Raw genomic sequence first — 72,089 nt, 5'->3', positions numbered from 1 at the left:
AGTATGTTTGATCTTAGGATATTGTTGTGAATATGTTAGAAGTAAGATTTGATTTTTTTGGAATTCTTGGAGATGCTTTGATTTAGGGTCAAAGTTTGTGACTCAAGTGTTTGGATCTTTTTACAAAAAGCTTGGTGTTGATTATTAGTTTTTTCTAAACAGATATTTTAAGTATGGTTTTAAACTTAGGATAGAAAGATCCTTGTTGCAAAATTTTGGGTTAAGCATGAGTTTTGAAGTTGGAAGGAATTGCAACAAAAAAATCAAGAGAAATGGCTTATGGATGTTTTGGCCATAGTGTGTTTTCCATAGTTGTGATTTGTTTTAAATTTTTTGACTTGATATTTGAGTTTAGGACAAATTTTACATGAGGAATGTAAATTTTGAAAATTTTTAGAGTTAGGATGTGAAATCCTTAAGTTAGGGGTAAAATGGTCATTTTTCTACATTTAGAGAGTAAAATGGTAATTTTACTTTAAATTAGCTTGTTTTCATGCTTCCATTTGTTAGTAATTAAACTTTTAACTTCTAGAATACCCTCTTAGAGTTCCTCATGTTTCGCGCTTTATTCTCGTAGAATGCGACAATCGAGGTAAGTTAGCTTCTTACTTACTATCAGTTTACTGTGTATGTATGATGGGTAAGGGAACTACAATTTATGTATGTATGTTATCATATATGCCATGCCATGCCACGTCATTACATGTTTATCTGTTATGCATGATTTATTCTGTCACGAATATTTATCTGTTACATAATCTATTCTGTCACGTATTGCTATATGTTATAAGTATGCCATGTTAAGTATGCCACATGTTACATGTATATCATATCATGTAATATTCACCATTCCAAGTATGTCATGTTAAGTAAAGAGGTTAGATCAAGTTTATGTTAAATCAAGTTTCAGATCACGTTTATGTTAAGTTATTCATGTCAATCACGATCCTAAGTGCTAGGATGGGGTAATATCCTAGTGGAACTCCTTTGTTCACGCTGGAGTGTCTAAATAGGTGTGAAATTTCATGAGTTGACGAAGTACAGTCAACAGGTTACGAATGAGGCCTAATTGGCTGGTCACTGGAGCATGCCAGGCACTAACGCCGATGGTGTCATATTTTATTTTTACGTGTATTCACAACAAGTGTGGCACAAACAATTCATGGGGCCACAACAACTGTGGAGCATGAAGTATGGGGCCACAACAACTGTGGAGCATACACTACGTGAGACATAGCAATTGTGACACATAAAATACGTGGGGCCACAACAACTGTGGAGTACGTATTAACACATTCACAATTGCTGTAGATACCTATGTTGTGATGCGGTAATCGGTAGGGACACAAGGCTCAAGGGGACCCGTGTAGCACCCATATGGTCATGTTATTAATTAAGTCTATTGAACAAGATTCCAAGTTTATGTCATGAAGTTAAGAATAAGCAATATGCTACAATCAAGGATAATACGCGCTGCCTGGTACTGTGGTCAAGGTTATGCGCTGCCAAGTACTACGGTGAAGGAGTATAATCTGCCGTACTATAGAAGGATGATACGTGCTGCTTGGTACATCGGTCAAGGAGTAAAATCTGTTGACATGTTATGTTTAAGTTCACGTTCAAGTTATGTTATGTCCATGTTCACGTTAAGTTTCAAGTTCATGTTATGTTCATGTTCATGCTATGTTTCAAGTTCACATTCATGTTATGTTTCAAGTTCACGTTCATGTCATGTTATGTTCACGTACATGTTATGTTCAAGTTCACGTCCATCTTATGTTATGTTCATGCTCACATTATATCTCAAGTTCACGTTTATGATATGCTCAGATTTATGTTAAGTTCAAGTTCATGTTTATGTTATGTATGTTCACGTTCATGCTATGTTTCAAGCCCATGTTATGTTTCAAGTTTACATTCTTGTTATGTTGCTAGTCCATGTTATGTTTTAAGTTGAAGTTCATGTCATGTCAAGTCAAGTTCGGTTCATGTTTCAGTTCAGGTTATGTCAGTTATGCCATGCTATATATCAAGTTATGTTATGCTTAATTACGACTTTAATTATGCATTCATGCTTTTACTGCCATGCATGCATCATTAACCTGTGTGGAAGTTTCCTGTTAACTTACTGAGATTTGTAATCAAATCTCACCGTGGTAGTCCCAACTACCATTCCCCCTGAATGGGAGGCGATGTGTCAAGATCAGAGCAAGGAGCGGATGTTGGTAGACTGAAGGAGGTTGACTAAACGCCACAGACACGACGCAGAGTTTACAGCTTCCATAATTAGTTTTTGGATAGTATTCTGGCCTCGTTAGTTGAGTTACATGAGTTACTCGACGAACTTCCTCAATAGTGTATTTTGGTAATGTAAATATGGAGTCTGATCTCTCATGTTTTTAAGATTACAGCCTTCTGAGACTCGTACTGAATTTGTGGATGTTTATTTTGTTAAATATGCTTGGATTACGATTTAATTATTTGGGATTTTATAAGTTTAGTGCATAGTATTGCTCAAAAAAAATTATCCGCTGCGAATATTGCATAATGCTAGAAGCATGTTAGGAACATTGCATCTTATATGTCATGAACGAGGGTAGGTAACCTTGTGTTGCATGTCCCGACACTTCAGATGTCCGTCCAATCCCAAGCGGAAATTTGGGGGCGTCACAGTCATATTCAAATGCCATAGTAATCTTAGTCTAGTCGCTATAAAGGTGCCATAACTTGAATTTCTTAGCACAATCACTCATCTAATGCCTGTCTAAGATCACTTTAATTAGACTTTATGAAATTGTGCAAGTATTTTATGTATGACTTTTGTGAGTTTCATCTTAGCCAAACTAATGCCACATTCTTTAAAGTTATATTGAATTTTCCTAAAGCATCAAAATGTTTACTTGCTCAGTTTACAAGTGCTAAAGTAATGGATTTGTTTAATCTTGCTAGCTGTTCAAGCGCCAAGGTAATCAACCATGTGAGTGGACTCATCTTTACCTAATGACATTTTTATAATGTGTCCTTTTCACTTACTATCAAATAGCTTATAATATGTGATAAAAACAAATAATCTCATTGATACAATAGATACTAACTATGTCAAATGTACAATAAAGTCTAAGGTATTCTTAAGACAAGATATATCAAATTCAATGAAGCCCTAAACTCCTAACAAAGGTTTGAAAAACATTTCTACTAGTAGCCTTAGTAAGAGGATCATCTACCATCTTGCTAATAAAGATATGTTGTATGATCATCTCACCTCACGCTATAACATCTCGAATGTAGTGAAACCAAATATCCATGTGTTTGTTTCTGCTATGGTATTTGGGATCCTTGACAAATGAGAGCTAAGATAGACACAACTGAAACATAAGTAGTCGTCTATAAAGGTGAGAAAATAAGAGGCACTATGGCGTGCCATCACATTCATAGGTCTGCAAATATCAGAATGGACTAGGTTTAAAGGATAAGATGCATAGGGGCCATTCCGAAAGGCTTCTTATAGGCTTTCCCACCTAAACAGGGCTTACACGTAGGTGGACTTATAGCTTGTTTGTTTCTGGAATCTATCTCAACTCATCATATCTAATTATTATAACTTTATCAAATTTTCACAAAAAATAAAATAAATAATTCAACTTTTTCAAATCTCAAAACAAAAATAATATTAAAAAAATATATTCTAACAATATTTTATTCAACTTTTAACTTTATTCTCACTAGGCATTCTTTATCTAATCTAGCCATTCTATCTCTTCCAATATGGTCTAGTCTAGCATGCCAAATGTATTAGAAACAACATTATCCTCATTAGAAGCCATAAAAGAAGTGAGGAATTATCTAAATCTAACATAAAGAAACTATTTGAAAGAAAACCATATCCACACAAAGTCAGATCAAAATAAAAGTCTAGCTTAGGGCCATCAAAGTGTAAAGTTGTAACAACCCGCTCATTCTTTCTTTTATAATTATGAGCCTCATTCTACATGCCGAGCCTCGATGATGTGTTTTAAAAGATAGTAAGTGGATTTTAAAGCCAGTTCAGTATTTTAAAACTTATGAATATTTTTAAATGTCTTGAAAATATTTATATGTGATATTTTCAGTGTTATTGGACTAATCTTATTTTTAAATAACACAATTATAATATTTTTGAAGAGCTCTAAAAATATTATAATTGTGAAATATTATTTAATTTGAATTATTTTTGTTATTTAAAAATATGATGAGATTTAAAATATGTTGAAAACTCTAAAATAATTTAAATGGTTTTATTCTTTTCAAATCATTAACAAGACTTCATCATTTTAATTAATGATGAAGGAATATAAATTTATGAACTTTAGTTTATAAAATAATATGCTATTTTATTTCCTCTCAGTGTTTTAAATTAAATAAATATTTAAACTCACCGTTAGATTGGTTTGAAGATCCCAAGCCCCTAGCCTTTTCTCTTCACTTTTTCCTTTACTATCTCTCTCCTCTCCCTCTCTCCTAGCCCGACAGAAAGGTCTCCCTTTCTCTCCACCGTGCTTCTCCTCCAGCCCAAGCCACCACCGGCAGCCTAACCTCACCTCCACCGCTAGTAGCTCCCCTTCATGCTGGTGAGTCTAACCTCATTGGTGGTGAGTCCCACAGCAGCTATTCCCTCCCTCCTTCTCCCTCTTTCAGAAATGGGTAAGGAAACCCATTCTCCTCCTTGCGTCGCCAGCTAGGCCACCGAGCACCTCCACCGACACCACCACTTAACGGGCTCCACCTCCATGGTATCCCCTTCCCCAAGCTCTCTCCCTCTTCGTTGCACCACCACACACACATGCATAGAACCCATGCAGGTTCTCTACCCACACCGTTGTATGCGATAACCCAAGCCACTAGCCACCTCACCACAGCCTCCCATTCCACCGGTGACCAACCCCCCACCGAACCCACCTCCCCTCTCCCTCCCCATGGCACACACGTACACAACCCATAAATGGGTTTAATGTACGGGTTCCTCCACTTGCACCACCGTGCATGGCTTCTCAGGCCACCACACAGCCACCTACGGCTTTCCCTGACCACCATGGCTCCTCCTTGAGCTCCTCCTTACCAACCAAGCCTCCATCTCAATTTCCATGCCATGAGACCCATGGCCCAAACCTCCTCCACGATGCCTCCACCGTGTGCCACCTCGGTACCACCATGAGACCACCACTCTAGGACCATTACTAAACCTTTCCTCGCTCAGATCCACACCCGTAGCCACCTCTAGTAGCCTCAACAGCCACCATATGCGGTTTAACCTTTACATATGACTCTTCCGACGCCTTTAACCTTAACGGACAATGAGCAATGCATGGGTTATCCCGTTAATGGTCTCTATCCCTTGTTATTTATATTAAATGTTAGTTGATAGGTTGTGGACTGTGCTGTTAGTATTGTGGAGTTCACTTTAAAGTATGGTTGTGTAGTGAAGTGTTAGGCATAATTGTGTAGTGTTGTGAACTGTGCTGTGAAGTATAGGTATGAGGTGTATGTCGTAGTTGTAATGCGATGTAGTGTTGTGAAGGCAGTACACGTGGAGTGTACTCCGTGTATTGTGGTGATGCACTGTGTGGCATGTGCCGTAGTGACGTGTGGCGTAGTGTGAAGAGAGTACACGTGGAGTGTACCTCGGGTAGTGCCGCGAAACACCGTGTGGTGTGCATCATGGTAATACGTGATGTATCGAAGGGAGTACACATGGTGTGTACTCCATGTGGTGTAGTGATGCACCCTACAGTGTGTCACGAAGGCTTGGATGGTGTAGTTGAGGAGTGTAGAGCATGTTATGTAACTTCGGGAACTATGTAACAGTGTCCCAAAATAACTGTGATGTGGCCTATAGTCTGAGGTGACAGGTGTCGCCTTGTAGTTGACTTATAGCTTAGAATATGTGCGAAGTGATGGGATAGTAAGAATAGTGTAACGGAAGCATGATGGGTGTCGTAATGTAACTCGGGATTTGTCTCGAGCTACGTGACGTGATGGAGAGGTAGCAGTGAATGGAGCCGTGTCATGTCAAATGTTGGGATGAACTTGTAAATGGGGCCAGGAAGTAGGAAGGTCCTACTAACTGGGTTTGAGTAGAAGTTGGTATCGGAGTATGGAGCTTGTTTATACAAGCCGGCATTGATTGAACTATAAGTTGATCTTAGGCAAAAAAGGGTAAAGTATATGTGCATTTGGTGAGACACGTGTACCGGACAAATTTGCCATATATATTGGGTAATCTATTCTAAGCATGGTTGCACGATGCTTAAGCCTTAGAGTTGGCTTAAAGTCATGTGGCATGTATGGTTGGGAATGAGGATTGAGTATGGGCCAGGAAGCATGAAGGTAATATTGGGTATGTTGTCAAGGATAGATATGCGTGACATAGTTGGTGTGAGTCATGCATCGGAACGGAGTTAATAGAAGAGTAAAATGACAATTTTTAACGTCTTAACCCCAAGGTGAAACATGGAGGTAGTGACGGTAAATGGAGTCCGAAGGTTTTAGCATAATAAATAGCACGTAAGAACCCAGAGATGGACGGAGAGTGTTCCAAGTTAAGCGTAGTTCTATTTCTAGTTTAGTTGCTTATGTACTAGATAGACAATAATGTTAAGGCTTTGTGTATACATGTAGGTTGTCATGCATCTTACACGCTTATGAATGGACTGCATGGAATGAGTATGGCATGGAGTCTAGGTAAGTATTATGTTCATACTCTTCTAGAGTATTCAAAATAAATGAAAGTGAAAAGAAAATACTTTTCTTTATGAAACACACTTTACTAAAGAATGCAAAGTATAAGTTTTCAAACATAAGTATGTAACGGCCCTTCTTGGTAGCCCCCTTTTACGCACCTCAAGTATGTAAGTGTATGTGTGTGAATGGATGCTATACGTAGTAAGTACTAGATATGTTTTCGTAAAATGAAATGCAAGGTTGACACCTCATGTTTTAAGCAATGCTTTAAAGGACGCGAAGAAAGTGTTTTAAAATGCCCCTATGAACTGACGTTTTAAACGATGCCATGAACTGATGTTTTAAATGATGTCTTGAAAGATGATGTTTAAGTCCACGCTTTTAAATGAATTTTAAGAATGAATGGACTGAAGGACTGAAACAACTGAAATGAATGAAAGGACTGAATGTTTTAATGTATGAAAAGACGTAATGGCCATGAATGAACGGATAAGGGTACCGAAGGACTGGACTAGACAAATTGCAATGCTGGGTAAGTAGTACTGGTAGTGCAACTAGTGCTGCACCCTAATGGAATGGATTCCTAACCTGTGGCCACGGGTGGAATCAGGTCTAAAAGACTTCTAAGCATCACACACGAGGCGTAACAGTGTGCAACGGCTAATGAAAGGGATAAGAAAGAATGTATGCAAGTTAAGAAATGATGTATGCATGATAAGACTCTTTAAGAAATGAAGGTAGTGAAGTGTGGGGAACTGTTTACGAGAAAAATTTAATATTTTCCACTATAGCCTTTTAAATTAAGAAATAGGTTTTATTTATAAACATTGAGTCTTTTGTATCCTTACATGGAAGGAAAGGAAATTTGAAAAGGAATTGTAATTCCCGTCTATTTTCTTAAAATCATCTTTTAAAGGTCGCACCACAAGGACGGACGTTACATAGTGGTATCAGAGCAAAACCCAGGTTATGAAAGACTCTATAGAACGTTTTCAAAATAAAAGAGGGAAAACTTCTTACATGAAAGAAAACTTTTGAAAAGAGAACTGAAGGAAGATGGAAAAACCTAGGCTGACGTCTTCCCAAGGCATGTCTCATTTTGCAGTAAGTATAAGAAAGTATTTTCTTTTAACTATTACAGTATTTTACAAGTATAATCTAGTCAATGTATGGATGTCAGAATGGCACCTACTAGGAAAGGTTATGTTAAATGCATGTCATGAAGGAAGTAATAGAGAATGAACGTAGCTAGAAAGGGGAGGAATGAATGATGAAAGGCTAGGAATGCATAGAAGTAATCACATGTCATGAGAGAAATAGACTAGAAATGATAGATGGACTATGATGGTTAGGAAATGCTTGAACGACCACGAGCTAGGTGAGGACCAAGATGGAACGCAAAACGACAACTTCAACCTTTTCTCGCAAGGATCTTAGTTTGGATAGTGTTAGCGCTACCAAATGGATGAGGTTAAGTGCATGGAATCGATTCCAAGCATGTCAATGGACGAGTGATGAGACATGAGCAAGAAGTTTCCTCCCAAGAATGACCAAGCTACGCAATGTGCAAGAAAACATGAGGACGACGTATGGGCCTGATTATACCCAAAGAATAATGCGGTAGTTGTAGCACAGCTTTGAAGTGTTGACTCCATTGGGAGACAAATTAAAAGAATACCAGAAGAAAAAAAGAACCTAAAGAAAAATATTAAATGATTGATGGAGAATAAAGATTAATTTTTAATGCAAATTAAAGTGAAGCAAAGTTACTAGCGGAAGAAGTAATCAAATTGACGAACAGTAGAGTGTTGAGAATCCATTGCACAAATCTGATATTTTAATTATTCTTAGTTCATTGGAGAATTCAATTGGGAACTCAATTCCTGAAATTTCCAATCGGAAGGTATAGGTTTATAAACCAAAATTAAACCAAATGTAACCCTTTGAAAAATCATTCACCACTTTTAAATATGTAAATTATTATCCCTATTGAGAAAATTCAACGACGACAATATACTTAGGGAGCGATATTGCAGCAAAGAACTAAATCAATATAGATAAATAATTGATCCAAATGTAATCAAAGAACCAATCCATTCAATAGAAAAATAATGACTGAATCCATAAACAAAATAAATTCTATGATTATTCGAAGAAGAAAACATCGACGATGAATTGAGAATGATAAAACAAAAGAGTTTTAGTAATTGAAAATCAAATACATAAATTAAAAATACCATCAACTGTGCAAGATCATCCCTAACCCTACTAGAGAATTTAGTTACCCATAAATATAATGGACAACAAAAGTCTAAAAAAAAAACTGAATTGAACGACGGGCATGGAAGTGAGTTTCTCCTCTCTCCAAATCTACCGCTTGTACATCTCCTCTTCCTCAATTTTGTACTAATGATATGCTTATATATGGTAGGAAAGAAACCCTAATGTCTTCATTATTCCAGCATAAAAATATCACATAAATTTTAAGACTAATCTTGGTAGCTATGTACGTGCTTCACGAGTTTGAATTTATAAATCCTTATTGAAAAAAATTTATAACCATTTAAGATAGCTTTCTAATGCATTAAGAATTGCATCAATCTGATATGTGAGTAGAATGTTACGGTCAAAATATTAAAGTATGTTCAGATTGTCTCTTGGCAAATTTCGGATTTGGACTTCTTGCAGTTTCCTTTTGTGATTTTTTTTTCTTGATCCAAATTTCTCTCAAACACCCTGAAAGTCCTAATTTGAATTTGACTGGGCTTTGACTTGCTCTTTTATAGACTTTGAAATTAAAAATAAAAAAATGCTTAGGAGTATCCTAAGATAAATAGAAACTCAATTCAAGAATACACATTAATTTCTATGATTTCTATTCACATTTTAGCATTTTAATCCAATAATATGGTATTTAGAGTGCACTTTCGCTCACTTATCAGGGCCTGTTTAAATAGGTCCATAGTAAGGTTAAGCAAAATTCTAGGACGTTAAGCAAATTTCGAGGATGGAATTTATTTAAGGAGGGGAGACTGTAACAACCCGCTCCTTCTTTTTTATAATTAAGAGCCTCGTTATATGTGCCAAGCCTTGATGGCGTGTTTTAAAAGATAGCAAGTGGATTTTAAAGTAAGCCCCATATTTTAAAACTTACGGATATGTTTTAAATGTCCTAAAAATATTTATATGTGATATTTTCAGTGTTATCGAATTAAACATATTTTTAAATAACACAATTATAATATTTTTGAAGAGATCCAAAAATATTATAATTGTGAAAAATTATTTAATTTAAATGATTTTTGTTATTTAAAAATACGAGGAGATTTAAAATATGTTGAAAACTTTAAACTAATTTAAATGGTTTTATTCTCTTCAAATAATTAACTAGACTTCATCATTTTAATTAATGATGAAGGAATATAAATTTATGAACTTTTGTTTGTAAAATAATACTCTATTTTATTTCCTCTCTGTGTTTTAAATTAAATAAATGCTCACGCATTTTCAAATCAGTATTTAAACTCACTGTTAGATCATTTTGAAGATCCCAAAACGAGGGGCCTAGATTAAATACCCAAGCCCCTAGCTTTTTCCCTTCACTTTTTCCTTTCCCCTCTCTCTCCTCTCCTTCTCTTCCAACCCGACGGAAAGCTCTCTCTTTCTCTCCAATGTGCTTATCCTCTAGCCCAAGCCACTGTTTGTTGCCCGGCCCCATCTCCACCACCAGCCACTCCCCCTCATATCGACAAGTCTAACCTCACTGGTGGTGAGTCCCACGATAGCTTTTCCCTTTCTCCTTCTCCCTCTTTTTGAAATGGGTAAGGAAACCCATTCTCCACCTTGCGCCGCCGTGTGTGTCCAGTTGGGCCACTGAGCACCTCCATCGACACCACCACTTCACGGGCTCCACCTCCATGGTCTCCCCTTCCCCTAGCTCTCTCCCTCTCTGTTGCACCACAACACACACACGAACAAAACCCATGCACCGACACCGCCGTACGCGGCAACCCATGCCACTAGCCACATCTTCACGGCCTCCCCTGCCACCAGTGATCAACACCCCACCGAGCCCACCTCCTCTCTCCCTCCCCGTGGCATACACAAATGGGTTTCATGTGCGGGTTCCTCCACTTGCACCATCGTGCACGGCTTCTCAGGCCACCACACAGCCACCCACGACCTTTCCTAACCACCATGGCTCCTCCTTGAGCTCTTCCTTGCCAACCAAGCCTTCCTCTCAATTTCCATGCCATGAGACCCACAGCCTAAACCTCTTCCACGAACCACCATGCCTCCACCGTGTGCCATCTTGGAACCACCATGAGACCACCACTCTAGGACCACGACCAAACCTTTCCTTGCTCAAATCCATACCTGCAACCACCTCTAATAGCCCAAACAGTCACCGTATGGGGTTTAACCGCCATATACGACTCTTCCGATGCCTTTAATCGTAATGGATAGTGAGCAACGCACGATTTATCCTATTAATGGTATAACCCTCTATCCCTCATTATTTATATTAAATGTTAATTGATAGGTTGTGAACTATGCTATTAGTATTGTGGTGTTTGCTGTGAAGTGTGGCTGTGTGGTGAAGTGTTGGGCTTAATTGTGTAGTGTTGTGAACTGTGCTGTGAAGTATGGGTATGAGCTGTATGCCATAGTTGTAATGCAGTTTAGTGTTGTGAAGGCAGTACATGTGGAGTGTACTCTATGTAGTGCGGTGATGCACCGTGTGACGTGTGCCGTAGTGACGTGTGGCGTAGTGTGAAAAGTGTGACGCCCCCAAATCCCCACACACGGACACGGGGAAATCGAGACGTCCGGATGATTACAACCCGGGTCACCACCCTATCGACGAGTGCCAAGTGTGTGTATAAGCAACAAATGTGCACGAGAAACACACAGCAAAAAGCAAAGTCATATAACTAAGTACCAGAATTTTTCTTGTTTAACTATAAAGCTGTTCAAACATACATATTAAAATATTACAAAACACAAATATTATTTCAAAGCCAAATACAAAGCATAACCCAACTCAGAACTCTGGCGGAGCCGTATCCTCGGGCTCAGCCTCCTCCTCCTCCTCGAACTCTGCACCAAAATCTATGGAATCAAAAATGGTACCGCAGGTAAGTAAAATCCAAACACCACTAGATAAAAACATATAAAACTCAAACAACATGCATGAAAGACAAGCCAATGCACATGTCTTGTAAAACCATATTTTTCCACGCACGCCAAAAACCTATTTGGCCCAAAAACATATCGCTTAAAACGAAGCCTCGACATTATCCCAGATAATGGCCCAAACCACCATTTTCCTAGAAAATGGATCAAAAGCCTCAAAACCAAATCTCGCCATTTTTCCAGAAAATGGCCCGTATCCAAAAACTATAAAAACGATCCAATAATGCATGCACCATGATCTCCCCTGGGGATCATCCGCACACCCTGGCTATGTGCCACACCGCAGGTAACGACTACGCGTGTGACACCGAAACGAGCAATGCCCAGACTTGCGCCCAGCGCGTACCTGGCCAGGCCATCCTGTAGTCCCCGCCACTCTAGGGACTACGGAGTCGACACGACAGCATTACCGTATCGTGCGATCTGGTCGTCGCAGGGGATGTCACTCAGTATTATCCACTCCCAAGTGATCAGGGGAGCTCCACCGAGATAATAACCCATCCCGGCTTGGGCTCGTGAGACACACGCACCCGAAATCCATTTACGCCAACAAAACACAATTTTCTCAATTAAAATAAAATGCAAATGTATGCAATATGTAACGCACGCCTCATGGCATAAAATAACCAAACAATCATAAAAAACCAAAACCAAGCACTCCGTCCTTAATCCATCCGACCCCCGAACTCCTCATACTCAGTTCGGAATCAGTCAACCAACAACAAATATTTATTGTATGAGTAAAATATATTTAAATCTAAAAGTAGAGTTTGGAAAATACTTACAGCGCTATATATTAATTTTCGATGGATCGGCGCGCAGCAAACGCTGAAGGAAAAGCAACGTAACAGTGAAATTTCACTGTGGCCGTGGGTTGTAAAATACTCACTTTTGAACGGGGACAAACCAAAGCTCGGGATTGATAGGGAATAACCTAGGAGGAGGTATTCCGGCTAAACAGCGGCTCTATTGGCGGTGAAAATTTGTGGGGTGGTTCACCGGAGGGAGGGAAGAGATTGGTGGTGGTGGTGTGGCTCACAGCGCCAGCAAGCGGCGGTACTGGGCGGCTGGGTGGTTCGGTGTGAAGGAGAGGAGAGAGAGAGAAATCGCACAGGGGAGAAGGAAGGAAAAAAAAAAGAAAGAAAAAGAAAGAAAAAGAGAAGAAAGAGAAAGGAAAAAGAGAAAAGAAAAGATGGGGAAAAGAAGTGAGGTCCAATACTCACCTCTGGGGTTCAACAACTGATCCAACGAAAATAACTTTAAAAGCAATAAAACCAAGAAAATATCTTAAACATAACGTAAAGCTAAAATAAAATAAATAACTAGAAAAACAACTAACCATTTAATTTTAAATCCAAAAACAAGCTAAAATAAATTAAACAACAATTTAAACTCAAATAACAAATAAAATCCAATTAAAATCCGATAATTTAAAATAAAAGAACTATTATTTTAATTAAATTAAAAACAACCCTTCAGTGAAAATACACGTAAAAACGGAATATCACATCCCCCCTTAAAATAAGTACATGTGAAGTGTATTCCGTGTAGTGCTGTGTCACACCGTGTGGTGTGCATCATGGTAATATGTGATGTAGCAAAGGGAGTACACATGATGCGTACTCCATGTGGTGTAGCGATGCACCGTACGACGTGTCACAAAGGTTTAGATGGTGTAGTTGAGGAGCGTAGAGCATGTTATGTAGCGTTGGGAACTGTGTAACGGTGTCTCAAAATAACTGTGATGTGACCTATAGTTTGAGGTGACAGGTATCACCTTGTAGTTGACTTATGGCTTAGAGTATGTGCGAAGTGATGGGATAGTGTAAGAGTAGTGCAGCAGAAGCATGATGGGTGTCGTAATGTAACTTGGGATTTGTCTAGAGCTATGTGACGTGTTAGGGATGTAGCAGTGAATGGAGCCCTGTCGTGTCAAGTGTTGGGATGAACTTGTAAAGGGGGCCTGGAAGTAGGAAGGTCCTACTGACCGGGTTTGAGTAGAAATTGATATTGGAGTATGGAGCTTGTTTATACAAGCGGACGTTCATTGAACTATAAGTTGATCTTAGGTAAAAAAGGGTAAGGTATATGTGCATCTAGTGAGACACCTCCAACGAACGGATTTACCATATATAATGGATAATCTATCCTAAGCATGGTTGCACAATGCTTAAGTCTCAAAATTGGTTTAAAGTCATGTCGCATGTATGGTTGGGAATGAGGATTGACTATGGGCTTGGAAGCATGAAGGTAGTATTGGGTATGTTGTCTAGATCGGGATGCGTGACTTAGTTGGTCTGAGTCATGCATCAGAACGGGGTTAATAGAAGAGTAAGATGATGATTTTAAACATTTTAACGACAATGTGAAACATGGAGGTAGTGACGATAAATGGACTTCGAAGGTTTTAGCATAGTAAATAGCACGTAAGAACCCAGGGATGGACAGAGAGTGTTCCAAGTTAAGTGTAGTTCTATTTCTAGTTTAGTTGCTTATGTACTAGATAGAGAATAACGTTAAGGTTATGTGTATGCATGTAGGTTGCCATCTGACATGCACATGAATGGGTTGTATGGAATGAGTATGGCATGTAGTCCAGTTAAGTATTATATTCATACTCTTATAGAGTTTTCTAAATAAATGAAAATGAAAACTAAAAACTTTTCTTTACGAAACACACTTTACGAAAGAATGCCAAGTATAAGTTTTCTAGCCTAAGTATGTAACAGCCCTCCTTCGCGACCCTCTTTTATGCACCCCAAGTACGTAAGTGTATGCATATGAATGTATGCTATACATAGTAAGTACTGGATGTATTTTTACAAAATTAAATGCAAGGCTGGCGCCTCCTGTTTTAAGCAATGTTTAAAAGGACGAAAAGAAAGTGTTCAAAATGCCCCTATGAACTGACTAAAGAAACTGAAATGAATGAAAGGACTGAATGTTTTAATGTATGAAAAGACATAACGACCATGAATGAATGGATAAGGGTACCGAAGGACTGGACTAGGTAGATTGCAATGCTGAGTAAGTAGTACTGGTAGTGCACCCAGTGCTTCACCCTAACAGAATGGATTCCTAACCCATGGCCACGAGCGGAATCAGGTTTGAAAGACTGCTAACCCTGACACACGGGGCATAAAAGTATGCAATGGCCAATGAAAGTGATAAGAAAGAATGTATGCATGTTAAGAAAGGATGTATGCATGATAAGACTCTTTAAGAAATGATGACAGTGAGGCGTGGAGAACTGTTTACAAGAAAAATTTAATGTTTTTTGCTATAACCTTTTGAATTAAGAAACACGTTTTATTTATAAATATTGAATCTTTTGTATGCTGGTATGAAAGGAAAAGAAATTTGAAAAGGAATCACAATTCCCATCTATTTTCTTAAAATCATCTTTTAAAGGTCCTACCACAGGGACGAGCGTTACACAGTGGTATCAGAGCAAAACCCAGGTTATGAAAGACTCTATAGAACTTTTTCAAAATAAAAGAGAGAAAACTTCTTTCATGAAAGAAAAATTTTGAATAGAGAACTAAAGGAAGAAGGAAAAACCTAGCTAGCGTCTTCCAAGGCATGTCTTGTCCTACAGTAAGTATAAGAAAGTATTTTCTTTTAACTATTACAGTATTTTACAAGTATAACCTAGTCAATGTATGCATGTCAGAATGGCACCTACTAGGAAAGGTTATGTTCTACTAGGAAAGGTTATGTTAAGTGCATGTCATGAAGGAAGTAATAGAGAATGAACGTAGCTAGAAAGGGGAGGATTGAATGATGAAAGGCTAGGAACGCATAGAAGTAATCACATGTCTTGAGAGGAATAGACTAGAAATGCTATATGGACTATGATGGTTAGGAAACTCTTGAATGACCACGAGCTAAGCGAGGACCGAGATGGAAGGCAAAACTACAACTTCAGGCCTTTCTTGCAAGGATCTTAGTTTGGATAGTGTGAGCGCTACCAGATGGATGAGGTTAACTGCCTGGAATCGATTCCAAGTGTGTCAATGGACGAGCGACGAGACGTGAGATAGAAGTTTCCTCCCAATAATGACCAAGATGAGCAACGTGCATGAAAACTTGAGGACGACGTAAGTGCTTGTTTAAACGGGTCCATATTAAGGTTAAGCAAAATTCTAGGACATAATTTATTTAAGGAGGGGAGATTGTAACAACCCGCTCCTTCTTTCTTTTATAATTACGAGCCTGGTCTATGTGCCGAGCCTCAATTGCGTGTTTTAAAAGATACCAAGCGAATTTTAACGCAAGCCTAGTATTTTAAAACTTACTGATATTTTTAAATGTCCTGGAAATATTTATATGTGATATTTTCAATGTTATTGAACTAAACTTGTTTTTAAATAGCACAATTATAATATTTTTGAAGAGCTCCAAAAATATTATAATTGTGAAAAATTATTTAATTTAAATGATTTTTGTTATTTAAAAATATGATAAGATTTAAAATATGTTGAAAACTCTAAAATAATTTTAATGGTTTTATTCTCTTCAAATAATTAACAAGACTTAATTGTTTTAATTAATGGTGAAGGCATATAATTTTGTGAAATTTAGTTTATAAAATAATATTCTATTTTATTTCCTCTCTGTGTTTTAAATTAAATATATGCTTACGTATTTTCAAATCAGTATTTAAACATACCGTTAGATTGTTTTGAAGATCCCAAAACGAAAGGCCTGGATTAAATATCCAAGCCCCTATCCCTTTACTTTTTCCTTTCCTCTCTCTCTCTCTCTCTCTCTCCTCTCTCTCTCTCTCTCTTCTCACCCTCTCTCCCAGCCCGACAGAAAGCTCTCTCTTTCTCTCCACCGTGCTTTTCCTGCAGCCCAAGTGACCGCTGGTCACCTAGCCCCACTTCCACAGCCAGCAGCTCCCCCTCATGCCTGCAAGTCTAACCTCACTAGTGATGAGTCCCACGGTAGCTTTTCCCTCTCTCCTTCTCCCTCTTTCCGAAATGGGTAAGGAAACCCATTCTCCTCCTTACACTGTCGTGCATGGTTAGTTGGGCCACCAAGCACCTCCGCTGACACCACCACTTCACGAGCTCCACCTCAATGGTCTCCCCTTCCCCAAGCCCTCTTGCTCTCCGTTGCACCACCACACACACACGCACATAATCCATACTTTTAAATGACTTTTAAGAATGAACGGACTAAAGGACTGAGATAACTAAAAGAATTGAAATAAATGAAAGGACTGAATGTTTTAATGTATGAAAATACATAACGGTCATGAATGAACGGATAAGGGTACCGAAGGGCTAAACTGACAGATTGTAATGTTGAGTAAGTAGTATTGGTAGTGCACCCAGTGTTACACCCTAACAAAATGAATTTCTAACCCATGGCCATGGGCAGAATAAGGTCTAAAAGACTGGTAACCCTCACACACGGGGTGTAACAATGTGCAACGGCCAATGAAAGCAATAAGAAAGAATGTATGCATGTTAAGAAAAGATGTATGCATGGTAAGACTCTTTAAGAAATGAAGGCAGTGAGGCGTGGGGAACTGTTTTACGATAAGAAGTCCATTTTAAAGAAAAGCCCATCCTCACAACAATTTAAAATGAAATGAATGTCTATGTATGATATGTATGGAGTGAAGAATGCATAACTGAAAACCTATGTTGTTATATTTTAACCGTATGAAGTAATACTTACGAGTCATCGACTCATTTTAGTTTTTATGTATGTCCTCCCAGGGACAAGAGGAGCATGATGCATAAGGACAGACACAGCCCAATGGGAAGAGCACGAAAGCCTAGGCCAACCGTTTTGTACGAGAGACTTTAATTTAAAATTTTAATATTTTTGGCTGTAATCTTTTAAATTAAGAAATATGTTTTATTTATAAACATGAATTCTTTTGTATCCTGGTATGGAAGGAAAATAAATTTTAAAAGGAACCATAATTTTCGTCTATTTTCATAAAATCATCTTCTAAACGTCCGACCACAAGAATGAGTGTTACAAAAGTAAAACCAAGTTTTAAGATAAAAATAACTTAAAATACATTGAGCACTGGGTGGATAAGGCACATCATGCAGAAGTAACAAGCACCGTAGATGCATCTTGAGATGATATGTGCCAACTCCAAGCACTCCCTCTTGAGTTTCATTACCCAATATAACGTACTATCTGCCATCTGGTATTCTTCCATTATCTATGAACCCACCTCGATCTTGAGCTTAATGTTTGGTTGCTTTTGTGTATCCAATCCATTCAGGAATTGTGCGAGCAACAAAAATATGTGAACAAACATACCTAATTAGAGAGTTGTGTTTAGTAAATACATTTTTTGCCTCACTACATTTACTAGCAGAGTGTCTCACTTTTTCACAGTCTTAACACTTTGGTTTGGACTTGTCTTTTCCAATGCACTACAAGTGCTTTGCTACTTTCCCATCCTGTGGCCCAAAACTATTTGCCGCTCTAGTTTTACTTGTGCTTAGGCCTGAATGCCTTGTGCTTCCAAACTTGGGCAACAAAAAGAGTACTATGATGCGCATCTATCATGAGCAAAGTCTTAATTTTCTTACTATGTGTCAAAACGAGTTTCATTTACCACATGTTGACTCTAGTAAAGATCGTATCACAGTGTTAAGTTGTTCATCAGTGAGGTTATTACCAGAAGCCTTAAGATCACGAATCAAGGTCGACATCAACATCAAATGGTCAGTCACAGTATGTTTAGGGTTCATAAGATACTGTGCAAACCTCAAAGTAAGAGCTATAAACCTAGTAATTGATGCCCCCCGTAGGCAATTTTTAACTTGTTCCACATATCTCAGGTAGTTGAGCAGTTCTCAAACGCACTAATAAGATCATTGTGCATGGTGCTAAGTATGATAAGGCGCATGTATCAATCTTTTTTTGTCCAATCCCGATAAGCGTCCATATCACACAATGTTGGGAAGTATTCCCTTCGTCAAGTTGTATCACAAGGTGAGACAAATTTTCTAGGACCTCTTGTTCACTATGCAAATTTTGGATTTTTTAATGCCATATGTCATAGATGGTCCCATCTAGTTTCTCTCCTTTAGTAATGTGGAGCCCCAACTCTCAATAAAAGACCTAACAAGGATCTGTGGTGCTAAGGGTGCCAGCCTGTAGGCAACACCCATGGTTCATTCAGATTAGGTTTGCAATATTCACTAGGAAGTGTACATATAAGGAAATAGATAATTGGTTTGCAGCGGAATAACAAAGATTTAGTCTAAAAGCTAAATGTTATAGTACCAAAAGTGTAAAAACCATAAATACATTCTCATAATATCCACAATTCACTTCATTCCTTAAATAATTCTACACATCTGGTCACCTAGCTACTCTTAGAAAATACAACTTCCATAAATGGACAGGTTCTACAACAAGGAACAGACATACGTGCCTAGCTCGGGCTAGGTTGGTTCTTCCTCATGTATCAATTATGGGTCTAGTTCAGCATCAAAATCTATGGTTTCGATAGGTAGGTTGTAGCTATGACAAGATCGTTAGTGAGAAACAATGCTCGTGAATATGCAATGAACAGTCATGTAATGAAATGGATGAACGCAGGTATTAGTGTGTGGTGATGAATTAGCCTTATGCAAAAACACATTGTATTCATGAAACATGGCAATGTATCACCCTCTCAATCAAACACTATATAAGCATGATGAGGATTCACCCTCTAAGGCCTTCTGCACACAAAACTGATCAATACATATATATGTAGTCGTGTATGTCGCTGAGACAAGAATCACCTTTCTCTGCAACGCGTAAAACACATAACACCAATCACATTGTCATACACAATTATCACATAAATATTCTTCACCATACATTCATCGCTTGATGGGCCAATAGAGGATAAGCCGCTCCACCATTTGAAATAAGGGAATCTCTCCAACCCAACCAACATGGTACAAGTCAACTCGCTTATCCCCAACACAAGTCAACTCTCATATATTGCATCGAGGAACATCTACCCAGCCAATCAACTTGAAGACATCAACACGTAATACACTCGGGTGATTCTTCATCCCGTCTATCAGGTGAGGCCGACACGACACCGCCACACCCCAATTATTCATGGGGACTCTCTACCTGTAAGAACCTCATGGCAATGTTTCACAGAAATGGTTTGAGGAATTCTTTATCTCACCCCATGATGATTGACACGCGATACCATGACTCACATAGATATATTACCAAAAATAAATGCATTCAAATCTAAAAAACACGAACTAAAAATACTCGTAAACATAATGAGATAATATTTATTATTTCAAGATTGTAGAAAGGGGGATGGGGAAATTATAGAGTATACATATGCTACCCATTCTATGGCACTGCCTTAGAAGCTAACCTACCTCAATGTCTTAGTATTATGGTAGCGCTGCATTGCTCCTCTCTGTCTCCTTTGAAGTCACTTGCTTTCTTCGAAGAATCTGAATCCAAGGGCTCCTAGGTATTTACGATTTTAAAAGTGAGACTTTGACTTTTACTTTAAGCCTTTTATAGCATGAGTTCGTCAGGTATCCTTCTAACGTCCATCTGACTCCAAATGTGATTGAATAGGAGTCCTTAGTCTCAAACATTCCACTGCATGATGAAAAGAGTAGACTGACAGGGAATGGTCTGTATGCCTTATGTCCAAGCATTAGTCTCTCTTTGAGTGAGGATCTCTCACATGGAGTTGGACCATACCTCTTGACTAAGACGATATGATCTTCCGAATCGTACTTTCTACTGCAAAAAACTATCACAAGCTTCTTCATGCTCTGCCTACATGTGTGGGCTTTGTTTTCCACTAAGAAATAACATTGTTCCTTTTACACTCACCATCGTGGAGAGTGTATATCAACTTTGTAGTTTCAGGCATTTGCATATGTCAAAACACAAAGTTTCTTCATCCTAATGTGTATGTGTATCGATACTATGGGGAAAAATGAATCAAAAAGTTCAAAGGTGGATCATATGAGAAGGAGCTTTCGGCTTTAGTCACTATTATGCACAAATGGCGCCCTTACTTGTTGGGGCAATCTTTTAAGGTGAAGACAGATCAACAAGTATTTAAGTTCCTCTTGGAATAGAAGGTAGGAATTGAGTCCTAGCAGAAATGGATCACAAAGTTGCTAGGCTATGACTTTACGATCGATTATAAAAAAAGGCAAAGAGAATAAGGTGGCAGTTTCTAGAAGAGGAGATGATAAAAGGAGGTCACTTTGGCATTAATCTGTTTTCCCACACCTTTATGGATAGAGGAACTAAAGGCTATAGCTATTCACTTTCACAGGAAGTTATGGATATATGCACCAGGCTGCAAAAAGGGGAAGCAATTGACAAGAACTATACAATGTAGCATGGCTTACTATTAAGGAAATGGAAGCTGGTTATAGTATCTTCTTCTCCTTTCAAAGAAAGAACATTGCAATTTATTCACAACAACCCTCAAGTTGGCCATGCAGGGTATCACAAAACCTTATATAGGGCTAGAGCATATATTTACTAGGAAGGGATGCATGCAGATATCAAGAAATTTGTGAGAGAATGTGCTGTTTTAAAGCTGCCAAGTATGAGACTCTTCATCCTGCTAGTTTATTGCAACCTTTGCCTGTCCTACTTCAACCATGGACTACTATCTCACTGGATTTTATTGACAGTTTGCCTCAATGACATGGTTCTTCTGTGATTTTTCCCATCATTGATAGGCTAACTAAATATTCTCATATTTTTTTCTCACTATCACATCCCTATATAGTTGTGAAGGTGGCTCAATTATTCTTTACTTGAGTCTTCAGATTCCATGGAATGCCTAAGACAATTGTGTCTAACAAGGATTCTGTTTTTACTAGTTTTTTTTTTTTTTTTTGAAAAGAATTTTTCAACCTCTAGGGTACCACTTTGGCCTTTAGTTTTTTTGCATACAATCTGCAAACTAATGGTCAAATGGAAGCCATTAATAAATGCATTGAAGGGTATCTCTGATGCTATATTGGAACCCAGCCTAAGGATTGGAGTAAATAGTTGACCATTGATGTATGATGTTACAATACAAATGTACATTCTTCTACTACTAGATTAACCCCTTTCAAATCACTGTATGGTTATCCACCTCCTAAATTGTTATCATATGTCCTTGGAACTACTACTAATGATGGTGTTGATCAGCAGTTGAAGACTAGAAAAGAAGTTATGGGATTGTTGAGAGAATAATTGTAAAAGGAACAACACATAATGAAGTTTTTTTGTTGACAAGAAAAGGGTGGAAAGGGAATTCGAGGTGGGGGATTGGGTTTTCTTGAGGCTGCAACCATATAGATAGAAAACTGTAGGGTCCATAGATATTTTGAAAATTGTATAATCTTTAGGTAGCAACCGGTGATTAGAGAATGTAAGTTTTAATATGTTTACTCTTTCATTATAAAATTTAAAAACATATAAATAAGAAATTTTGAAAAAAAAAAATCTAAAGAGAACTAATAGGTTCCATAGATATTTAATTGAAAATATCTATTTAATCTACATGCACAGTTGTTCACAATTGCTTTCTATTTCCAAAATAGAGCAAACATTCAAAATTTCTTTTTCAAGGAAAAAGTTTTATCTCAAAAGAATAACAGTACATGTAAATTGAATATCTACCGGACCTATCATTTGGAAAAGAAGATGTTTGTTCTATTTTGGAAAGACACAGATTGTTTGTTTGACTAAAATTATAATTTGGAACCATACTTTTGAATTTCATTATGTTCCGAAATAGTTAGAATTTTTTATTAGGTAGTACCTGGTACATTAGCATCCTCATTTCACTTCGTTCCGAATCCCAGCCAATTTCGGACTATTTGTAATAAACTTTTTATCATTTTCTGGAGTTTAAATGACATTTTTGTAAATTTAAAATTTAGATAACATTCATGTAATTTTAAAATCTAAAATGGATTTATATCATCTATTTTTTTTTTTTATAAATTTAAATGTGTCCCCTCTTTTTCTCTCTATTTTTTTTCTTTTTTTTTTTTTTTATAGAAAAAATTTCATATTCATCAAACATAGATATTACAGAGAATATTTATCCAACCAAACAGCTTGGGATACATGAGTAGGAACACCATTCCACCACATTTCTATATCTACAACATTTCAAACATGTCCAGCAAGCCTATGAGCACTTCATTGTCGAGACGATTGACATGTTGAACATTGCACTCCTTGAACATCTGCATGAGTTTTCTAGTTTCCTGAACTAAAACCCTTTGAGATCCAAAAGAATCACTGATAGTCTGCAACTCAAAAACCATCATTAAGCAATCATTTTCAAGTATAAGCTTATTAATCCCATGTTTGCACATAATTGTAGGCCTCTGAACACGGCGAATAATGCCCACCCCAGCCTTCTTTTGATCATAGATTATAGCACCACCTACATTTAGTTTAAGAAAATCTGCAGGTAGAGGTAGCCATTGATAACATGTCTATTGCTTGAAAGCTGGGATTTGCCTCATGGTGTTAGGCACTTTCTTCAATGAAAAAACAAAGTCAATTACCTGATAAGGTTCCATGCATTCTCTCATGCATCATTTTGTTTCTTCTGAACCAAAACTGGTCAGCTCCAACTATGCCTTCTTCCTTTATGCGCAGAGCCACCTTCCTAAAAGACAAATTCTAATCCACTTTTTGAATAAGAGACACATATCTAGCCTAGTCATCATGAATACTAAGACAGTGTAGTAAGGCATGTTGTAGACCCTCTACTTTTTTACATAAAATACATTTATCCTCCACATCAATCTTTATTCTTCTTAGATTTTTCAAAGTTGGCAGTCCCTCCCTACATGCTCTCCATGCAAAAACTTTAATTTTGTTATGGATCTTCAACTTTGATAGAGCATACCACAATGAGTTTTGGAGTCTAGCATTTGAGGGTTCTCCATTGCTTTCACCTCAGCTGGCTCTAAAGACTTGATTGGCACTCTTCACACTAAATTTGCCACTCTTCTCCTTATCCCAAATATACTTATCTTCCTCATCACATGGGCTTGGAGTAATTTTGAAGATCCCATGCCAGCAGCTATATTTAGATTTAATAGAGCTTTGATTCTATTAACATCCCACCACTTAGTGTTACAATCAATTAGATCTCCCACCTTGGCTTCAGTTGATACAGACTCCCCCCCCCCCCCTTTTTAAGTCTCATTATTTTTAATAAATTTTTGAATCTTTATTATTATTATTATTATTTTTTCTCAACTCAAGTTTGTAATTTTTCTTATCTCTATTTTTTATTTTAAACTTTTTATCCTATATTTATTTTAGAAATCTTCAAATCTTTCACACACATATATGATACACATTTACGTATATACACATTTTTTTTCACTAATTATCAGTTTATATATATAGCTAATACACACCAGAACACTCCAATACTAAAATATCTAATACTTAAACCAAGATAATGACCGTAACAGAATTTAAAGCATTGTTCAGAACATTGCACGATTAGGAGTACCATATCTCCAGCTACAAAATGTAACCCTCTTTGATTAGTTGTTGGGCCTCAAATATCTCCAGCTACAAAATATGGCGATGCGAAATGCCACTTGTGAGGTGCGGATTGGGTGGGACCAAGTAAAAAAATCTTGTTTCGTGCAAAAGCCCCCACACAGCATCATTTACAACCAATCACTCCAAAGAAACATATATGCGGATATGGCACCAGCATTAAAGGATAAGGTCCAATCGGGTCCCATTGGTTATTCCATAACTCTAAAACGCATATCAATCGTCGGATCCTAAAAATCAAGCAAACGAACCGTCAACTTCCAAGAATGAACAAGAGCCACAAGCCTACCCTTGAAATGAAAATACAAAGCAACGGATAACGTATGCTTTCAGCTTATTCTACCACCACCACCACCACCACTTTCCTTGACACCGCGCTTGAATTCTTGCGTTGATTGATTCAGGTCCTAAAATATGGCCTATCACAGGTGTGTTTGTGGGCAATGGCCTTGAAGGAGGTGGTTGTTGTATTGAAGAAGGAAGCAGAAGAATAACGAGATTAACTCGAAGAAGAGAAGCAGTTAATAATACGAGGCGTTTTGTTGCTGAGTAGTGTGTGTGCTGGTAAATGACATGCGTTGTGTGTTTTAATGAAACGGGGCGCTTAGGGAGGTGTCGTTGTAAGTAGAAAGAATAGGTTTAACGAAACGGTGAGTTTTGAGTTATTAGAAGTTAGATTTGTTTTATATGTGAGAAAGTTGCGTTTTGAGTCTTCTTACTGAGCTGTTCAGTATAAATAGTAGGTTGATCTTACATGTAACTACTTTTTGATGAATAAGAATCTTTAAATCTTGGAGGTTGGGAGTTCCTCGAAAATTCCCCGATTAGGTTCAATATGGAATCTGGCGTTTGAATCATTCTCGTGCTGTGCAATTCTTGTGTACTGTTCTCATTCTTAGTGTTCTGGTAAAGTTTAGCAAGCTGAAGTGTTCTTGATCATTCAATGGTGTTCTTGATTATCAAGAACGTTACATGGCCACAATCACAACGAAAGCTTCAACTGCAGTTTTCCGGCCATCATGTGCCGCAAAATCCAGGTTCCTTACTGGGTCTTCTGGCAAATTGCATAGAGAGTTGGCCATTAAATCAATGGCTTCCCCATCTTCTACATCTTCTTTCAAAGTAGCAGCCAAGAAAGGTGAATGGTTGCCGGGCTTAGCCTCACTAGGTTACCTTGATGGCAGGTACATATCTATTCATCTACACTCACCAATTCTGAACCCTATGCATTCTTAAAGGCTTAAATTGAACATGTCAAAAGTAAGAAACAAACTTTTACAGTGCTTTTAAAATTGTTTGAGTCTTCTTGATGAAAATGGGTTTGATCCTCTAGGACTTGCTGAGGACCCTGAGAACCTGAGATGATTTATTCAAGCTAAGCTTGTCTATAGTCACTTGGCGATGTTGGGTGTTGTGGGAATGCTACTTCTAGAGGTTTTCACAAAGAATAGTATTATCAATGCCCAAAAGTGGCATGATGCTGGGAAAGCTGAATACTTTGCATCCTCGTCTACCCTCTTCGTGATCGAGTTCATTTTGTTCCATTATGTTGAGATCAGAAGGTGGCAAGACATAAAGAACTCAGGAAGTGTCAACCAGGACCCCATCTTTAAGCAATATAATTTGCCCCCAAATGAGGTGGAATACCCAGAAGGCATTTTTAACCCACTTAACTTTGCACCCACTCCTAAGGCTAAGGAGAAGGAGCTTGCAAATGGTAAATCAATGTTTGAAATATGCATGTTGATCCAGCTCATAAATTTTGCATACTAATTGTTCTTTGCATGTATGCAGGGAGGTTGGCAATGCTGGCATTTTTGGGATTTGTGGTTCAGTATAATATTACTGGAAAAGGACCATTTGACAATTTGTTGCAACACCTCTGTAATATCTGCTCCTTTCTTCTTCTTTATTTATGAGCCTCGATCTACATGTCGAACTTCAGTTTACGTGTTGAGCCTCGTTCTACGTGCTAAGCTTCGATCTATGTGCTAAACTTTATCCTAAGTGTTGTACCTTGATGACGTGTTCTGAAAGTTATCCAGCGGATTTCAAAGTAAGATAGATATTTTAAAACTTATGGATATTTTAAATATTATGGAAATATTTATAGAAGATATTTCCAGTATTATTAGATAAGTTTGTTTTTAAAGTAACATAATTATAATATTTTAATGAGCTCTAAAAATATTATAATTGTGGATAATTACTTAAATTAAATATTTTAGTTGTTTTAAAATATTAAGAGGTTTAACTTTACGTTGAAAACTCTTATTTAATTTAAATGATTTTATTCTCTTTGAGTAATTAACGATACTTTATCATTTTCAATAACGATGAAGAAATATTATTTTATAAACTTTAGTTTATAAAATAATATTCTATCTTAATTCCTCGCAGTATTTTATTTAAATGTTTTATTTTAAATAAAACACTTATGCGTTTTCAAATCAGTGTTTAAACTCATCGTTAGATCGTTTTGAGGATCTTGAAGCATAGGACTGAGATTAAATACCCAAGCCTCTCTCTTTCCCTCCTCACTTTTCTCTTTTCCCTCTCTCTTTTCTTTCTTCTCTCTCTTCCCATGCACGTCCAGCCCGTGCTTTGTTCTTCTCCACCGTGCATGAGCTTTAGCTCTTCCAGCCGGTGCCACCTCCAGCCGCCATGCCCCGCCTCCACCTCCGGCATGATCCTCCCCCACCGGCAACCACTACCTCATCGGTGGTGAGCTATATCAGCAGCCACCTCTCTCTCTTTCTCCCTCCAAGCAAATGGGTTTTACACCCATTTTCTCCTCTTTGAGCCACCATACAAGGCTGAAACGGCCACCAAGCACCACCAATGGCTTCACCACGTCATGGGCTTCCTCCCCATGTCTTTATTTTCCTTTAATTCTCTCTCTTTCTCTGATGGGTCTCCACAACTAACCATACGGTTGCACTATCGTACACGACTACCCACAATGTTTCACCACCACCACCTTGTTCCTCTCATCACCATGACATTCTCCAACAAATTTCATGGCCAATGGAGCTGTGTATAGCTCTCACTCTCCCTCACTCTCCAAGGTCGAGTTATACTTCAAGTGGCAGATCCGCCGCTGTCAGCTGCCGCCTCGCCATTACCTCGCCAACACAACTCCACCACATCTTCCTCTACCTCTCCCTAGCTTCCCATGAAGTTCTGTGGCCTTCATCCACCTCAAGTAAACTCCCACCTATTCGGATGTACTGTTCACGGTGTGATGCCGCTGTGCTCCACCACCTTTGACCACCACAAGGCCACCTTGAGCCTTTCCAAGACCACACCTAGCTATTCTCAAGACCAAACCGTCAATTTATGTGGTAGGTAGCCATCGTACGCGATGTTACCTCCACATACGACTCCTCCGACGCTCTGATTGTGACGGGCAGCGAGCGACACACGGGTTATCTCGTCGATGGTATAACCCTCTATCCCTAGTTATTTACGTTTAAAGTAGTTTATTGGTTGGACTATAGACTGTGTAGTTAGTAATTGTGGAGTTCGCTGCGTAGTTATGAAGTGAAGTGTAGTTGTGAAGTGTTGGGCTTGATTGTGTAGTATTGTGGATTGTGCTATGAAGTATGAGTGTGAGATGGATGCCATAGCTGTGATACGGCATGAAGTGCGAAGGGAGTACGCGTGGAGCGTACTTTGTGTAGTGCAGCGACGCTCCATGTGACATGCGCTGCAGTGACGTGTGGCATAAAATGAAGAGAGTGCACGTGGAGTGTACTCCGTGTTGTATGGCGATGCACTGTGTGCTGTGTGTCATGATAATAAGCGTTGTAGCGAAGGGAGTACGTGTGGCGTGTACTCCATGTTGAGTAGCGATGGGTGTCGTAGTATGGATGGAAGAGAGTTCACGTGAGTGTACTCTGAGCTATGTCGTGATACACCGGAAGGCGTGTCACGAAGGGTTGGATGGTGTAGCGGAGAAGCGTGGAGTGATTGTGTAGCATCAAGAACTGGGTAACAGTGTCCCGAAGCAATGGTGATGTGGCTATAATCCAAGGTGACGGGTGTCACCTTGAGGTGGACTTGTGGCTAAAAGTATGTGTGAAGCGGTGAAAAGGTACCAGAGAGTGCAACGGAAGCATGGTGGGGATCGTGCTGTTATTCGAGAATTTGTCTCGAGCTGCATAGTGTGATAGAGGTGTATTTTTGGATGCAGTCCTCTTGTTAAGTGGAGGGAACTGTGTAATAGTGTCCTGAATCAATGGTGATATGGCCTGTAGTCCAGCGTGACGGGTGTCACCTTGAGGTTGACTACGGCTAAGAGTATATGGAAGTGGTGGAAAAGTATCAAAGCATGCAGCGGAAGCATGATGGGTGTCGTGACGTGACTCAGGATTAGTCTTGAGCTACGTGACGTAACAGAGGTGCATTTGTGGATGCAGTCCTCTCCTATCAAGTGTTGGGATGAACTTGTATAGGCCAAGAAGTAGGAAGAGTCCTATCGACCGGGTTTGAACAAGTTGGTGTTGGAGTATGAAGCTTGTTTATACAAGCAGACGTTCATTGGAATTATAAGTTACTCTTAGGTGATAAAAGGGGATGAGATACAGGTGTCTCTGGCGAGACATGTGTGCCGGATAGGTTTACCATATATAATGAGTAATCTGTCCTGAGCATGGTTACATTGTGTTTTATCCCCAAAGTTAGCTTAAATTCATGTAGCCTGTCTGGATAGGAATAAGGATTTAGTATGGGCTAGGATACGTGAAGGTAGTAATGGGTAAGTAGTCTAAGGTTGGGACGCATGACTCTGTCGATCGGAATCATGCGTCGGATTGTGGAAATAGAAGAACGAAACAGAGGTCTTAGTGTCTTAACCCTAAGGTGAATCACGAGGGTTCACTTTAAGGAATAAAATCCCGAAAGTTTTAGTATAGTAAATGGCACACAAGAGCCTAAGGATGGACGAAGAGTGTTCCAAGTGAGGCATAGTTCTATTTTTTAGAATAGTTCCTTATGCATTAGATAGATGATGACGTAAGGTTATGTGTATGCATCAAGGTTGCATGGATTGAGTATGACATGAAGTCCAGGTAAGTATTACGTTCATACTCTTCTAGAGTTTTTCTATATACAAACGAAGAAGAAAATGAAAACTTTTCTCTTAAAGGAAAACAAAACTTTTCTCCACGAATACACGTTTTATGAAAGAAAAAGAACGAAACGTAAGTTTTCAAGTATAAGTACGTAGCAGCCTTCCTTGGCAGCCCCTTTTTACGCACCCAAAGTATGTACGTGTATGCATGTGAATGGATGCTATAAGTAGTACGTATTGTATGTATGTTCATGAAAAGAAATAAAAAGAAGCTTTAAAAGACAAGTAAGAAATGTTAAGGACTGTAAAGACTGAAACTGAAATGAAAAGAAAGAAAAGAAAAGAAAGAAAACAAATTTTTAAAATAACTCTCTCCTAAAAATGATTCTTTTTAAAACAACTTTTTTAGACTCTTTCTAAATAACTTTTCTTAAAATAAAAGGAAAGAAAACTATTCACTCTCTCTTAAAGAAACTTCTTTTAAAATGACTTTTACAAAATAAAAGAAAGAAAACCATTTTTCTTAATTAAAACTTTTATGAATCGTAAGAATTGAAGAACCGTAAGAATTGTAAGAAACGTAAGAACTGTAAGGACTGAAATGAAAGAATGGATTGTAAAGGAAAGGAAATGACTGTAAAGAAATGAACAGACTGAATGTATGATGTATGAAAATACATGCCACATGGAGTAGAATGGAAATGGTACCAAATGAATGGATTGGACATGGTAGATTGCAATGTCGGGTAAGTAGTACTAGTAGTGCACCTAATGTTGCACCCTGACGGAATGGATTCCCAACCCATGGCCACGAGCGGAATCAGGTCCAAAAGACTGCTTATCCCAGCACATGGGGCGTAACAGTGTGCTACATGGCCAATGAAAGTGAAAAGAAAGAATGGATGCATGTTAAGAAATGAATGCATGTATGTATGTATGAATGAATTGAATGCATGAATGTACGTAAGTAAGAAAAGATGAATGAATGAATGAATGTACGTATGCATGAATATATGTAAAAATAGGGGTGTGCATCCGGACCGGATTTTTTTCCGGTCCGGTCCGGAAATCCGGATCCGGGTGAATCCGGGCGGTTATCCGCCCGGATTATACCCGGGCGGTTTTATAAAACCCGGATCCGGTTACGGATCCGGTTTTATAATCCGGTAATCCGTAACCGGTTTTATGTCCGCTTGTTTTATTATTTGCCGAAAACGACACCGTTTTAATCTTTGATTTCTTTTCCTCTCAACTCTCTCAAACGGATTGGCAATTTCGAAACCTCCCTCACTGCAGAGTCTTCTCTCAACCCTAGCCGTGCCGTCTCTCAACCCTAGCCGTGCCGTCTCTCAACTCTCTCGAATCCTACGGTACGTTAATCTCTCTCTCTCTGTCTCTCTCTCGGTTTGGTTGTTGTTGTTGTTTTTTTTTTTTTTTTTTTTGTGGGCTTGTATTGGATTTTCTGGGTGGATCCGGTTAAACCTATAAATTATTTCATCATCTGTCGTTGCCCACTCTGGCTAGATCTAAGCTTTGGTGTTTGTAAATCACTTTCCTCTCTCGTTGGCCGTTGCCCACTTTAGCTAGATCTGAGTTCATATTTACATATTTGAGTTTCTGTGTGTAGATCTATAAAAAGTAAAGGATTTCTCTAGATGCTGTGATTGTGTTTATTATACTTTTTTTTTTCTCTTCTTTTTGGTTTAGATCTGGGCTACGTGCCGATTGCGAATCTGTGTCTCGAATTTTTGGGTTTGGAAAGGTAGTCATCATTTTCTTTTATCTTCACTGCATTCCATATTTTTTTCAAATCAAATCATTGATTATCCGAGTGAAGAAACTTGAGAGAAAGTCCTTGAAATTATTGTGAATGGGTTACTTTTTTTTATATGCGTTCCCCTCTTCAAATTGCAAAGAAAGTGACAGAAAAAAGTGGACTTGTCCACTAGCATTGATTCTATAACACTACAGACTCAGAAAGTAGAAAGAATATTCGAAGGCATTTAAAAGTGTAGTTGATTCTCTTTGTTTTCTGTCGCCTTTTTGGTTGTTCTGATAACATTTTTATCCTGTCCGTCTAATTATTGGTAGGATTATCAAACTGATGCTGAAGATAATGGCCTGGAAGATATGTGCAATGTTGTTGTTGGAGTTAGAAAAAGAACCATGTTGTTCTTACATCTAGGGGTTTCTATAGTTATTAATTAGAAAACTAAATTTTCATGTACTGTCATGATCAGTACTGTAATGTTGATATTGTTGTTGTTGTTGTTCATGTGATCTATTGATAATGGACGAAAAGTCAGAATATATATTCTTGATCGAAGATCTACTCTTTTCTTTGGTTTAAAAAGGATCAAAGATCAAAACCAATAAAACAGCAAGAACATGAGGGGTTATATTAGGTTTTTTTTTTTATTTTTTTTATTTTTTTATTTTTTGGAGTTAGAAAAAGAACCATATTTTGGGAACTGGGAACTGATCTAGAATTTTAGACCAATAAATTCATACACACACACACACACACACATATATATATATAGTAGCTAACTAGGTTGTGCCAAACCCAGGGTATATGTATGTATGTATATAGGCTTGATACAATGTTAGAAAGAAGAGGGGGATTGTCTTAGGAGACAGGAACTATGATGAGTTGTTTGTTTGACAGTGAATGGACATTGGCACAAGGTTTTTCTCCCCACTGATGTAGGATAAAACATGTGAGAGAATTGTCCAATCAAACATTGGCAATAATCTTTAACCAACGATTCATAAAAAATTATATTTTACAATGGATTATTTGAGACATGATTCTATATCATATTACAAACTCCATTAACTTTCTAATCATGGTTAATTTTCAGTTTATTCATTCTGTTTTATTTTTCTCTAAGATGAGATAGACTGAAGAAGATGATGAATACTTTCTGCAAAGAAGTCACTAGGATGATGCTGTAGATCCTCCATCTGAAGAACAAGCAAGAGGAGGGGAAGATTGTGATCATTCTTTTGTCTTGAAGGATGATCTTTTTTTTTTTTAATCGGTTAATTTATTAGTTTAATTAGCTGTGATGTATTACTATTTATTTTGTTTTTTGTAAATTTATGTTTTGTATTGTGATGTAGCAACAATATTATCTAGTTTGCATCTTTATTTATTTTGTTCTTCAATTATTTTTTTTTAGAAAATTCTTTTCAAGTGTTTTAATTAATTTTTTAAAAAAATCTGGGCAATTTAAATATGAGATCAGAATTTTTTTTTAAAAAAAGTGCTATAATTTTTTTTTAAAGTTATAAAGATTTGTTCAGAATTTTTTTTTTTCAAAATCCGGATTGAATCCGGGTATAACCCGGATATCCGGGATTATAGACCAACAAAAAAAAAATTCCGGATATCCGGTTACAATCCGGATATCCGGATTGAATCCGGTTATCCGCCCGGATTGAGTCCGGGTTCAATCCAGGCGGTTATTTGCCCGGATTTTAAAATCCGGATCCGGATCCGGTTATGGCCGGATACCCGGATCCGGATCCGGATGCACACCCCTAAGTAAAAGAACGAATGCATGAACAGACTCTTTAAGAAATGAAGATAGCGATACGTGGAGAATTGTTTTAAAAAAGAAAGCATGTTTTCAAAGAAAAACCCCACCTCACAACGTTTTTAAAATGAACTAAAAGACGTATGCATGATAAGTACGATATGTATATACGAAATGATAAGTGCATGACTGAAAATCTATATTATTATATGTTGAGTGTATGAAGTAATGCTTACGAGTCATCGACTCATTTTAATTTTTATGTGTGCCCTCCCAGGGACAAGATGAGCATGACAGGTCAGGACGGACATAGCCCAAAAAAAAGAGCACAAAGGCCTAGGCAAGATCTTTTGTATGAGAAACTTTAATTATAAAGTTTAATATTTTTCTCTGTAATATTTTAATTAAGAAAAATAAAATTTTATTTATAACATGGAGTCTTTTATATCCTGACATGAATGGAAAATAAATTTAGAAGGAATTTTAATTCTCGTCGATTTTTATCAAAATCGTTATGAAAAGGACCCACCATAAGGACGGGTGTTACAACCTCTCTGACCCATGGCACAACACCATCATCCAGACACTAAGGGGCTACTAAGTTTATCAGAAATGACGTGATGACCTGTTTCATTTATTCTGTAACAATGGGGACACGGTTTTTGAGTGAGATATGGCATCAGTGTGAACAATGTATCCATGTACAGGGGAACTGAATGGCATTAACATCTCCATGCAGATTACATCTACTATATAGCAGGTCCAGTTAAATTTCTGAAGCAAGAAATCGAGAACGCCTAAAACTCCTTATGCTTTCAAAATTCAACTTCCATGTGTTTTTCTCTTCAAGTTTCAACTTATGGCTTGGGTAATTGGAAACTAATATCAGAAGGTATTCATGTTATAAAACTAAAAGATCAAATAAACACCCGTGTTATGAGTTAAACATATACAGCTATGATATTCGGTAGCGAAAATAATCAAATGAGCACCTGTACACCTTTCAGATTGCTCTTATTTCATTACTTTCTATGCAACTCCATTAAAAGAAATCTACAGCCTAAACTTCAAATGTGATTCACAGAGATGATTCTTTCAGCAACCTCCTTGTCATTTCAACCAAGATTAAGGTGACACATGAGAGTCGGTTTGGTTGCTGCAAGAGGAATGTAAATGATAAGGAACAGGAAGGCAGACCTAGCTACCTGAACGCTAGAGAACAGAAACTAGCAAAAGAGTTAGGAACACGGATAAGATATCAATAAACATTTGAGTATGTGCTTGTTCTTCAAATTACACGATGAACAAGGATGTATCATCCAGGTACTTCAACTAAACCCTATACTCAAGACATGGGAAAGGATAATCTAATGAATTAAAGAAACTTCCACTGACAATTAAATTTTAATAAATAGGTAATCTAACAGTTCCATAAATGGAGCTCAGTGCATTGCTGATCCGGTCGATAATTATTAACGAAAAGTATGGTTGTTATTAACCATTATGCTAAGAGTAATAATAATATGTGCATGGGCATTACACAGGCAGTTGCACATGGGGTGAGTTAAAATACCAGTGATAAATGAACGGTAAATATTTTTGAAGTAAAAAATCATTAGTCTGCACAGCCCATGTACATATCACCACTCTTATGCTAAAGATGAAAACACTATTTTCTTGGTTCACGTGTAATTTTTTAATGTATACCCTGTTCAGCCAATCAATCATAGAGAACTACAGGAGTTGAACCTCACTGTTTGAATATGCGGCAGTCAGAACAATCTAAAATTTGTCGTTTCAACTAGTTAAGAAAATAGGCGGAATTCAACCTGATATATTGTATCATTAATTCTGAGTAAGAAATTTGCAACCAAGCAATTAGTCTTGATAATAATTCATCCCATTCAATAGAAATTTTTGGGCATGCAATACCATCAAGAAATATAGTTGCAATTTCTTTAGAGTTCAGAAGTGAAGAATGAGAAGATTAAATGAATTCTCACCGGCGCTAGCCATTCTGATTGTACATTGCAATGCCACAAGGCCCAGATGAAGAGAACCAAGTATGATGACCATTCTCATAAACAATACGAGGTAGCTCAAAGTTGCCATTAACTTGATAATCCACAGGATTTGCTTGTAAATTTATCTCCATCTCAGGTCTCAATTTCTTATTGTCTGACAAATTTGAATGATCATACACCGGGCATGCACCTTGCTCACTAGGTTGTAAACTTGAACAAGCAGTTCTACTTAACTCTTCAGAGCCATCACCTCCTGATCCCATATTTGCAACTTGTACAGTATCGCCATCCTCTGTTTGCCAGCATTAAAATAACCACAATAAGCTGGATGTTAAACATCTGAGGAGCTATCCACATCTGTCACTGGAGAGGAAAAAGATAACAATGAACACATCAGTCAATGGATTAGATGAAAAATGAAATGTTTTGCTAGTTCAGCAGGGAAATAAAAACTGATAAATGAAGTACATGAAACTTAAAATTACTAGGTTTTAAGTAACAGATCTATATACTTACTAATCAGCAAAACATAGAGCTATCTGCTTATGAAGCCATCTGATTAATTCCACTCCTATTAACGCCACATCATCTACTATTCATTTGTATTATTATTAAATCAAAATTAAATAAGACATCATGAAGTTAAGCTTATTGAATAAAGAAATGAATATTTTACTATTTTTTTATAACTCACTAAATGAAATTTAATATATTAACTAAATTAATAATTTTAATTTAAAATTAGTAGCCTTTTAATTTTCACCACGCATCTTTTCTGTTTTATAATCAACCCATGTAGTTTTTAATTCTATAATCAAAGGCTTCATAAATGTTCCTGAATTTTAAAAAAAGTTAAAACGAAAAGTGAACATAAAAAAGAGTATAGAGGCATAACCAACCTCATTACTTGATAAAATTGTAGAGGAAAAGTGTGTTCACAAAAATGAACTTCTCAGTTTTATCTTTATTTTTGTTAGTAGATTGTATAAAATTGTTATAAAACTTTTCTTTTTACATCTTTAAAAGATTTTAAACATATTTAAGATTCTATGCAATGATATGTACTTTTTATTAAAATATCCCGTGCATTGCGCTATTTCCATTTTCATCAATGCATATATGAAGTCATGTATTGAAAATAATGCTGCATTGGATATGATTAGCGGAAAACTTACCTGTGTGGCAGGAAGTTTGGCTCATTGGGTAACATCATAAGTCGGTTGTCATAATTTGGAAGCCATGATGAGGACTGGGCTTCTTGCACACTACTCATGATCTGTGATAATGGCATCCCTCTCTGAAACATTTCATGAAAGAACGAGCATATACGAGATTTCATGACATTTGAGACAGGACAAGGGGGAGGGACGCAAAGAGAAAGATCTGAAGTAGCTGACGCTTTAACCACCTGGATAGTGCTTTCTAGAGACGTTTGTTGGTGTTGTCCCAAGTTTTCCAGTAAAGAGGAAAGACCTGGTATAAGTATAGTATTGATTAAGGTGGGTTGGTAATGAGGCATTTCCACTGACGCTATGAAAGGTGACCCAGGAACTCACCTTGGGACTCAATTGAGGCAAGGCTCTACTGAGGTGCCTCTATGGTGCCTTAGGCAAGGCAAGACAAGGCACCTTTACTAAGGAGCAGGCCTAGGAACTTATCTAGGGTCTGAAGCACTTGAGATGAGCACCTCCGTAATATCTACCACACTCCTCTCTCTCTCTAATATAACCAACACTTTTGTGAATATAAAAATGATGGTATACAAATCCATACACAGGCACTAATCTGAAGGTCAGAAATATTCCCAGAAAAATAAGTCGAGCTTTCTCATACGATAAATATACAAATATTGTACCATATGCAGACGTAACTGGTTAACTGATTCTCCTAGCAAGTCTTCCATGTGCCTAAGGTATTCTACATTGTCGATTTTATCCAGATCACTCCAATAGCTGAAGGAATGGCAAGATAGGTAAAATTGTTAAATGTACATAAAGGAAACTAAGTACGAAAGTCAGTCAAACTACAGACTAACGTATGTGTCAAATCTTAGATGAATTGAGGTTCTGATTTGTGAGGAAAGAATATGGAGATGAAAGCAGAATTGTTGTATTGGAAAAGTGCTTGAATGAATGAATAATTACAGAGTACTTTGACTATATTTAAGGCAAAGTAAGGAATAATAGACTAACTGTATTAACTAACTTTTCTTCTCCTCTTCCAGTTTGACACATGTAGCTTTAGATTTTAACTCCATTTGTTCAATTCTTGATGCTATATTCCAACACCCCCCCTCAAGATGAACATGTATATTTAGGATGTTCATCTTGCGGAGAGTATGATGAAATGGAAGAGAGCCTAGAGGCTAGGTTAAAATATCTGCTAGTTGTAGTCTTGAAGGGACATGAAAGAGCTTGATGATGTTTTGTTGCAGCTTCTCTCGAATAAGATGACAGTCTATCTGTATGTGCTTTGTTCTCTCGTGTTGGACTGGATTTGTTGCAATGGATAATGCTGATTTTCTGTCTGTATAAACCAAAGTTGGTTGCTTGTGGTTAACATTTAGGTCTTGCAGTGCATAAAGGAGCCATTGAATCTCACAAGTTGTTGAAGCAAGGGCCCTATATTCTGCTTCTGCAGAGGATCTGCTTATTGTGGCTTGCTTTTTACTCTTCCATTAAATTAGTGAATCACCCAAAGATGGAAAAACCTCTTACACTTCTTCGAGTGTCAACACACCCTGCCTAATCACTGTCTGAGAAAGCCTTGAGCTGCAATTCTGATGAAAATGGGAAGAATAAACCTTGTCCAGGAGTTGCCTTTAAATATCTGAGAACTCGAATGGCTGCTTGGTAATGACTAACAGCTGGTTTTGCTAGAAATTGACTAAGAACTTGGACTGAATAGGCAAGGTCAGGTCGAGTTATTGTTAAGTATAACAACCTCCCAACTAATCTTCTGTAGGCTGAAGGATCTTCATATAAATCAGCATCTGAAGCAGTGAGCTTCAAATTCGATTCCATTGGGAAAGCTGCAAGTTTTGCACCAAGAACTCTAGCTTGTCCAAGTATGTCTATAGCATACTTCCTTTGGCAAATTGATATGCCAGTTTTAGATCTTGCCACCTCCAATCCGAGAAAATATTTGAGTGCCCCCAAGTCTTTAATTGTAAACTTATCATGTAGAAAAGTTTTGAGTAACTGTATTTCAAGCAAGCTGTCACTTGCTAAAAGAATATCATCTACATAGACTAGTAAGGCTATGAAGGATGATTCATGAAATTCCCAATGTACCCTTGTAAAACCACGAAATTGTCTACCAATTTCCTTGAACAAATTAGTTAGATCTCAATTATAAAGATTATGAAATGAATCAAATACTTTAAAATAAATAATCAAACTTGCAAGACACAACGATTGGTTACGAAGGGAAACCCTTTAAAGAACTCTTTAAAGGTAAAACCCTACGGGGCAGCCAAACCCAGGAAAGTCAATCTCATTATTTGAAGAACAATTACAAGTAATAATCAATTACAAAACCTTTGCAATTCGACTCTCTTACTTGCCTAGACAAACGACCCGTTTGTCTTCTACCACAGTAGCAGCCAGAACCTCTGGCGATCTTCAAATGTTGACCTCCCTTTTTGGAACTCCAAAGGCTGAAACCCAATCGATGTTACTTCGCACTCAAAGCACGATCACACTCAAGAAGATATGAAAAATCCCATGAAAATTCTCAAGTGAATTTTCTCTCATAAACACATAGAATATCCTCTGTAAAATTCGTGGCTTGAAGTCCTTGAGGAGATACAAAACCGAGTCCCCTTTAAATAGAAGATCTGAAAACAGTTCTAGTTGTAGTAGGACTCTGCTGACGGTTAGCAACAGACGCGAAAACGCGTCCCGACGGACTGCTAACATTTCGGAATAACTTCTTCTGATATAGACTGAATTCTGTTCCGATTTCTTCTGGATAAGTGTACTGCTAACAGAACTTGATTTTGACTTCAGGAACTTATCTAAACAACTCCTAATATTTCTAGATAGACTCAACATTGTTTAGACATTTTTACATTCATCCAACAATAATAAATAATATGATAAGATAAGACTTATCATTCACTCATCTAATCCTAGCCAACTTTTTTGCCTTTACAATTCAGATTTCTTGATAACATGTCAAATCTTAGATGAATTGAGGTTCTGATTTGTGAGGAAAGAATATGGAGATGAAAGCAGAATTGTTGTATTGGAAAAGTGCTTGAATGAATGAATAATTACAGAGTACTTTGACAATATTTATACAAGGTAAAGTAAGGAATAATAGACTAACTGTATTAACTAACTTTTCTTCTCCTCTTCCAGTTTGACACGTGTAGCTTTAGATTTTAACTCCATTTGTTCAATTCTTGATGCTATATTCCAACAGTATGAAATAAGAAGGCAGTTGTAATAAAGAAAAAACTTCTTGCACTTGATAGATATTGACGTTGCTCAGCTTTTTAGATGCATTCTGTTATCAGTTGACATCTTACGTGGAATGAAATAATAGGGGTTTAACAATGTGGTAGCGGTTAGAGGGTCATATCCTATGTGCTACAATACATTATCTGACAGAACAGTTGCTCTTGCGCCTTGGTTTTTGTTGAAACTTCGCAGCCTCATAAAACTGGCAACAGGACTCCTCTAAACAACCAGTGTGTGTGGTCCCCAACCAGAACAATAGTATTTTCTGAAAGGTTGTTTGCTTTTTCTTTTTTTGAGTTCAACTGGAAAAATAATTTCAAATAAGGACAGTTTGAACTGAAAAAGGTACCCTTCAAACCAGTTACAATAAAACAGAGAGTTTCTAATAAGCAGAAGTAAATACACTTGAGCTTTTATTCAGTATCCATCTAACACTAACAATACAATCCACAAGAACCGAAAGAAAAAGCAGTACTTTAAAAACCAAAAGCCCCTAAGGTGCACCTCAGTCTCTTTTGTACTCCTGTAAGTTGAGCCTGCAATACCCTTAATTGATTCCTCAATTCCTGCACATCGTATTTACCCACAATCCACTCAATCAAGTAAATAAAGAATCCAAATAATAATGTATTAAGATACTGCTGGTAAAAAATCTGTACCTCGATTGTTTGAGAGCTACAAGAAAAAAAGAAAAATATGGGGGTGCCAAGTCAGATGGGGTCAATAAGTTCACTACTAAAAATTTACAGATTGATCAATACAATAGTACCTTGAACCCATAAAATTCTCTATATTTACATCATGGTCCAACTTGTTGAAGGTTTTCTTTATAACCTATATTGCCAAATAGAACATCGACATGAATAAAAGAATAAATATTGAGGGATAAATGCTCTATCTTGAACTGATACAAACAGAAGAAGCAAACATAGACACTATATTTTGAACGGATGGGGAATGACAGTCATACTTCAAGGTTCTCCAATTTCCTGTTCCAGTGAAATAAAATATCACTTAGCTATTGTGCATCCAAATTTAACCAAACAAACAAGTGAATAAAAAGGGTCAAAAGTTTAGGATAACTTTTTTTCCACACCTTTTTGCCCTTTCATGCGGTGTTATGTGTGCATACTTTGCTATAACCTCTTCAAAATTTTTGAGACGACAAAGAAACATTTCAGATTATCGTGTATGGAATATATCAAACCCCATTTTAACCATGGTCGAATCTGTTTAATAATTGTCCTTTGCGATTTAGGTAGATTAACTAGCATATAGTTGAAGACTTTTGCTAAACTTTGTCTCACTGACGTGAGATGGTTACATGTATTGAGTAAATATAGAACAAACATTATATGGAAAAAAGGGATGATCCAGAGGGTTTACAGGAGGATTTGTGGGATTACAAAGATTCAAAATAGTTTCTATACATGGTGTACAACAGACACCTATAGTTACAGTGTGTGAGTTGCAGAGCTATCAATGGTAAGGAATGTCCGACCAATACATAACATCAGTTATCTCCCAATATAATGTAATTTCCCTGCCAAGAATATTTGTGATCTCCATCTAATAGAAATCTATCTATTATGCATATAAACTAGAGGGCATGAAGACAGCCGATTATTTGGATCAGGGAAATGTTGTATAACAAAGGACATACACTTAAACTCCCTGTGCTCTCCTTGACATAACGTAGGCCTCCCAGTTGGACAAGATCAATGTCGCACAATATGGCCAACTCCCGAGCTGTCTTCAAAATGCCATGTCTCCTTTTTCAATAAGTAACTTGTTGGTTGCTAGTGCTCTCTAACCTCTTTATCCTGAGCTTCACGCATCCCATCTTGCAATCTAAGAAGCAAATTCCTTTATTATGCATTTACACGCCGACCACCCCAAATTCATATCGTACGAGAACAACATAATTTAGCAAAAACACATCCCTTTTCTCATGCAATCCAATCGAATGTTTTGATCATGCAATAATATTACAGTTCTCCAGACAGAAGCTTTCATTCCAGGCACCACCAGCACTACTCCACTAGATACCCCATATGGTAAAGCCAAAAAATCTCAAACCGCTGTTCTCTAAAACACTAAGAAGATATAAAGTTGCCAATTTTGGAAGCTCACGACATGACAAATAATCTAGCTATATTTACACCCCCAGTGTAACAGAACACCTGGTTTTGGTGAGACACCAAGTAGAAGGTATGAAAGAAACAACAAAAATGCCCAAAAAATATACAACCAAATGGAAAATCAACAGTCGAAAGAGAGACACAATGGAACAATTAGAATATGGATAAAAATTACTACAGGAACACAAAAGGAAAATGGGAGAGACAGAAGGTGGTCAAAACATATAACAGAAAAGAGGGTTTTGGATATCATTGAAAGCTTACAAAATTCACACAATAGGTAAAGGTGTGATTTCGGGCGTGGAAAGTGCAGAACCAACCAAAGGGAAATTGCGAGTGTCTGGAACGAGAGAGTGCGAGTGTCCAGGAGAGAGAGAGAGAGAGAGAGAGAGAGAGAGAGAGAGAGAGGTTGACGGTGGAATCTGTGTTGGGGACCTTGGTCAAGCCTCCAAACACTAAGGGTCTGATCCTTGCCTTGTTGCTCCTCAAGTGACCTATATGACTCCTTTGCTTGGTGTAGATCACGTGTAGCCCAAAAGGAACTTGGGTGAGATAAGGCTAGGGTTCAATGGTGGGAAATAAGGATGGTGTTTGGGCTAGATGATCACGGGTTGGGTGATGATGGTTCACTGCTAAGTGACCCTTTGTATGCTAGGCACCACTTGTGTGCTAGGGTTGGATATTGGGCAATCTTGGCTAGAGTTTAGAGATGAGTGATTAAGGCTAGGTTTGATGAGGAGTTCGGCCAAGGCTAGGGGGAGTAGTTGGCTAGGGCAAAGGTGGCTTGTGAGATTACTAAAAGTTCAGAATTGTGAAATTCCTAAAATGTAGGAATTGAGATCTTGAGATCCAAATGAGATAGGGTTGACCGAAAATGGATAGGATGGATAAGGGGCTGAAGTGTTTTGGAGGGAAGTGGAATTTGAGTGAGTCAATCAAGGGTAATTTCCCAATCAAATTAGAGATGGAAAAGGAAAGTGAGAAAATGTAGGATCTAGGGTTTCGGCCAAACCAAAGAGGCTATGGCTGGAAAGTATTTTTGGCCATGGATGATGGATATTGGCAAAACTTATTGTGACAAAATTTTATTCATTTGCGTCTATTATTATTGTTGGAAATAATTGGTATTTCTAGCAATTCTCAAAGTAGCTGGAAAATTTTTTACTTGGCTCTTTAATAGCGGCTATTTATTGACGACTAGAACTAGCGGGTAATAACTAATAGCAGCTAAATTATGTGTTTTTTCCGGCGACTTTACCTGCCGAAAATGGAACAATTTCTTGTAGTAGTCTCAAAGCGGGTCAATTGGGGTTCACATCATTTGGTATTCAGAGCTCGGTTTCTGATCAAGTCTGATTTTATCTTTTATTTATTATATCGTTAATTCTAGGGCTTCATTGTTCTAGGGTTGCCAAAAAAAAAAAGTGCAGAAATTCATTTTTCCCTAGGGCTGCCAAATTACTCTATCATTTGGGTTTCGTGTTCATCATCATAGGGTGGCTAAATTTCTTGTTTGAGGGCTGCCTAAATTTGAACTATTTAAGGTTTGAAATTTCTAGGGTTTCATTGATTCCCTTCTATTTTCTTGACAATTTTTATGTCTTTGAATTTACTTGTTTGATTATCACAATTGAATATTTCTGTTTGTGGTTGAATTGTTGAGAAAAGAAGAGAAAAGAAAAGAAAAGAAAAGAAAGGAAGAGAAAAGAAAGGAAAAGAAAAGAAAAGAAAGGAAAAGAAAATTTCAAAAAAAAAAAAAAATTGGTTGAGCTTTATCATCAAAGGGGGCTGAATACATCTTTCTAGTTGGTGTCTTGTTTTGTAATTACTCTTTTCCTAGTATTAATTCCTTGAGTTGTGTCATTTTTGTTCCTTCCGTGTTTCTCTTGTTCTTGTTTTCATGGACCTAATTACTAGTTGGAATAAAATAAGGCTATATTGTCTTGATTTAGTTTCAATTAGTTCTTCAAGAAATTGAGTGTGAAAACTTGAGGTAAAAGATAAGAGAGTGTGAGATCATTATCGCCAATTAAGAGTGAAACACGAGTGGAGTGCCATTATTCGAGTGTAAACATGTAAGAGACTGTGTGAGGTCTTTTTTCCAATAACATTCTTTTTTTGTGCAGAGCATATAATGTCTAATAAAAATGACTCATCACCAAAGGGGATGCTAGATAACTCCTTTGTGTTGCAGGCCATACAACAACAGTTTGAGTGGTTGAATATGGTGTTAGGGGAAGTGAGGGATATGATAGATCATCAAGATACAGTGAGTACAAATTTGCAAGATGGGAAAGATAGGAGAAGATGTGAGCCTAGTATTGAACATGAGTATAAGAATGAAGAGTTTGGTGAGTCTCTTGTTGTCAGGCGTGCTCTCAATACTCAAAGTAAGATGGATGATACAGAGCAGCAGAGAGAGAATATTTTCCATACTAGATGCCACATCAATTGCAAGGTATGTAATATGATCATTGATGGAGGAAGTTGTACTAATGTTGCTAGCACTACTTTGGTTGAGAAATTGAATTCACCTACTTTAAAACACCCTAGACCATACAAGTTGTAGTGGTTGAATGATTGTGGGGAGGTTAGGGTAAATAAGCAAGTGTTAATATCTTTTTCAATTGGAAAGGATCAGGATGAGATGCTCTGTGATGTTGTGCCTATGCATGCTAACCATATTTTGTTGGGGAGGCCGTGGCAGTATGATAGGAGGCTGATCCGTGATGGGATCAATAACATATACAGTTTTGTAAAAGATGGCAAAACAATCAAACTTGCTCCTTTAACCACTAAACAGGTCCATGAGGATCAATTGAAGTTGAAAAGTAAGATTAATCAAAAAAGAAAGAGAGAAAGTGAGATTGATAAAAAAGAAAGAGTGAAAGTGAGATTGAGAAAAATAGAAATAGTGAGGCCAAAAGCTCAAGAGAATGAGAGAGTGAAAAGAACAAAGAGATTGAAGAAAAAACGGAGAATGAAAAGAAAATAGAGAGTGAAAAGAATAAAGAGGCTGAAGAGAAAAGAGAGAGTGAAAAGAAAAGAGATAGTGCAGAAAATGAGAGGAAAACAAAAAGAAAAGTGAGTTTCTATGCTAAGGCAAGTTTTAATACTAACGAACTTGGCGTACATTTGCCTAGTATTGTTGTTTTTTTGTTGCAGGGATATGAGGTCATGATTCCTAGTTGTGTGTGTAGTGGATTGCCACATATTAGAGAGATAGAGCATTACATTAACTTTGTGCCAGATGTGACAATCCCTACCGAGCCTTTCTTTCAAGAACATGAGTCCTTGATACACTTGAAGGGACAAGGTAAGTTGTTGACTAGAATGCATGCTAAGTGGGATGAATGTATTGAGACTTTCCTTATGAAATCAAATACACACATGGTAAGAAAAATCTTGTGTTTGATGCATTATCAAGAAGGTATGTCCTTATCTTCATTTTGGATGCAAAGTTATTGAGACTTGAATATGATAAGAACTTGGTTGTTAATGATGATGGCTTGGCTAGTGTGTATGGAGTACGTGAGAAAGCATCATTTTCTCATTTATATAGACTAGATTGGTACTTGTTTAGAGAGAAAAGACTTTGTGGGCCTACTAGTCTTGCTTGTGCATGGATGTGGTTTGTTGGAACATTTTGATATAAAGAGGACTTTAGATGTGTTGCATGACCATTGGTGGGAGTACTACTTGCCATTCAGTAAGTTTGCATATAGTTGGAGTGGTCACTTTGGTGTTAAGAAGAGTTTAGGTGTACTGCATTAACACTTTTAGGAGTACGGTTTACCATTCATTGAGGTGGCATATAATTGGAGTGGTCATTTTGGTGTAAGAAAGATTTTAGATGTGTTTCAAGAATATTTGTGGGAGTATCATTTTTCTTTCATTGACTTGTTGCATGAACGTTTGTGGGAGTATCATTTGCCCTTTTTAGAGTTTGCATATAATAGGACCATGCATACTACTATTTTTTATTCTCATCTTGAAATTGTATATGGTTTTAATCCACTTACTCTTTTAGTATTGATGTTTTTGCTTGTTGATGACAGGAGTAACTTGGATAGACCTTTTCACATTCTTGAGAAATTAATGTCAATTCATATCAAGTGGATCTTCTAGGTAAGTACCATATTTCTACGACTTTCCATGTTTCTGATCTTTTTCCCTTTGATCCAGGTGGAGATTCGAGGTCCAATCCTTTTGAGGAGAGAGGGGGGCCCCAAGTGGACCAAGTCGTAAAGATCCTTTGCAAGTTTCAGATGGGGCAATTACAAGATTAAAAGTTAGGAAGATCAATGAAGCTATGCAAAGATGGGTGAAATCCACTCGAGACGTGTTTAGCAAGTAGCCAACATTCAAGATGGGTTTGAGAGGAGGAGATCCAGTTTTCATCAATGTGATATGCTATGGAAGACACGGCTTGGGCTTATTGTTATTGAAGGCCATTGACTTATTTATTTCATTAAAATTTCTTATTTTATTAGTCATAGAAATTAATCTAGAATAATTGGGCTTGGGGGATGTCCAGCCCACACATATGTCTTATTTTTTATGAGCTAGGGTTTTTAGGAAGGCCTTGTATTTTGGCCAAGGACTTATTTGGAAAGTATTATATTATTTGAACTAGGGTTTTATAAGTTACTGTAGTGCGGCGCTGTTCACACTACAATACCGAGACTATTCGTTTAGGGTTTTGGAGATTGTTTATTTAAACCACTTGTAGCCTCATTTGAGGAGGTTAGACATGATTGAAATTGATGAATTTTATTCATTGAGAGTTGAGTTTATCTTCTCTTGTTCTTGATTGAACGTTTCAACTTATCAAAGGTAAATCACAACCTTTGTGGTGTTCCTCCTTTTTAATCTTGGTTCTTGAGACGGGTTCTTCAACGGGTTTAGATTTTCATATTATCTAGATTCTTGAAACGATTTCTCATCGGGTCTAGATTCCTCCATCCAATAGACTTGATATTGGCTTTCTTGGGTTTGTTTTTTCCAATATTATTGTCGGGTCTCAAAGCAAGTTGATTGGGGTTCACATCAGTGTGTGCATGTTAAGAAAGAATGCATGTATACTAAGACTCTTTAAGAAATGAAGGCAGTGAGGCGTGGGGAACTATTTACGAGAAGAAAATCATTTTTAAAGAAAAATCCCACCTCGCAACGTTTTAAAATGAATTGAATGTCTATGTGTGGTATGTATGGAATGATGAATGCATGACTAAAAACCAATGTTATTATATTTTAACTATATGAAGTAATACTTACGAGTCCTTATTTTAATTTTTATGTGTTCCCTCCCATGGACAAGATGAACATGACGTATCAGGACATACATGGCCTAAGAGGGGAGAGCATGGAAGCCTAGGCAGGATGTTTTGTAGGAAAGGCTTAAATTCATAAAATTTAATGTTTTCTGCTGTAACCTTTTAAATTAAGAAACGAGTTTTATTTTATAAATATGGAGTCTTTTGTATCCTAACATGAAAGGAAAAGAATTTTTTAAATGAACAGTAATTCTCATCTCTTTCCTTAAAATCATCTTCTAAAGGTCCCATCACAAGGACGGGTGTTATAAACTCATTCTTGAAAAAACAGTCCGTCCCACTTGGAAAGAATGGTCTGCAAAACTGGTTGATGCTCTCTGGGATTATAGGACTACATTCAAAACTAACTTAGGGATGTCACTTTATAGATTAGTTTATGGTCAGGCTTGTCATTTACCTGTTGAGATTCAGCATCGTGCTTTATGCTATTAAGCAAATTAACTTCTCATTTGATGCTACCAAATATTTAAGAAAGTTATAGATTTTAGAGCTTGATAAAGTAAGGAGGGAGGCCTATGACAATTCTCACTTGACAAAGGAGTGAATGAAGGCCGTGCATGACAAGAAGATCCATGACAAACATCTTATCCCAGATTTAAAATTGCTCCTCCATAATTCAAGAATACATATGTTGTAGACTCATGGCACATCACCACCTTGAAATAATCAAGGATCTATCCACTATGAGTCATAAGATAAAAATGGATGATAATGCAGTGAAGGTTTTATTCCAATCGGCGCCTTCATCTGAGCTTTACTGTTCTTTGGTTCTTAAGTGTTATTGTCTTGATTGAGTTAACATGAGCAGATGCACCCAGCAACTATAACATGATGATAGAGAAAACCCACTTTCTGACAAATACTTTCCAGTTCTAAGTTTTAAAGATTTTGTTCACATTTTACATTCTATTTTTCTCAACTTTAAATATTGTTGATCTGGTTTTTACGTTTGCATTATTCTTAGAAGAATTGAATCCCTTGCTTCACTTGTCACACTTCTAAATCATCCTACATTTAGCGCAATCCATTGCATACAACCCCTCCTCCGCATTTGAGAACAAACCTCTTTCATAAAGAGAATTTGTTTTACCATATTTTATCTTCCACTTAGTTTATACTGTTTTACTTATTTACCTTTTGTTGGGTTATGTTAACATAGTCGTCCCTATGGAAATGACCTTGGGCACTCACACTACATTCTGAACATGCTTTTATTCTTGGAAGCATTATTTTGAGTGAATCAGTGGTTGAGCAGAATTATTTTGTGAAGATTTATTTTCAAGCCTAAGCATAGAGCATGATTTTTGATGCATCATATTTTGTTGATATGTGGTTTGAAACACCAGGATGCTATATTTATTGAGATGAGACTTGGTAAGATTTAAATATAATGAAGAGAAAAGTTTGAAGGACATTTTGCGCATGCTTACACCTGTAGTGTTCTTCATTTACTGTCCATTGATTTAACACAGGAGAAGTAAACTACAGGATTGCTGAGCCACGCTAAAAAAGGGAGAAAAAAAAGAATGAAAAGAAAAGGAAAAAAGATCAAAAAAGAAACAGAAAAAGAAAAAAAGAGGTAAAGGCAGTTTAGTGAGCTTTTTTAAGTAAAGGGCTAGAAACAGTTACCGTAACTATGGAGGTTGAGTGTTCAACCTTTAAATAAAGTTGGCGTGAAAACTATTAGTCCATTGGGCTTTGAGGTAATTAGAATTAGCAATGATTAATCTTAAGGTTGAAAAATCCTAGGACAAATCATGGCTAGTAATGAGGAATACACAACTGTGTAGCTACACACACACATCTAAGTTCTGAGACATTTTTTTCCAATTCTATATGAATGATTGTTGAGACAGGCTTGGATATAGCTCCTAGAGTTGAGTAGTCATGGATCACCTTTTGTGAAAATTCAGAATTGTGTTTGATTATTTTTGTTCGGATTTTTATCTTTATGCAATATTTATCTTAATTAATTTTTACTATTTTGTTCCAGGATTAGCAAAATGCTAGTTGGGAGGTGTGATTGAGCTGAATTATTGCATATGTGAAATCCTTTTGCATGGTTTGGAAGCAACTCATGCATGCATATTGGCTGAAGGCAAGGGAGTCTTTTGGTTTTATACACCATGCAGGCCCCATTTCTTTCTTTGGTTTTTGGATGGACATGAGACAAAAGGATGGCTTTTTGGGCTTAAGGGCATGCACTTGAGGGACCTTTTCGGGTTTTTGGATGCAGCACGAAGTAAGGCAAAGACGTTTGACTGACATACGCGGCATATGGATTTTGAATTTCGTTTGAAGAGAAACATAAGACGAGACGCAAGGTTTGGAGAGGTTTTTCCGTGGTTCTTCTACGTGGGGATGGAAGGTTTTTATGTTTTTGAACGTAACGGGAGTTCTTCTATGCACACACAGAGATAGAACGTAGGAAGTCATTTTTTGGGAATGAGCTCTAGCGCCTCATTGAAGAACCTCGAGGGGTCCAACATCTGCCGCTACCCAGTCTTCATCTACTACTTGCCGTCTCCATCTCCAACCATCTACCTAGCTCTTTCCATTCCCTACTTTTTATTTAATTTCAATTTGAAGTTTATGGTGTATTTGTGAGATTTTTGGCTTAAAAGTCTGGATATTTTACTTGTTATTTATTTTACTTGATGCTAGTTATTTTTCTTCCTTCTTTAAACTTCCATTAAGTAGGTAGAACAATTGTTATAAATTGATTTTGAGAATTTATTATTTGAATACAAGAATGAACCCTAGAATCTTGATTTTGGGGCTTTTCAATTTTCAGCTCGTATTTTGTCAATTATTTTCTAATACAACTTAATTCTTGGCTTAGTTTTATTAATCTCTTAGTTCTATTGCATTTTAGATTGATTAAATGTTAATTAGGAAATAAATAATTTCAGTTTTATTATTTAATTTTCAGATTAATTAAGATTATTTCGCTTAATTTGTTTCTTAATTGTTAATTTCAATTTATTAGTCTTTTACATTCCATTTCGACACTCAAAAATTCAAAAATATGAATCTAGTCCATGACTAGGTTGCCCAACTTGCACAATTGACAATTGTTCAAATATTTAAGCACACCAGTACAACTATATCTATTGCAAATAACAACACTAACAAAGTATACAAAATTACCTCATAGTTTTGGCAACCAAAAAATTGGCACCCGTCATTATCCTCAATATGAACAATTTGTCGACGTGCTTTAATACCACAATAACATACTGGATATTCGTTGCGACGATAGTTTACTGAGTGTGAGCTATTGGTAGTGCTACTACTTGACCTAGGCATTGGGTTGTGTAATATTTTATTTTGCTTCAAGTTTGTAGACAAACAGTGACCATTTCCATTAAACTTTGTTTACTTATTTTGCTAGCCGGCTCACGAACCGAATAGTGACATACAAGAAATTTGGCACCCGCCCTCGAATGGCTATCACAACCGGTTGTCACTAATTATTGGTCATTTAGGTTACTGTGCCATGGAGCTGTGCAAAATCTCTAGTACTGTCCCCACTCAGCTTTGTCCTCATCACAACCAAATTGGTTAGATAAGGAAAATCCAACGACAACATGAAATCAACATGCAAAATTCACTAGAAATTTCTCAAAACATAAATGAGATATGGATTAAAAACACAACAATGGTTTAATATAAGAGCATTCCCTTCTGCTTCCATAAAGAATGTGTGCTCCATGGGGCTCATGATGGTTTTTATTTATTTATAGCATGCGTAGTACATGAGCTCAACCTTGAATGGCTGCAAAACCATTAAACCCGCTTGCCTTTGTTGGCCATCCGGGTTTGGATTACCCGGCCATATCAATGGAGCCCCATGCTTGAACACTTGTGAATAAACTCCACTCATCACATCCTTAAACTAGACCCATTCATAGCCCACTCAATATGCCTAAATACCAAAAGCAACAAAGGAGGAAGGTAGAAATAAATCACAGCATGCAAAATCTGAAATGCAATATCACCAAACATTGCAGAATGATGATGGTTTTGTCATCATCTACACATTACCAGAATCACAAACTAGTAAAGCAACAACAAAGCATGCAAAATAATTGAAATAAAAGTCTCAAAATAACATTGAAAATGGCAAGTATTTTGAAGGTGTACAAAACTGAATATGAAATTTTTTCCATCACAGAATAGTGAAAATGGCAACAAGTTTAGACCCAGTAGGAATGCACATCACAAAATAGTTTTGGCATCAAGTTTAGACCCAAAGAATGCACATCACAGAGCAATGGTAGCAATATTACCCCAAAAACATCACAATAGAAAATTAAAAAAAAATAAAAATAAATAAAAATAAAAATTCACACCTAATGAAGCATGCTAATGGGTAAACCCAGACCCAAATTTTTCTCCATTTTGAATGGGTAAAATCAAACCCATTCACAAGCATTTCGAAGGTGTACAAATCAGACCCAACACAGATCAATGGCAATGGACATCTACGATATATCACAAAGTTTTCAAATGGGGAAATCATAGATAAACGACGGCATTTGGGATAAATAATGAAGCATGCAAATGGGTAAAATCAAACCCAACACGCAAGCATTTCGAAGGATACAAATCAAACCCAACACCATATTTAGACAATGGACAACATAGATAAATCATAGAGTAATCAAAGGAGGAAATCATAGATAAACCACGACATTTGGGATAAACAATGAAGCATGCAAATGGGTAAACTCAAACCCAACACACGAGCATTTCGAAGGATACAAATTAGACCCAACACCATCGACCTAATTGGACATCATAGAAAAATCACATGGTAATCAAAGAGGAAAATCACTGACAACCCTTCGGATGGTCTTGTAAATAGTGAAACATGCAAATGGGTAAAATCAAACCCAAATGAGAAGCATTTCGAAGGAGTAAAGCCTAATGAACAACAGATTTCTTTTTTAGCATTGAGGGATAAACTAAAGCATGCAAGAATGTGAAAATGGAATTGCGAATAGTGAAAATGACATGAATATATGAGAGAGAGAGAGAGAGAGAGAGAGAGAGAGAGAGAGAGAGAGAGAGAGAGGGGGGGGATTTCACCGTGTGTATGCGTGGGTCTTACTGGAGACGACGATCAAGGGGCTGTCGATGGGAAGGCAAACGAAGGTCGAGGTGATGGAGAATCGAGAACCAAGGGTGTTTGGTGTAGAGAGAAACCAAGTAGTTTAGCATTGGAGATGTATAGTGGTTCCCCATATATGGGGAGTCACGATTGTAACTATCATTTATCTAGTTAGAAATAGTAGTCTCTATTAATTTTTCAATCTATCAACATCAATTGAAAATATGTTGCCAAATCACATACTAGCACGTGTCAAATTAAGTTCTCCTAAAATGATAAATTAAGGTCCCGTTTGGATTACAAGATGATCTCATCTCATCTCAACATCTAAATACTAAATACACAAACATTTTTCAATTTCAAATATTCAATTTTTTTTATCTAATCATTATAACTTTCTCAAATTTTCAAACAAAATATATGATGCCCCCAACCTCCGCTTGGGATGGAACAGAGATTTAGAGTGTCGGGATATGCAACACAAGGTTACATATCCCCGTTCATGACAGTTAATATGCAATGCATCCTAGTATACAACTAGTAGTATGCAATAATTGCAATTGAAATAAGGGTGATAAAAAAAAGTTTTTGATGCCATGATGACTAAATATCCCAATGATTAATAAACCATTAATAGATATTTCCTCATTTAAGAGATCCACATAAGTTTATCATAACGTGGGAGATAGAATCTCCATAATACAAAAACTCCACAATTAGTTTAATTCTCACACTTGTTCTATGATATATAGAGTCAATGCTATAAACGTCAATATTAAGTCCCGCCACTTCTCCAGATCAAGCTCCTCCTCAACCATTTGAGCCAACAATTCATCAGATCCTAACACAACTTCTACCATTCCGGGGGGAATGGTAGTGGGTCCACAAGGGTAAGATTTACTTGAAATCTTAGTAAATTAAACAACCAACTTGCATAGAGATAAGATATGCATAATTAATGGTAAACATGAAATGTGTGCTATACAGAAAAATCTATATTTGTCTCCCATCCAGATTCTTCAACATTTCTCATAAAAACTTTAATTCACATTTTCTTTCAGAGAATATTTTCACTTTCTCATTTAAAAAACATGACATTTCAAAAGAGAACATTTCATAATTCATTACTTAAAAAAACATAACATTTCATCTTTATTAAAGTCATCATTAACATAACATATTGTATAGTATCATCACAGCTCCTCATTATGCATTGTGAGTTCCTGCTTGTGACCGTAGTACAACTCATGTTGACACTACTTCTTTCATCCACCAGCATTAGGTAACATAATTAATTCTGCCTCAACATTTTTTAAAAAGAATCCATTTGAAACTCGTTGACGGTTCTTTGTCAACCCAGTGGTTACCACTCCATTTTTACTCACCTAAAGTGGACATATGAGTTTCATTAGGAGAATGCTCCATCCTACCCTTTGGGGTCGTGATATAATTTCTCTTTCATGCCATGCTTGAAAATGTTTTACATGACATATGCTCGTGCTTCATGTGAAAATAACAATTATATTCAATATGCTAAAAATGGTGAAACATCATATGACATGTAAGCAAGTGATCAAATACTCAATGTATCATATAACATTTCATGTTAAAAATGACATTTATAATATGCATGTGATGTTTATACAAGAATCATAAATAAATTATCTATAAGAGTAAATTAGAAGCTAACTTACACACTTTTCGAGTACGTAGGAAATTACTGCAGAAGAAGTGAAAATTTTCTAAGTTAGGAATTGTAAGGCTAAGGAAGATGTTTTATAATCAAAATGGTCCAAATATGGATATTTATCAAATTGTCCCTATAATTCTTGAAATTTCCAATAAGGCCTTAAACTTTCATGATTTGTATTTTGGCCTCAAATTTCACAAAACTCATATTTTCTATGTTCTAAATCCATATATGACCTTAGAATTTCAAAAATCAAACAACTACTATGTCAAAACCATCCAACCTGTGGCATGCAATTTGGTGACCACTTTTGTGATTTTAAACCCATAGCTTCTTTGCATGCATGTGTGATCAAATTTCATCAAATATAAATCCATAAAAATGATCTTGGAACATGTTTACAACTTAGAATAATGTGACACATGTTCATCCCAAGACTTAGGTATTGCATAACACCAAATCATCCAAAAACATTAAACCGTGTGCATACATGATGTTTCTAGCTTCTCTTTGTCAATGCAAGTTTTAAAGCCTAAAGGAATCATGCATTTCAATTCCAAACATGATGATAATTGGTTTATAAAGGTTCATAAGGCCATCCTTGAGGAAATAGATCTTGGTATGCCAAGATTACTCTCATACAAGTACAAGCCGAATGCTTTGATGATCAACACAATATATGAATTCAGCCTTGGAAGCTACCGAGTGATGGAGGTTTTGGGGTGGCTATCTGACCTCCCATCAACTACTATTTAGGCTGACAAAGGTAGAAAAAGTACACCAAGGGAAGTGGAAGAAACTTCCTCAAGAAGCCTTGCTTGATGGTACTTTTTTGTGGATCTTACTGGGTCTAAACCGATTAGGCCTCACTTAGAGTTTAAAGAGTGTCAGGTTTGGGTTTCAATTTATAACAAGCTCAAACTCAATTTTTCCTGGTACAATGAAATTTCCAAGATGTAAAAGATATAAAATAGGGAGTAATTGCAAGAAATTGATGGTTAATATCATGTGAAAGTGATTTAATCAAATGATTAATCACTAAACTAAAACTAGCCAAAAATAGGATTTGGGAAACCGTTTAGAGTTTGCTTCCACCATGATTTTGGAGTTTCCATCAGATTTCAAAAGTTTTGGGTTTCACTAGAGTTGAAACCCTTTTTGGTTTGACACAAAAATTATTGATTGGATGAAATAGTCTTTGGCTTAGGTGGCATGATCATAATGCTTGATTTTCCTTCCTTTTCGTTACATTTCCATCTCATGGTTCATCTTAGTGCAAAGTGTCCTACACTATTCACTAAGTGTGGCTAAGATCTTATTAAGTGTCCAAATATAACTTCTCAAGACTGATTTGGACATTCCACATAGTGATTTAAAAATAAACCAAACTGGGTGCCACATGGCGCTATCACGGATGTTACTATTCACTCCAAAAAATGTAAAAATAAACATTGCAATATAAAATCCTAAATAATCATTTGAACCTAGTAGTGTAATTTGTTTCACAATATTATACTCCTAAGTGCCCCAAAGAAATGAAAAAGCATTTATGAGCAATTATCATCCCAAAAATAAAAATTGTATTATTGTGCCGTAAAATTCTAAAATTTTACATTTAGTGTACATTTAGTGTGCCGTAATATTTAGAAACTTGGTGAAATTTCTTTGACCAAGTAATTTTAATTGTATTATTGTGCCGTAAAAAGCATCTAAGACTAATGACGCAAACCATTTTTCAATCTCTTACTCCTAAGTACCTCAAATAAATAAAATAGCATTTCTAACACCATAGCAGGTAAGAAACTGACTATGCTGATAAACTAAAACCTAATAATTGCTCAAATTATGAAACATTTTTGAAATTTTCATGATGTTCCTAACATTCAAAGAAATTTCACCAAGTTTCTAGTGAGCTGTTACACTAAATGTACACTTTACTCCAATTAAAATATTACATGTATGTGTTAGCTTAGTTATTGAAATGGAAGTTTAGCCTACATATGAGTAAATAGTTAAATCTACTCCCTTTTCATTCGGTTAAAATTTTTTAAAAAGTGGTAATTTTAAAAAAAAAAATCATTTTCTTTCAACAAGAAGTTAGTTGTTGTCTTCTCATATGAGAGAAAGGAAGCTGCCGCATAAAAGTATTTAAATTCTTAAATACTAGGGTTTCCACTATGATTAAAACCAATGCTTTTGTTTCTCTTGTAACCTAAAAGACAAAGCCTCAAGATGAATCTTCTATTGCCTTTTTCTAGCTTCTTTCTTTTCCACTTCTTCTCCTTTCTTTTTTCCCTACAAGAGTAGGGAATAATGTGCTAAGAACTAAGTTATGGTTTTTAAATTGTGGGAGCTAAAAGGGTCAAGTAGTGTAATTTGATATTATTTCTCTTTCATTCTTTCTTTTTCTTATAGTAGAAGGACTGATTTGTATGAAATTTGTTTCCCATTAATTGTTGTTTATCATTAACTTGGGAGAGAAATATTTCCCACTTAGATTCAACCTTATTGGATGTTTGAAATACTACTAGCCCTAAGCTTTGACAATTTCTATACATATTATTAGGGGTGCTACCCGCACCATACGGTGCGGGGTAGGCACCCCCCCGCCCCCCGCCCCCGCATGGGAAGGATGGGGAAAATCCCCCCCGTCCCCCGCCTCCGGTGTGCGGGGACGGGGTACCCCGTCCCGCATGACGGGGTACGGGGTGGGGGGGCAGTCCGTCCGGCCCCCCGCACCCCCCTTCTGGGCGTGCGTTCGGTGTGGCAGAGGGAGGAGGGACGGCGTGCGTCCGGCGTGGCAGAGGGAGGAGGGGAGGGGAGGGACTCGGAGACAAATCTCGAAGCAAGCAAAGATATTTATGGAAACGAAAAGCAAGAACAGAGCACAGAGATATAGAAAACTGATTTGAAAGCGAGTATGAACTCAAAGATTAGGAAGAAACTTCGTTTCGTTTGAAAGGAGTGCGTGTGAAAGTTCAAGAAACACCAACCTCTCAGCACTAGAGAACTCGTAAAGCCTCCCTCGGTCGGAGAATATCATCAGCGCAACCTCCACGTCGCAGAGCACGGCGAGTTCGCGAGCCTTCTTCATCAGCCCGCCCTTCCGCTTCGAGAACGTCACTTGCCGGCTCGTCTTGTCCTCGATTCGTTTCATCTGCACTTTTCCCCTTCCCATTTCTTCTCTTCTGGTGTCTAACCTCCAAACCCTAACCCTAGCAGGATGCTTCCCGACGACAATCGAATCGAGATCAATCAACGGGGTCTTCTCGATCTTTAGGGCTTAAACTTATATATATATATATAATATATATTATATATGATACGGGGCGGGGCGGGGGTCCGTCCCCGTCCCCGTCCCCCGCCCCCGCTGGGTTACAACTTACGGGCTGGGGGGCCCCGCCCCGGCCCTGACGGTGCGGATGCCCCGCCCCGCACTATACGGGGACGGGGCGAACGGGGCGGGGCAGCGGGTAACGGGGCCCCGCTGCCCACCCCTACATATTATCAAAGCTATTAAATAACTATTTATGACACCAATTATTTAGGGTGTAGTAGCAGCTTAGATTTTCTGTTGGAATGGACAAGTTATTGGACATGGGTTGTTTCAGGTTATTACATTTCTTGAGCATAATCATGTATTTATTTGTCTTTTTTTGTAATATTGAACATATCCCTTAAATATCCTATTTTTTGTAGAAACGAGCACCCATTGTTGGGGATAATCTTATTGAACTTTGGTTCATGGGTCCTTTCCTTGTATTGCTTGAGGTATCTATTTCTAATTCTGGGTTAAATTGAAGATCAATGTTTCTCTCATTTCCTAAATGAATTGGATATGCTGTTCTTTAGGCACTTTTTGGATATGAACCTTATCTGGGGTTCCATGCAAGTGTGAAAGAAAAGATAGATGTAGAACTAAAGGAATGGTAGAGCAAAGAACAAAAGAAAATTCCCTAAGCCTGTAAACTAGGTATGTGATAACCCATTTTTACGTGTAGTTTCACTGAATGGTTGTTTTTAATTTAATTAATATATTGGTTTATTTATTTTAAATTAATGTATTTTAAATTATTTTTAATTTATTTGATATCGTGTTTAATTTATTTTAGTCGTTATACGGTTTTTAATATCGTTTTCGGCGGATTTGTTTTTGGTTTCCGAAGTGAGGATTGGACCTCATTTATTTTATTTTCTCTTTTTCTTTTTCCCTTTTTCCTTTTCTTTTTCTTCTTTTCTTTCTTTTTCTTCTTCTTTCTTCCCCGTTTCCTCTCTCCCGCGCGCTGCCCCTTCTTTTTCCCCTTACCGTCGCTGCCACTTCAGCTGCCCATTGCGCCACCGTCCGGCGGCTGTATTGTACACCACCCCCACCATTCTCTTGCCCTCCCACCATAGTTCATCCCCACCAATTTTTAGATCCATCGGACTAGTCGTTAGCTGCCACAAGCCCCTGGAAGTTACTGCACCTACTCTGTTTTTTCCCCTGTCGCCGGTTGCTTTCACAGCCCAGAACCACCACTCACCGGCGGCGTGGCCTACACCACCCACCCAGTTTTCTTTCCCTCTCACCGGTGAACATCTCCACCAAGTTTCACCTCCATCCGAGCCACCATTAGCCACCACGAGCTCCTCCAAGCCATACGGTTTTTCACCGATTTCGGCGTCGTCGCACCACCTCCGGCCACCATCTCTTCACAACTTCTTCCCCTACCTCTTGCCGACCTAAACCATCCATTTCCAGTCTCAATCCGTTGCCAGAGCAGCTCCCACGAGCTCAACTTCGTCCAGCCCCTTTTTGGCCTTCGACCACCATTTCCACCACCACCTACGGCCAAAACTCGTTTTCTTTAACTTCATAAACATCCCTAGACCATTCCCTATCAATCCCAAGCCTTGGTTTGTCCCCGTTCAAAAATGGGTAATTTATTACCCACGGCCACAGTGTAAATTACACTGTTACGTTGCTTTTCTTCCGCCGTTTGCAACGCAGTGTGCTTTCAAAAAATACCATATAGCGCTGTAAGTATTTTCTAAACTCTACTTTTAGATTTAAATATAGTTTGCTCATACAATAAATATTAGCTGTTGGTTGGCGGATTCCAGACTGAGTCCGAGGAGTTCGGGGGTCGGATGGATTGAGGACGAAGTTGCTTGATGTATTGATTTGGATTGGTTGGTTGTTTTATGCCTTGAAGTTGCATTTATATTGCATTTATGCGCATTTGATTTTAAGTGAGAAAATCATGTTTTGTTGGCTTAAATGGTTTTTGGGTGCTTGTGTCTCACGAGCCCAAGCTGGGATGGGTTATTATCTCGGTGAAGCTCCTCTGGTCACTCGGGAGTGGATAATACTGAGTGACATCCCCTGGGTTGTCGCAAGACAATGATCGGATCACACGATACGGTAACGCTGTCATGTCGACTCCATGGTCCCTAGAGTGGCGAGGACTAGAGGATGGTCTGGCCAGGGACGTGTTGGGCGCCAGTTTGGGCATCGCTCCGTTAGGTATCACACGCGTAGTCGTTACCTGCGGTGTGGCACAGAGCTAGGGTATGCGGATGATCCCTAGGGGAGAGCATGGTGCATGCATAATTGGATCGTTTTTATGGTTTTCGGATGTGGGCCATTTTTTGGGAAAATGGCGAGGTTTGGTTTCGAGGCTTTTGATTCATTTTATGGGAAAATGGTGGTTTGGGTCATTATCTGGGATAATGGCTAGGATGTGTTGAGGCTTTTGATCCATTTTCTGGAAAAATGGTGGTAGCGGTTTTGGGCCATTATCTGGAATAATGGCGAGGAATGGTTTTAATGGTTATGTTTTTGGGCCAAATGGGTTTTTGGCGTGCGTGGAAAAATTATGATTTTATGGGGCAGGTGCATTGCATTCTTTCATGCATATTGTTGAGTTTAATATGTTTTTATCTAGTGGTGTTTGGATTTTACTTACCTGCAGCACCATTTTTGGTTTCATAGATTTTAGTGCAGGGTTCGAGGAAGAGGAGGAGGCTGAGCCCGAGGATGCGGCTCCGCCGGGGTTCCGAGTTAAAGTTGAAGCTTTGTTGTTTGGTTTAAAACTATATTTGTGTTTTGTAATATTTTATTTCATATGTTTTAAACAGCTTTGTATTAAACTAAGAAAAATTATGGTACTTAGTTATTGACTTTGCTATCCACTGCGTGTTTCTCGTGCACATTCGTTGCTTATACACACACTTGGCACACGTCGATAGGGTGGTGACCCGTGATATCATCATCCGGACGTCTCGATTTCCCCGTGTCCGTACGTGGGGATTTGGGGGCGTCACAAGGTAGGGTTGGGTTGTGTTTTTCCCGATCTAGTCTTGAACCAGGTTATAGTTTTCAACCCGAGTAAATTTTGGGCCGCAAACCGAACCACTCAAAACTAGCCCTACTTGGGCCAATTACAAGCTAAAAAACCCTATACCAGGTTTTCTTTTAAAAAAAAAACAAAACTTAAATAATCTTTGATTCAACCCTAGTCGTCCCCCCTAGATATCTCTCTCTCTCTCTCTCTCTCTCTCTCTCTCTCTCTCTCTCTCTCTCTCTCTCTCTCTCTCTCTCTCTCTGTGTAAAACTATGAATCCCTAGCCTTCAAGTTTCTGTGGTCATCTCTCTCTTGCCGATGGCCTTTTGGTAAGATCTTCTCTCCCTATTTGTGAGCATTTTTAAACATGGTTTTACTCTATTTGTTCTTTTTTTTAAACTTGGTGTTTCTTTTTTAAAACATGGTGTAAGGAATAAAAAATAACAGGCCCACTGTATTTCCTAGGCTTGGCCCAATGGGGGAGCTCATCAGAAGGGAAGAAAGAGAGAGCGAAGGAGGGGACAAAGGGGTGAGGAAGGGTAGAGTGTCAAGAGAGAAAATGGGTGATGTGACATAAAGTAAAGGGGGTAAGAGATAAAAGGGGGAGATACATATGACTTAGGGACTTTTGGCCAGGCTTCTTGAAGACTTCACCTTCTTCAACCTCACCAGAGAGACTCTAGAGAGAGGAGAAAACCAGAAGATAGAACTCAAATTTCCATTTCACAGTGAAGATGAGAGACCATGAGAGATTATGAACAAGCATATTGCAGTGGATTCCCCCCTCTCTACCCTCATGGACATAGGCCAAGTATCGAACCATGTAAATTTGTATGTTTACCTCTATTTATTTCATCTACTTTTGTTTACTATTCACTACCATGGGTGTACACATGCACACTATATAGCGACACTAAACCACTGTCAGGGGCTCAACACAACACTGATCGAGGCCCGAACAACCTCAACAGGCCCAAGAATGGATCTTTCTCCCCTTCTAGACTATTGCACTATTTTTAAGCATTAACACATGAGTTGTTTTTTAAGTTTTTTAGGTCTTTCAATAAACAAGAATCTCTCTCTCTCTCTCTCTCTCTCTCTCTCTCTCTCTCTCTCTCTGTGGAGAAGTCAAGTGATGTCTTGGTTAATTTTATTATTTTTTGATTTCATGAATGCTTCCAGCTCTACAAGTCATGTTGGATCTGTATGCTAGGATCTGGCATTCATTCTATATGGAAAAAATGTTGGATCTGGTATTTGTTTTATATAGAAAACATGCTGGGGCTATATTAAAAGTACCAGCCTCAATAAATTGTTTTTCTTTATTCTGAGTTTTGTAATCCATTTTACTGCACCAGTGATTTGATAAAATCATCCATTTATGCTTTGCTCTATTGGATTTTATCAGCAACTTCGAATTACTTTAAGATTCTCAATCTATTGGCCGAATTTCACCTATTTAAACTCACTTTTAGATTCAATCTATTCCCAAAACCCAAATCCTAGCAATTTTGAAGCATCAATGGATGATGTTATCAAATCACTCACGCAATAAAATAGATTAAGAAAATAAAAAATAAAGAAAAATAATTTCTTGAGACTGGTAATATACCCTCAACATGTTTTCTATATAAGACAAATACCAAATCCAACATGTTTTCTATATAAAACAACTACCATATGCCAACACATACGAGATCCAACATATTTTGTAGAATTGGAAGCAATCATGAAATCAAAAACAGTAAAATGAACCAAGACATCACTTGACTCTGATAAAAACGAGCAGCTTAGGGAGGGGGGGGGGGGGGAGAGAGAGAGAGAGAGAGAGAGAGAGAGAGAGAGAGAGAGAGGCTTACCAAAAGCCCTCAAAAACTTTAAAAAAAAAAAAAAAAGGGTAGGGTGTACCTAGGTATTATGCTTGTAACCGGCCTGGGTAGGTTCTATTTTGAGTAGTGCGATTTTTTGGTCGAATTTTACTAGAGCTAAAAATCGTAATTAGAACCAAATTATCCAAGTTCCAAACAGGATTGGGAAAAGCACTACATGGTTGAACAACCCTACACACTTCACCCTTCAAACAATTAGGAAAGTTGCAATCATAATTGCTTTTTATAATAATGATTGTTGTATAGGTGCAAACACTTTTAAATTATAGCTAAAAATTAAGAGAAGGGCTAGCACGCAGAAAATAGTAATACTATACACTACACTCTTATCCTACTATGTAAGATGTGACATATTTATCATCACTGAATGATAAAGAATCATCCAATAAAGGATCATCTAATGGTGATAAATGTGTCATATCTTACATAATGGCTCCACACTTCACACGCAAATCAACTTCAATCAAACCTGTATATCTACTCTTGCTTCCAATCAGCCCCAGCTTGAATATTGCAAAATCCATCATGTATGAACTCTAAAGGAGAGAAAAGTGTGGGTATTCACGGGACTCTATATTCAGAGCACTAGTAGTGGTCTATCTGTTCTTTGGCCAAAATTTGACTAGACAATTTACTTTTTCTAATTTAGCTAGCCACTTTTCAACTAGACCAAATAACAAACTCTCTAAATATATTACTATTCCGTTAAAATATTTACTTTGTCCATTTTATTTATTTTAATTCTAATGGTAATTGGAATATTTATTCCTTATTAAAAAAGCATACATTAACTTTCTAATGTTCATATTCTTCCAAGGGATATAATTTTCTAACAATTTTATTTTTCCAATGGTAATATTCTTCCAACAGATATATTTTTTAACGGCTATATTTCTCTAACGGTTATATTCTTTCACTATAAAATAGAACATTTTCTCAACAATTTATTCACTTCAACTTAGGTGTCTTTATAAAATATTTTTTCTTTTTCATTTTCTCTCAATGGATCGTTCGCTTTTTCAAAAAATGACACTTCTCGATTCAAATTCTAACGAAAATTTTGAGATAGCGAGATAACTTGTTATAGAAGAATGATCAAGTTTACATGTTCTAAAAAATCACGTAAATTCATAAGGCACGATCGATTGCCAGCCCACCAAAATATTTTTCGTGATTACTTTGCTTATCCACCAATCTATTCTCAGGAATACTTTCGAATGAGGTTTCAAATGAGTCGTTCTTTTCTTCTTCGTATTCAATCTGCAATAGAAGCCTATGAATCTTATTTTGTCCAAAGACAAGATGGTTTTGGAATGCTTAGTTTTTCTTCCCTTCAAGAGATTACATCTACTCTTAGGATGCTTGCATATGGTGTCACACTTGATTTTATAGATGAATACATGGAGATTGGAGAGACTACCGCATTAAGTAACCTAAAAGTTTTTGTTCATGTCATACTCTTCAATTTTTTTTGAAGAATATTTAAGGAAACCCAACAATGACGACATTGTTAGATTACGTGTAGTTGGTGAGTGTTGCTCAAATGACTAACACAAGAGGAGGGTGAATTGAGTTGTATTTAAAAAAATAACAATTATAAATCAAATATACAATATAAAATATAAACAAAATACGAAACAACAATAAATATAAAGAGTAAGGGTAAGAGAGAAGCAAACTCAGTATGTTAACAAGGTTCGGCCCCACTGCCTACGTCCTCCCCTCCAGCTACCCCTTGAGGATCTCAATTTCACTATTCAACCTCCTTCAGATGGAGATAGAAACCTATTACACCTTTGAACAATACCCCTACAAAGGATTCGGGTAGAACACCCTCTACACTTGCAATCACCTTATACGTGGTGATTCAACTATTCCCTGTGTAGAACACTTTCTACCCACACAAGGGTTATACACACCCTTTTACTAATACAAGAGCTGATAGTGGGTAGGTTATCAGAAAACACTCCTCAATGAGTGAAATAAGAACAATACAGCGCAAACTATATCTCTCTCAAAATGAACAAGGATTAAGGCTTAATGCTTAGAGAAGAGAGAATGGAAGCTTTGAATGAATGTTGTATGCTCTAGATGTTGTAAATGTGAAGCTCTCAAATGATCTATTTATAGGCATATAAGACTTCATATTCAAATTTAAAAAGATTCACATGTCAAAGACAACATCATTCACTTTTTCAAAAAATTCAAATAAAAGGTTCTTCCTTTTCAATTGTCAAAGACAACATCATTCATTTTTCAAATACTTCAAACCTAATCTTTTACTTTTGGCATATGACAAAATGAGCACACTTATACTTTTCAAAAAATTCAAACCTATCTTTTACTTTTTGCATATGACAAAAGGAGCACACTTTACTTTTCAAACAATTCAAACCTAATCTTTTTACTTTTTGCATATGACAAAAGGAGCACAGTTTACTTTTCAAATTTTTCAAACAAAAACATCTACATTTTGCATAAGTCAAAAAAAGTATCAATCACTTTTGAAAATATTCAAATAAAACATGCACATGTGAAAGATGACAATCAATCATCTTTAATATTTTCAAAGTTCAAACATTTAATCAAGGCATGCACATGTGAAAGATGACAATCAATCATCTTTCAAAATTTTCAAATTTAATTTTCAAAATATTCATGCACATGTGGAAAATGTATTTTAATGCTTTATGATAAAATATTAATTTTGAGCCTTAATTCTAATTTCGAATTTTTAAGAGATTTACAACATTACTCTATGACTTTAATGTGAACTTGTTCCCTTCTTGCTCATGCTTGTTTCCTTGATGTGCTTGACTCAATTATATAAACAACTTGAGCTTGAGACTCCTTTATTCTTTGAATTCATTTGTCATCATCAAAATCCATGTGTAGATATATAATTACACAAAACTTGAAACCTTGAGTTCAACAATCTCCCCCTTTTTGATGATGATAAATACTTAATAGAACCTGAGACCTGTATTAATACTTAAGCTCCTTCTAAGAATGTGTGTTAGTTTTTCAAGCAAAAGTATAAATATAATTCCAAGTATATATAACAAGTTTAGCAATTCAAACAATGTTAATGTTCTAGTCTAACACTTTTCCCCCTTTTAGCATCATTAAAAAGCATTCGCAGCAAGTAAATGGACTGAAGAAAATGGTGCGTTAGTAGAAACAGTAGATAGTTGAGGAAAACAATGGATCCGTCCATGACCTGACAAGTGTAGCTGGAGATTTGAAAAAAGTGTCTGATGTTGTTGACAAACGAGATTGAAGGCTCCGAATTTCTAAAGAAAATGTCATTTTCACCAATCGGTAAAAAAAAAATCATATTTCTCCTTGACTTCGAGATAGCTTGTCTTGTTCTTTATGTTATATAAAATCAGTCCTAAAGTTCATCCAATCCGCATCAAATGTGATAACCCGCTTTTACGTGTATTTTCACTGAATTGTTGTTTTTAGTTTAATTAATATATTGGTTTATTTATTTTAAATTAATGTATTTTAAATTGGTTTTAATTTATTTGATGTTGTGTTTAATTTATTTTAGTCGTTTTACGGTTTTTAATATCGTTTTCGGCGGATCGGTTTTTGGTCTCCGGACTGAGGATTGGACCTCATTTCTTTTCTTTCCTCTTTCTCTTTTTCCCTTTTTCCTTTTCCTTTTCTTCTTTTCTTTATTTTCTTTCTTTTTCTTCTTCTTTTTCTTCCCGTTTTCTCTCTCACCGCGCAGCCCCCTTCTCCTACCCCTTCCCGTCGCCGCCCCTTTGACCGCACATTTCTCCGCCGTCCGGCCACTGTTTAGTGCACCGCCACTACCATTCTCTTCCCCTGCCACCAGATATTATCCCCACCAATTTTCAGAGCCATCGGACCAGCCGTTAGCCTTCGAGAGCCGCCGGAAGTCGCTGCACCTGCTCTGTTTTTGCCCCTATCGCCGGTTGCTTTCACGGCCCAGAACCGCCGCTCGCCGGTGGCGTGGCCTACACCACCCACCCAGTTTTCTTCCCCTCTCACCGGTGAACATCCCCACCAAGTTTCACCTCCATCCGAGCCACCGTTAGCCACCACGAGCTCCTCCAAGCCATACGGTTTTTCACCGTTTCCGGCGCCGTCGCACCACCTCCAGCCACCATCTTTTCATAGATTCTTCCCCTACCTCTTGCCGACCTAAACCACCCATTTTCGGCCTCGATCCGATGCCGGAGCAGCTCCCACGAGCTCAACTCCGTTCAGCCCCTTTTTGGCCTTCGACCGCCATTTCCACCACCACCCACGACCAAAACTCGTTTCCTTTAGCTTCATAAATATCTCAAGACCATTCCCTATCAATTTCGTGCCTTGGTTTGTCCCCGTTCAAAAATTGGTAATTTATTACCCACGGCAACAGTGTAAATTACACTGTTACGTTGCTCTTCCTCCGCCGTTTGCAACGCTGCGAGCTTTCTAAAAATACCATATAGCACTGTAAGTATTTTCCAAATTCTACTTTTAGATTTAAATATATTTTTCTCATTCAATAAATATTTTATCTGTTGGTTGGTTGATTCTAGATTGAGTCCGAGGAGTTCGGGGGTCGGATGGATGGAGGACGGAGTTGCTTGTTTAATTGATATATGTTGGTTGTTTATTTTCGTGCATTGATATGGCATTTACATGGTGCATGCACGTGTGTTTTTGTGTATCTGTGAAAAACCTGTTTATTGGCGTAAGTGGACTTACGGGTGCGTGTGTATCACGACCCCAAGCCGGGATGGAGTATTATCCCGGTGGAGCTCCTCTGGTCACTCGGGAGCGGAATAAACTGAGTGATGTCCCCTGGGTCGTCGCTGGGCGACGACGGGAGCGGGGGCTAGGGGTTGCTTGGCTACGAACGTGCCGGGTGCGGAACCGGGCATCGCTCTACGCACCGACTCCGTGGCCCTTCGCTGGTGAGGGCTAGAGGATGCTTGGCTATGAACACGCGGGGCGTGGAACTGGACATCGCTCGTTAGGTGTCACATGCGTAGTGGTACTCTACGGTGTGGCACTGGAGCCAGGGTGTGCGGATGACCCCTAGGGGAGGTCATGGTGCATACACGGATAAAATGGTTTTTGGTTTGAGACGGTTATCAAGGCCAAATGTGACTTTTGGGGTGGTTTTTGGAAAGGATATGTTTTTGGGCCAAATGGGATTTTTGGCGTGTGTGGAAAAATCATGTTTTATGGGATTTGTGCATCGGGCATGCTTCATGCATTTTGTTTAAGTTCTATGTCTTTTTATCTGGTAGTGTTTGGGTTTTACTTACCTGCAGTACTATTTTTGGTTCCGTAGCTTTTGGTGCAGGTTTTGAGGATGAGGAGGAGGAGGCTGAGCCCGAGGATGCGACTCCGCCGGGTTGCTGATGTTATGCTTTGTTTTTGGTTTAAAGCTATGTTAGTGTTTTGTAATATTTTATGTATGTTTTGAACAGCTTGTATTACGTTAAGAAAAATTCTGGTACTTAGTTGTATGACTTTCGTTATCCGTTGCGTGTTTCTTCGTGCACATATGTTGCCTTTGCACACACTTGGCACCCGTCGTTAGGGTGGTGACCCGGGTTGTCACCATCCGGACGTCTCGATTTCTCTGTGTTCGTGCGTGGGGATTTGGGGGCGTCACAGGTGGTATCAGAGCGGTTTGGCTCTGGGTAAAACCACATGTCCCGTAGGTAGTACCAGAATGTTGTGTTTTAAAATTTATTTTAAGTAAAGATGCTTTTGAATATGTTTTAATTGTTTGAGCTTGTTTGCTTGTTTTTATTTATTTGGTTATGTTTTTGCATGCTGGTTTCTTTTGTTTCTTGCTGTGTGGTGTTGGGTTTGGTTTTTGGTTTTATGATGGTTTTATTTATTTTTCTTAAAGGGGTCAAAGGTTGTGTTGTGGCAGGAAGGCGGTATAATCGAGGATACTATTATTAGGCTTGAACCTTTAGTGTAGTAGGCTTGAATTTTTTTGATGTGGTTTGCTTGTATGATGATTGAGGTCAAGGTTTTATAGAATTTATGTAACAGGGCTATAGTATAGGAGAGTGTAGGTTCAACAAACTTTAAGGATGTGTTTAAGGGAATTTTGTTTAAGGATTGGGGTCTATTGCCACTGTGACCTGGTAGCGCTTTAAGAAAGAATTTAATGATCGCTTCTTTCCCGCTCCGTGAGGCGGCAAAAAGCAAGAGAGTTCTCAAGCTTAGTCCAAGGGAGCATGACCATGGAACAGTACGCCCGAAAATTTATAGAACTTGGGCGATTTGCTCCCCACCTCATCGCCATAGAAGAAATGCGAGCCGAGCGTTTCTAGGAGGGTCTATGTCCTAATATACGCCGTATGGTGGTCAGCCATCGGATATCCGCTTTTCAGGATTTAGTGGATGTGGCCACTCTTGTGGAGCGAGAGAATAATTTGAGAATGGGCTCCCCTCCAGGACATAAGAGGCGGAGTTTTTCTGGTGAAGGAAGTAGTTCGGGTTTGCCTCAGAAGTTTGTTCAGCAGACTGGGATTCGACCATTAGCAGCCTCGGGAGTGCGTATGGGAGGACGAGTGCCAGTTTGTGGAAGATGTAATAGAGCTCATGGAAGCGAGTGTCGTCTGGGTAGTAACCAATGTTTTGAATGCGGCCAGACGGGACATCTTGCTCGTGAGTGCCCTAGTCGAGTTCAAGAAAGCTGTGGAGCTCGTCGCAGTGGTAAAACTAACCAGAGGCATTTAGCTTGGGCTCATGTGCGCAGTGACTCTTGGTACCGTTGGAGGCGAGGTTACGGAGACTCAGAATGCTAGAGTCATGACAGGTAGGGGTCTAATCTAATCTTTAGTGATGAACGCCTTGTGTGGTTTGTTTTTCTTATATTATAGAGGCTTAGAGAGAGTGGCATGATCTGGGTGATCTTTTAGGGAAGTAGAATAATTGAGTTCTTTAGTTCCGTGGAGTTTATGAAATGGTCTATAGCGTAGTAGTTTGTAAGTTCAACAAATTTCAAGGATAGATTTTATGAAATTTCATTAAAGTTTTAAAGTTTGGGGCCATATAGATTTTAGGAAAATAAGTTTATGGTAATTAAGGTGTTAGGTTCGACAAGCTTTGGGGGGGAAATAATTAAGTTTCGAGTTTTAGATTTCGTGATTTGGATAAGTAATTTGGTGGCAAATAGGGCTTTAGATTTTACAAGCTTTTAAGGTAAATGTTTCAGATTAAAGCCACCAATCTTGAGAATTTCAAAAAATGATTTATTATCTATTAATGTTTTAGAATTTGAAAGATTTGAGAAGTCGATTTTTCTATTATGGGATGTAAGTTCTTTGATCTTAGAGATTCCGGGAGATGATTCTTGTTTGATTTAAGGTTTTAGAATTGTAGAATTGAAGGACTGATTTATAATTGGAATTGAGTTCTTAGTTTTACAGACTTAGTGCTGTAGCTTGATCTACTCTAGTGAGTGATTAGTTTGTAACTATTAAAATGGGGTTGATTAGAGTTGAGTTATTGATATGAAAATTTTTTCTAGAGTAGATTCCTTTGAGAATTGGAGGTAATGATCTAGTTCGTGTTTTTCTTTGAGGATTGAATATATCGAGCTAGTTTAGAAAAATATTTACTGTTAACCCGAGGTTGTAGTGGCAGATTTTAGGAAATGATTCTATCGACTCGAAAGATATAGGTCCATCAGGGTGTTGGAAATAATAGATTTTGTGTTGGTATTAAATACGATTGAATTTGAGGTTATATGATCTACAGACTTTTGAAAATGGATTCTTAGCAGGTCTAAGGTCATTCTCGGTACCAAACTTTAAGCAATGGCTAGTTGCTGATTTAAGGATATAAGTTGAGTAGATTCAGGAATGATTCTTGTTGAGTTGAGGATATAAGTCCAGGTGATGGAAATGTAATAATGGATCACTTGTACGTTTGAATGATTTGTGGTGTTGGCTAAGAGTACATGAGATCGATGAGTAGTAATGGTAAGTGCGTATGGATTTCGGGGAGTGCTGGTTCTACTCTCATCTATTTTGGCTTGGTAGGAGTTGAGGAGGAATCTGTGTGATAATACTAAATTCAAGAGATTTTGGCTCTGAGTCATTTGGTAAGTTGAACGGAATGTACAGTCGAATCGGGTTACCCATTGGGATGATGGCTTGAAACGACTATTGTATTCATCTTGAGAATTAATTGCGACTTGAAGTCATAGGAATTTAAATTGGTGAGGCTATACTTTTATTTGGAGATCAAGTATCCAGTTGGGAGAATTGGGGATATGGTTATTTAACTTGAAAGGAGATCGTTAGGTCACCATGTGGGGTGTATCAAGTAATAAATCTTGGAAGTTGAAACTTATGCATCAAAGGTGGGTAGCATGATCATATGTATGAAGTAATAAAGCAGTAGGATCCTTGAATGTTGTTTAATAGTTTTTGATGGATTGAAGATTTAAACAGTATGACCTGTCTTGAGATGTTTCTTTGCGAAGTGCTATGAAGGAATTAGTTGTGCTAAAACTATAGTTTTTGAGAGTACAAGTAGGTGGGTGAGTTACCAAGAGCGTTTTGATTATGTCTAGGTGATGTCAATGGTAGTTTATAATGAGTTTGAAGTATGGGATATCGGATAGAAGTTATAAGCGCTCTCGTTGGTTGGCCGGGAAGGACTTGGGCCTTTTGGAGATGTTCCTTATCTTTAGAGGAGACAGGTGTATTTTGGGATGGTGTTATGTGTTTTCAAATTGGGGCCTGGAGGTTGATTAGTACTGGTTTCTGTCATCAATCAATGGATGTATTTTTGCGGAATGTCGATTTTCGTTTAGGGCAGCGATGGCCAACTGAGGAATGAGTGGAGATTTGTGGTTTTTGGAAGTATATGATTGTGGTAAACGTTTTCTTGTGGTTAGGTGTGGATTGAGCTTGTACTTCATGATATTAATTTTAAGGATATAGCCTTTATGTATGTGGTGAGTTATAAGCGTGCGCGCGAAAGCATGATTTTTGGAGATTTTTAGAAGTTCAAATTTTGTATCGATTTTGAGGAATTAGTAGTAATTCAGAGTTTTAATGGGAGATTAATCTTTTGGTCGTGCAAATTTTATTTATTGATGGTTAATTTCGGGAAGTGGCTATTAGGTTACCAAGGTTGGAATAGGATGAAAATTCGGAAGGTAAAGCAAAGGCGTCGTCGATATTAGCAATTTATGGTGTAAAGTTAATAACCATTGGTTTTGTTGGGAGTTGTCGACGTTATGTATCTCTCAAATATGTTCGTAGTTGTACCTTGTATCTGTTTGGCGCTGATGGTTGATCTTGCAAATTTCGAGGACGAAATTTGTTTTTAAGGGGGGGAGGATGTGATAACCCGCTTTTACGTATATTTTCACTGAATTGTTGTTTTTAGTTTAATTAATATATTGGTTTATTTATTTTAAATTAATGTATTTTAAATTGGTTTTAATTTATTTGATGTTGTGTTTAATTTATTTTAGTCGTTTTACGGTTTTTAATATCGTTTTCGGCAGATCGGTTTTTGGTCTCCGGACTGAGGATTGGACCTCATTTCTTTTCTTTCCTCTTTTTCTTTTTCCCTTTTTCCTTTTCCTTTTCTTCTTTTCTTTCTTTTCTTTCTTTTTCTTCTTCTTTTTCTTCCCGTTTTCTCTATCCCCGCGCAGCCCCCTTCTCCTACCCCTTCCCGTAGCCGCCCCTTTGACCGCCCATTTCTCTGCCGTCCAGCCAGCGTTTAGTGCACCGCCACCACCATTCTCTTCCCCTTCTACCAGAGATTATCCCCACCAATTTTCAGAGCCATCGGACCAGCCGTTAGCCTTCGAGAGCCGCCGGAAGTCGCTGCACCTGCTCTGTTTTTGCCCCTATCGCCGGTTGCTTTCACGGCCTAGAACCGCCGCTCGCCCGCGGCGTGGCCTACACCACCCACCCAGTTTTCTTCCCCTCTCACCGGTGAACATCCCCACCAAGTTTCACCTCCATCCGAGCC

The 72,089-nt window shown here is 37.7% G+C and overlaps 1 protein-coding gene and 1 pseudogene across 1 annotated transcript; one reads left to right on the top strand and one right to left on the bottom strand.

Moving 5' to 3' along the window:
- The first annotated feature begins 25,464 nt into the window (after positions 1-25,464).
- Positions 25,465-33,709, top strand: LOC122290314 (annotated as a pseudogene).
- Positions 33,710-35,116: 1,407 nt separating this feature from the next.
- LOC122289248 (agamous-like MADS-box protein AGL65) lies at positions 35,117-57,150 on the bottom strand. The gene is made up of 12 exons (XM_043096224.1): positions 56,914-57,150; positions 41,276-41,311; positions 40,695-40,757; positions 40,569-40,587; positions 40,368-40,432; positions 40,258-40,273; positions 40,103-40,164; positions 36,990-37,084; positions 36,541-36,590; positions 36,308-36,429; positions 35,924-35,967; positions 35,117-35,424 (listed from the first exon to the last, which is right to left on the bottom strand). The coding sequence occupies exons 1-12, from the start codon at positions 57,057-57,059 to the stop codon at positions 35,117-35,119; spliced, it is 1,026 nt and encodes a 341-aa protein (XP_042952158.1). The 5' UTR covers positions 57,060-57,150.
- Between the last annotated feature and the right edge of the window lie 14,939 nt (positions 57,151-72,089).

The sequence above is a fragment of the Carya illinoinensis genome, chromosome 12 (genome assembly GCF_018687715.1).
Source record: "Carya illinoinensis cultivar Pawnee chromosome 12, C.illinoinensisPawnee_v1, whole genome shotgun sequence".
In the NCBI taxonomy this organism is placed as follows: domain Eukaryota; kingdom Viridiplantae; phylum Streptophyta; class Magnoliopsida; order Fagales; family Juglandaceae; genus Carya; species Carya illinoinensis.
The sequence above is the reverse complement of the archived record's forward strand: the minus strand, read 5'-3'. Positions and strand labels throughout refer to the sequence as shown.

Excerpts from the sequence above, each read along its gene's own strand:
- LOC122289248 (XM_043096224.1), bottom strand. The coding sequence starts at position 57,059 with ATGGGAAGGGGAAAAGTGCAGATGAAACGAATCGAGGACAAGACGAGC. Across the intron at positions 36,591-36,989 it reads TAACCAGTTACGTCTGCATA|TGGAAAACTTGGGACAACAC; the intron begins TGGTACAATATT and ends TTTCCTCTTTAC. Across the intron at positions 36,430-36,540 it reads CTCTAGAAAGCACTATCCAG|AGAGGGATGCCATTATCACA; the intron begins GTGGTTAAAGCG and ends GAAATGTTTCAG.